We start from the raw sequence: 68,234 nt of genomic DNA on the forward strand, positions 1-68,234 counted from the left end.
GAAGCATCATCTTCAGGTTATACATTATGATCATATATATCATCTTTTCTGAACTGTTATAAACAGCGCTTTCAGGTACAAACTCATATGATCATCATATATTATCCTGGGTCATTGAACTTCAAGTCATTTGAACCCCTTTCATATAGAAGATCTATTTGAACTTTAAGCCCAAATCTTCTTTTACATACAATCTTTCAAACAATCATCTTATACATAGGAGTTATTCATAATCTCCTTGTAAAACTTTCTCTTTCAACTCTTCTTCTTAATATGGTGCTTCAAGACCATTTTTCTATGTAAGATGATGTAAGCATCTTGAGATAACATCTCATTCATCATATGTTAAATTTATAAACTCAAGAAATTTCATGAAAGATCTGATCTTATACAATCCGATTTCTCCATCTTTTAGGAGTAATATTTCATCATTGATTGTTGCTACCGGAGATCAGATAATATTTTCATCATCAACATATTTTGCACTTGTTCTTTTACCTTCCTTTTAACAAAAACCACTTGTAAGTGCTGAAGAGATAAAATGCACATATAATTTTTCTTTGAACAAGGTTCAGCAAATGCCTACATCCTCAAACTTTGTTGAAAATATTTCATGAACACATTTACAACTAGTGTTCAATCTCGGATTTACACAACCGTAAGATCTTCTCTTAGCTTGTTCCCGATTTATTTTCAACCCACTATGAGATCTCTAAGATCAACAATGATCTACACACATGATTCTCTCATAAAGATAAACTCTCACCCTTTTCTCTCCAAAGATGTCAAAAAAAGGCATCAAGATTTTTTTTTGCTTTTACAATATTCTCGAGAACTATAAAGTATTGCTTCTAGCAATATAATTATTTAAGGGAAACTCTTATAGTTTGAAAACCTTCTAAATAGACTAAATCAAGTTTTGCCTTATTTTCAAACTCATAAGGGATCTACATAGTTGCTTCCACTATATGAGAGTGCATTTCTCATAATAATCCCCTTATGTCCAACTCATTTTACACTTTCAAGTGTAAGGACTACAAATCCAAATATTATCTCTTTAAGAGACTGAACTATCTCAAATAGTTACTTCTTTCAATGATTAACCAATCATTCTTTGTGTACACTTTCCAATAAAGATTTCTATTAACCGTGGTTTATGATCCTCGATTTTCATCAATACAATTATCAACTGCAACACTGCATGCAAACATATTACGACGTCGATTTGCTTATTTGTTCCTTTTCATTCTAGACATGACTCAACTTGTTGAGATTTCCTTTCATTATGATTCTCAGGTACCTGAATCTCTTTCTTACTCATGTCTACATCTCTTCGAGAGATTTGCCATAACTCTTTGCTTCCTCGGTGCCATATTAAATTATGCTCCTTTTCTTTTTCGAGGATGCTTATATTTGGAACCATAAGTCTATCACACTTCATGCGATATGCGATCTTTAGACTTACTAGCAGTTGATCTTATAATTTTAGGACATTAATTGGAGCACAGCTGGTATATGTGAATTTTCACTCAAGGTCAGAAAATGGCTCTTGCATGCTTTTAGCATCTTTGCAAACTTTGCCAATAAATTATCTTTTCAACTTCTAGCGCACATTTCTTAGTACGAGGATCAAGATAATTTCTTCCAATATATTTTTTCAGCTGATTATTTTCTTCCCCTGATGTTGGAAAGACTGACTCACTGAAACAACAGTCTCTGCATCTCGAGCCTCAAATTCTCGAGATATTAAATCTTGGAAAGATATTCATATCCAACATATTTCCAACATTCTTTCAACTTCCATCTTAATCATTGTGGTGGAGCAACTTAACATGTATAAACACATTTAGATGGAATATATCTGGTTTCTGACCCAAACCAATTATAGTGGGGAGTACTCATGATTATTCGTTGGCATGATGCAAATTACTTGACATATAGAGTCATTTATGCCAATTACTTGACATGGTTTGACATGGTTTCACCACCATTGTCAATTAACCAAATACTCTCGCAAACTCCATGTTGCAAGTTAATAACAAACATATATAGTGGATGATCAGTCCACAATATCGCTTTGTATACGTACCAGAAATTTGACATTATCCAAATTCATGGGGTCGGTGAAAGCCATATAATCGGCTTGTTTTGTAAAGCAGCACACATAAGAAATCACTACGAAAACTCTTTACGTTCTCTAATGAATCTTCTCAGAAATTTCTGATTATTCTTTCGCATCACTACTGAACCGGAATGACTTAACCGGTCATGCCAAACAATGAGATTTTCATTAAACTTTCTGGTTTATTATAAGCATTTTATCTTCTAGATAATGCATGTAATCTCTAAAATACTTTTCTTGTCCTGGGTAATACTTATGATTTCAAAGTATTCTTCCTTCCTTATTGTCTCAACATTATTACTTTTCAAATCCTTAAGATTTGCTTTATCATATGAGTGATTAAACTCATTTTGGGTGTGAACATAATCTTATATCTGTTACATCACCTCTGTATGTGGGATTCATTAATTCTCCCCCTCAAGATGATGACACTTCATGTCTATCAATCTCGATTTGAATCCCACTGTAATCAATAACATTCTCACATTGGGTCATGTATTATATCTTGGACCCTTTTAACTTCTGAGACTTGGGAGACTATAACACATTAATATCAAATTGTGTTCCCATAGACAATAATATATATACTCTTCTAGAGCTTTCAATAATTTTTCTACTACTTCTTAATATTGTAGTAGAATAGTGGAAACCACTTATAGGATAAAGTCATATTCACTTCAAAGAATAGACCAGCCAGCCCAATAGGATGTGATTCACATTAACATCTCATAATTTTACTCATTCACAAATAACAAGATTATAAAATTTTAAAATTTATTTTTCACTATATTGTGTCTACATGACAACAATATTTTGTGACAAGTAATTTATGTATTTTCTAATATCTTTCCATTAAAGGTATCAATTTCAATTATATAATCTTGGTAATAATTGGAATCAAGTTGATTTGTATTCTTTTATAGAATTTTAATCATTTACTTTCTTTAGATTATTCTAAAGAACTATTGAATTTTTATGGTCATATACTTGGACTTAAACCTCTCCATAGAAGTGATGCCAATAAAACATGATCAATAATTATTATTTAGTAATTTATTACTAAATTTTCAATGTATTCACCAAAGAAGGTTGTAGACATGATTAAAATATTTTATCATGATATTATATCTAATTTTAATTAGATTTAAATTTGTGATTAAAATTCACAAACATTATAAACAGTCATATAAATGAGTGTTAAATAAGTAATAAGCATCATTTATATATATTACTATATATATATTTTTATAACCTTTTTTCTTTTGTAAAACAATTAAGAAAACAATTTCATGATAAAAACTTTGAAATTTCTATAAAATCATGTCACTGAAATCGTAAACAATAAAATCATGATTTTTAGATGTCACGTATTTTAACCGTAATTCTCTATTTTTGCAACAACTAATTAATAACTTGTTGACTGTTATACATTAGTTAGCTAAATACATAATTTTAAGTTTGATATGCGAAACACACATACACGTTCCTCGTGTATAATATGCATATACGCATAATAAAGTGGAACGATAGTAATATCAGTTAATCAATTAGTTTATGGATTTGTCTACCAAACCCAATAACACCAAAATAACCAAGCTAGCAAAGTACCAAAACAGTTGACCCAGTTCGTGTTTTTCGTGAATGACACTAACACTTAATAAAATATGTGTCAATTTGTTATATATTAAACTAAAGCATGTTACGATTGATCACATATTTAAATCATATTCTGCATTTTACAAACCATAAATATTATATAAAATTCCAAATAATTTGTAAATAAAAAAAATAAAGATGATAGGAGAATCATAATTTGAAATATTAACAAAATCTTCAAAATTTAGTTATTAAAAATAATTATATTGTGTATTTGGATATAAAATCTTAGTTTTTGAAATTCTGATTGGTTTATATTTTTTTAAAAAATATTTAATAATTTTCGCCCATAATTTATTAGAGAGAAAAAATATATTTTTTTTTTCTAGATTTTTTTTATATTTGATCTGTCAGCGTTTTTTATTTTTTTTAATTAATTATTTTAATCAAATTAATAAAGAAACTTAATTAAGTTTTCTACACATTTTAAGGTTAGTTTCATATTTGTACTTCCTAATTAATATAGTAGAATTATATTTTTATTAAAGTATCCACGAAGCACAATAGTAACAAGGGTACTTATCTTGTACAGTTGTACATAGGTGAAATGGACTTATCGACAGACCATAAATAAGCTAATGAAAACAAGATCAAATATCATATAATTCCATAAAGTAAATAAAACATAGATAAAAGGGATTGTCCTCATTTGTTCAACCCAAGACTTTTTTTGTTTTTTCTCTTAAGATATTATTTTTCCTCGACTCCAAACCTAGATGTCACTAGGTCGATCCTCGATTAGATGAGGATGGTCGGATTTAGGCTGGCATAAGCAAGCAAATCTTCATCACGCATGAACACAGCCATGTCTTGTTCGGGTAAGCCTATCCATGCTTCTACACTTTTCACATCCTTTGCATCCATCAACAAGACACACAACTTATTATTAAGGACACTAGCAATGCTAGGTCCAATCCAAACGGGAACACCCATTCCAAAGTCAACCTCATAAAAACGTTTACTACACCAACTAGTCACAACATATAAGTTTGTGTCTGGTCTTAACGCCAATAAGAACTCAAAACCCTTTTTCATCAAGTTCTGTCCAAGCGTGGCTGTAGTAGCACTCTCTTTGATCATCTCATTAACTCCTTCTTTAGCCTTTCTGAATTGAGCCACGATCTGATCGATCTCCATAACGCTCCCTGGTTCTTTCTTGAGAAAAAAGGACGTTAGTAGATTTCCTATAGCGTCTTGTGACAAAATATCAGAAGAGGTCCTAAGACGTATGTCCATGGCTAGATTTATCATGGATGACCAGTTGCATCTTGATGAAGCTGCTTTTGTGGCACATTTCCATATCAATGCCGAAATAGCTTCAACACGTGTAGGAACCGCCACAGTTTCACTAGCGGCCTTGCTTTTAAGCTCGGCGATCTTAGATGATTCGAAGACGAACCTCTTCGACACACAATTCTCACTGGAACCAGTAAGAGCGTCCATTTTGGGGACCTGAAAAGAGGTATTCGCAGGAGGGTAGATAGTGGCCGATGCAAAGAGAGGACTACTCACCGTAAGATCATTAGAGTTCCCTTTTGTTGTAGCGGCCCAGTCCGAGACAAAAGTGAAAAGTGAGGCCGCGTCACATATCAGGTGAGAGATGCCGACGGCGATCGCTACACCTGATCCTGACCCAAAGGAACTGACCTTGACATTAACCAACGGCCAGGCTGTTGGAGATTCTCCTGGAGCAGTTGTTGGAAGGATTTTCTCGAAAGATTCATATCAGTGTTAAGGGTTTTGAGGTAATCAGAGAGAAGCAGATCGGTGCGTGCCTCTGTGAAGACGGCTCCTTCGTCGTTGCAGGTAATGGAGCTGCCATCTATGCGACCAGCAAGAGGGTAGAAACGTGAGAGAGTTTGGGACAGGGATGTTTTCAGTTTCTGGGAGGTGGTCTCTGAGTTGAGATCATTGGTGTTGTTGTAGAAGAAGATTGTAGAGACGTAAATTGGTGGACTTGAGAAGTCGACAATGGAGAGTTGAATTTGGTCATTGTCAGGTGTTGGTGAATCAGAAGCAGAAGCAGGCTTGATCACTTCTCTTTTGACTTCCTCTAGGTTAAGTTCCATCTTTGTTCTCTGATTTCTATAAGAATGAAATAGCTTGTACTGCTTCAAGAGGAGAAGAACACTTCTCTATTATATAGTTGCATAATGTTATCTTTTGTAATCTTATTATTAAATAAAAAGTAGATGCAATCCATCAATTCATTGGAATTTGATATTGAATACAGATTTGGTGCTTTTGCTTTTTAAAATTAGATTTTAGTTTAAATGTTAGTATCTATATAGTATTTTTGAATCAGTTTTAAGAATTAAATCATCATTATCGAATTATTTACCATTGCCTTAAATACTATTAGTTACCAAATCTTCAAAATCAATTGTAGGTTAAGATCTTTTAAAATAAGAAAATCCTCTAACTAATTAAAACATAAATATTTGATTCTCGCTTTTATTTGATTTTATATTTAAATTATTTATATATACATTTTAGGAGACATTTAGCAAATAAATCCGGGAGTTGGAAGCTATTTACAAGCATGCCATTAGTATTAAATAATTAACTTAAAAACAGATTAACTCTACCTATATTCGATTTATTTTTTATAGAAACTAAGTGTTTTAAAAGGTAACAAACATAATTGCAAATGTCATTAAATTTGATGTAATTGTTCTACATAATTGTAAATACCATTAATTTTGGTGTAATTGTTTTAATAAATTTTGAATTTAAACAATCATTCAAAAAAACTAATTGTATGATTTTAAAAGGTAACAAATATCTAAAAGGAATGATAATAAAAATATAAAAGATATTGCTTGCTCACAAATTGATTTTTATTACATATTTAAAACTAATCCTCCTAATCCTTTCGATCCGCTATATATATCTTCCCATTAGTAAAAAAGAAGAACACATTATACTAGAACGATATCACGACAAAATTTGATTTTACACATTATTTGATTTGATTCTCTATTTTAAATCTTTAAGGCATTTTTTTTTATATAGATTTTGTTATTTTTTGTATGTTGATTATTGATTGACAATGTTGTTGTGTTGATGTTGATGGTAAATAAAGTGCTCAATTTCAAAATAGATTTATTTCTAACAATTATTAAAAAAAATTGTGTTTCTACTTTTTATTTTTTGTGTATTTGTGACTTTCTTAGCAGAAAACCTAAGATGCAAGCACAAAATATGTGGCATCTAAGTTATTTTGACATCGCAAAGCCTCTTGAAAGTGGAGTTATGTTGTGTCTATCTCGCCAAAAAAAAACGGATCAGCAACTATTGTAACCCATGTATTTATATACTAATGTGATATATTGTTGAAAATCCAAAAATATCAGGTTATATAGATATAATTATTATATATAAAATCCCAAAATTATGAAAATACTAATGAGTCTTTTAGTTATTTTATTTGATCTCTCATGTATCAAATAAGATATAGATTTTAATAAAACATTTAGTTGTAAAAGTTATATTTTATTTGATAAAAATTTAAAAAAATTGATTTGATAAAAAGTGACTTTTAGCCTCACATACTACTTTTACTTTCATGGGTTTCGTATGATGGGTTTTTGCGGATTAAAAATCTTTGAACATGTTGCGTAATCCGCATAGCATAACGGGTTTGAACTATAGAACCAACACTAAAACTATTAATTTATTTCATATACTATAGATTTGTAATCATAGTTTGGAAAATTAACTTATAAATTATTTAGTATATGAACTACAAAAATATTACACATACTTTTGAAACTACATAAATTAAAAGTTATTATTTAAAATACAATAATTTATAATTTAGACCTGCGGTGTACTGCGGGTGAAAACCTAGTTTTAACTTATTATTGAATACATACAGTTAATAAATTTTTTTATTTTTTTTTCTTAATATGATGTAGGGGAATTGGCAAAACTAACCAAGAAAAAAACAAAAATTAATTATCTAACTACACTAACCATATATTTATTATATACCCTATATAAACTATATTATATACTATATTATCCCTACTCCTACCACCACAACCACTCTCACCCTCTTACCACCACCATCCCACCTCCTTACCACCACCACCCTCAGCCTCATACCACCACCTCTGGCCGCTGGGATGATGGACCTCAGACCAACCAACACTACTGCCGCCGGTGTTCGGACCACCGTCACCAGGTGCCGGACCACCGTCTTCGGTCACCGGACCACCGATCGCCGGACCATCGTCTCCGATCACCGGACCACCGCCACCAATCGCCGGACCACCATCTATGGTCGCCGGGACACCTCCACCCTCCACTACTATCTCTACCACCAAAACACTAAAATAGTAATTTTGCCTACTCCTTATCTTCTTTTCCTAATTTTTTCAAATTATATGCTATTTACTTAATTTGATTGAGGATTTTGGTTATTAGGAAAATTGACCTTATGATGTAACTAAATTTTATTAAAACGGACATATATTATTCAGTTTTAAAATAGACATATATTACTCAATCGATAAATAAAAAAATGTGTATACAATATCCCACATCGACAAAAAAATTGAAGAATGATTCAGATCAATATAAAATTAAAATATCATTAATTCGCGGTTACAACACATGCAAATCATCATTCCATTATTTATTTTTTTGTCAACCAAACATTAGTTAATTAAAAGATAACTCCAAGTTTGGTTGCCCAAACGGGAGGAAAGGAGTTTACAAAAGAAATTACATAAGTAAGAGATCTCGAGGTTCTAGCTAGGCAATTCACCTTCAAATTAAACGCGCGTGGAATCCTGGACACTGAGAAAAGTGGGAAAGAAACCTTGAGCAAACTAAAATCATCCAGCTGGTTGGAGAACGCCGACCAATTTTCAGGGGACTGCAAATAGTTTTTTGTCATTCCATTATTTTCTTAACATTATTATATTAAAATATTTGCCATATCAAATAAGTTTGATTAAATTATGATTATGTAAAAAAACAAATTAATCCTGGTATACCATGATTGAATCTTAGTTTTTTTGCCACTATTGGACCATAACTAGCCAATCCATTAGCCAAATCTCTATATTCGTACAGAGCGGAACTCGATCTTTAATGATTGTGATGGTACATGTTCGCAATAGACTTATCATTTGCCACTAGACTACGGTCACTTCACAAATCTTAGTTGTTAATAATTTACTGAAATCGTTTAAAGTAAACTGTCCGATATTTTGTAAAAAAATTTAATTAAAATATTTCATTATACATATCTCCCTTATTCATATATTAAAGTAATCGGTTTAAAGGTAGAATCATTTTCCAAATGACACATAATTAAACAAAAAAATATGTACCAAAAGGGACACTTATTCTAAACTGGATGGAGTATATATTAAAAGGGTTAATATTTGATATTATCTTGAAGTTTAATTATAATTAATTAATTTATGGGTGATTAAGAAATGATTTTTGGAAGAAAAAAATTAAGGATTACAACAGTATCTGATATAGTTTCTTTGTCAACATACAAGTTAATATATTAATTATAAATTAGTATATTGTGCTATCTATCAAACTCTAACACATAATATCAGTTTATTTTATTATTTTAACACATTCTATGTGTTATTGTAACTTAGATGTGCACAAATCAGATGTAATTTAACGTAATAGAATTTATTTTATTTTTAAATAGAAAGAAAAATTATAATATTTTAAGAATATTTGTGTCACAGGTTAAAATATAAAAAAGACTAAAAATTAAAAATATGTAATTTTATTACTAAATTAAATATCGGGAAAATTTAACATTATTATAAATCAACTTAAATAATTGTCATGTGGTTTACCGTGGGTTAAATCCTACTTCCTCTGTATCATAAAGGTTGATGGTCTAGGATTTTTTCTTGTATCACAAAGGATGATTTCTTTAGTGTATTTAATGTATTTTTATTTTTAAAAATCAAACAACTATTTAATGTTTTTATTTTTATAATAAATAATTAAATATATGCATGCATTTGAATGACAAGTGTGAGAAAATATAAATAATTGAGTATTAAAAATAATATAAAACAAAAATAATTAATAATAATACAATATTTATTGTTTTTCATCTTGGTGTTAATTCTAAAAAATCAACTATTGTGAGAGAGAGAGAGAGTAGTATTTTGATATATATCTTCATATGCAATATGAAGAATCTTTATATGGTTGGCAATATGAAGAATCTTTATATCCTTGGTAATAGAATCTTCTACAAGGCAAGAACACATTAATGGTACTTAATAGGATAAAAATTCTCATGCAAAACGGTTTTTGAGGGCTATTTCTAAAGAAAGAGAAAGAGAGAAAGAACAATTCTTTATTGTGACTTTGTGAGCTGTGTTGTCCCAAGAATCAAGCGCTCTCCAGATTTTACTCTTAAACAAACCATATCTCTCTCTTCATTCTTCTTTCCATTTCTCCCATTCACAATCTTTCTTTTCCTTATTTTCCCCCGCATTTTCCGTTTTCTGCTGCAAACCCCATTCTCTCTCAATCTTGCAGTACTCACAAAAAACTTTTTTTGGTTTCTTGAATCGTAAAAAATCTTGTGCGTTTGTTCAAGAAATCACAATCTTTTTGGGGTTTAGTAGAAACCCTTTTGATTTCTGCCTTCAAAATAGCAGAGATTTTGCAATACACTTCTGTGAAAGACCTGAAGATTCCTGGGTTTTGATGCTTAGGGATCAATCAGGATATATAAAAATTTGGTTTTACGCATAAGACCATGTGTTGAATCGTTACAAAGTTGGTAGATTGTGGAACAAGGCAGGTTTTATTATGGGCTGCATTTGCTCAAAAGGAGCAGCAGAAGATGTTGCTTACCAACGTGAGAAAGCAAATGAGTATTGGAACAAGTCTTCTTCTGTGCAATTGATTGCTCCTCTGCCTTCGAATAAAGACGATTTTTCACATAAAGCCGTTGATGGAAGCTCTGGTGGTGGAAGAAGAGCGAGTGGTTTGATTGTTCCTATTGACGATAGTCATGATGGTAAAACTGTTATTGTGGAGCGACCTTCAAGGTCTTCTCAACGAGGAAGGAGAGTTTCAGATAATGGCAAAGGAGGTGGGTTGGTTATTTCGAATGTTCCACGTAGCGCTGAGGCAGAGCTTATTGCAGCTGGTTGGCCTTATTGGTTAACCTCTGTTGCTGGTGAAGCGATTAAAGGTTGGGTTCCACGACGTGCTGATTCCTTTGAGAAGCTTGACAAAGTTAGTCTCTTTCAAATTTGATATGTGTAGATAATACATTGGATTGGTTTAGTGGATTGTAATGATGGAACATTGTGTTTGCAGATCGGACAAGGGACTTATAGTATTGTGTATAAAGCTAGGGATCTTGAGACGGGGAAAATAGTGGCAATGAAGAAGGTGAGATTTGCTAATATGGATCCGGAAAGTGTTAGGTTCATGGCTAGAGAAATCAACATTTTACGGAAACTAGACCATCCAAATGTTATGAAGCTTCAGTGTCTTGTCACTTCAAAGCTATCAGGTAGCTTGCATCTTGTGTTTGAGTACATGGAGCATGATCTTTCAGGTCTTGCTCTTAGGCCTGGTGTCAAATTCACTGAGCCAGAGGTAACTTTTCAAAAGCTTGCTTCGTCGAATTACCTTGTTGTGTGTATTCTCTGGCTTATCAATCAACTCCCTTGTTTTTGCTTTGTTCAGATCAAGTGTTATATGAAGCAACTGCTCTGTGGACTTGAACACTGCCATAGCCATGGAATCTTGCACCGTGACATTAAGGGTTCAAACCTTTTGGTAAATAATGATGGAGTCCTCAAGATTGGAGATTTCGGTCTAGCGAGTTTTTATCATCCAGATCAAGATCAACCGCTGACTAGCCGTGTGGTCACCTTGTGGTATAGAGCCCCTGAGCTTCTACTTGGATCTACAGCGTATGGACCGGCCATTGATCTCTGGAGCGTTGGTTGCATTCTAGCAGAACTCTTTGTAGGTAAACCAATCATGCCGGGAAGAACAGAGGTGAGTTTTCGAATCTATACTGCCTATAGTCCCATTTGATTTCCAACTGATTTTCATATTCGGAAAATGTTCTTCAAGGTGGAGCAAATGCATAAGATCTTTAAGCTGTGCGGTTCGCCGTCTGAAGAGTTTTGGGAAACGACAAAGTTCCCACAGGCGACAAGTTACAAACCACAACAGCCTTATACGCGAGTCCTTCTAGAGACGTTCAAGAATTTACCATCTTCTTCTCTTGCTCTCCTTGACAAGCTTCTATCTGTAGAACCAGAGAAAAGATGCTCAGCGTCTTCTACTCTACTGAGTGAGGTATAGTAGCTTTCTTTTTCTTTATTAACATTCTTGATCAGCCTCCTGAAGAATACTAATAAATGATTGTCTCATTTACATCTCCAGTTTTTTACAACTGAGCCCCTCCCTTGTCACATATCAAGTTTGCCTAAGTATCCGCCAAGCAAAGAACTTGATGCAAAGGTTCGGGATGAAGAATCAAAAAGGTCAGTACGCAAGGAGGTGCCTATTTGTGTACAAATGATGCAGGCGTGATTTCTAAATACACTTTTCATTTTGAAAATGTCAGGAAAAAAGCTGAAGCTGTGAAGTGGCGTGGACACGAATCTGTGAGAAGAGGTTCAAGAGATTCCAAAGTAACACCAGATTTCATTGCTTCAGGGCATTCAAACGTCTCAATCAACACACCAGCGTTTAAAAAGGAAAAACGCTTTACGGGTACCAATTCAGTGATCCATCCAAGCTCTAGGAGCAATGTAGGTGAGGTGAAGACTAGCCGGTCCAACAACGTGCCTGTTACAATGGAAGACTACTTAGCTAGTTATTCTCAAAAGGAGAATGTAGTTTCAAATAAGCAACCCACAAAGGTAACTAAAGTTGATTCAACAACTCTTAAACTCTTTTCTCACTTTATATAATGGACTCTAAGATGTTTCCTAATGTGTGGTTTCAGACATACATGCGAAAGAAGAACAGAATGCACTATTCAGGTCCTTTGATGCCTCCTGGTGGTAACATTGAAGACATGATGAAAGATCACGAGAGACGAATTCAAGAAGCTGTACGCAAGTCCCGCCTTGAGAAAACTGCAACAAAGAAGAACAAAGATTTCTCTGTCAAAGTGTGTGCTTAGTGAAAGTATGAAACAAGGAGAAAAAAATCATAACACGAAACTAGACGATTTCAGAACCTTTAGTGGTCTTTTTGCACATAGCAACCTCTGTTTCATGCTCTGCTCTTTTCTTTTGGTTAGGGGAATCAAACAAAAATGTGTATATGTAGAACAACTGCTTCAATTTATTAGATATAGATGTTCTTTAGTTATTAAACTGCAGAATACAAATAGGGGTTTAGAGAAAGCAAATCTTTATAAATTGCATAGTAGTGCATTATTCTCACGTACAAGCCAATGAAGTAAGCTATACAAATTGGCTTAATAGAGAAAATATATATATATATAAGCTATAGAAACCACAAGTTCTCTTAGAAAACTAGCATCAAATTCATAAAAGTCTAGATATCGAGCTTGGGTTTCCGGCTAAGCTCGGAGTATTGACCGCCCATCAACTGTAAAATCTCCTCCCACAAGTTTTCCGACGAAGCCCCACATATTAAATCAGAGCTGCACGCAGCAACATGCCAGTAATCTGATTCAATCTCTTCTCTGAGCTGATCTAGCTGCCAACCGGCATAACCAACAAAGAATCTAAAGTCATGTGGCTTAAGAACTCCTTTCTTTACAAGTACTGCAGCTTCATCTAAGCTGTTTCGAGTACCAAAGTTTAGCCCCGGCATGACTTGTTCAAAACCAGGTATCTTGGTTTTATCACCAGTTTTCAAAAGAAACATACTTGCTTCAAGAGGTCCACCAAAGTACAAGGAACATTCTGAAAACGTGGTAGCGAGTTCGGTTTTAGTCGATTTCATATGCTTGATGTTTTTGTGAAGAGGACGGTTGATAACAACTCCAAACGGTCCTTCTTGTGGGTGTCTGGTTCCTGCTCTAAGAAGAAGCACAACGGTTCTCGCAAATGTTCTATAACCATCTAGCTTCTCTGTAGCAACTAGAACACATCCAGTCTCAGGAAAAGGAATCGGATGAGCCCATTTCAAGCCTATCTGTTCCGATTCATGAGATATTATATGACCCTCAGCTTCAGCCTTTTCTTCCTGTAACATCATTCAAAGCATAAACCCTATTGTCTTATACGATATAAGTTACCACAAGAAGAAGCATATTGTTACCTGTTCTTTCATAAACAAGTTTGCTCTGAACTCTCTCCAATCTGTACTCAAACCAAACGATTTCGGAGCTGCGGAATCGCCTGATTTGTTTCCATTAGAAGAAGGCTTATTCTCCTGAGAAGCATCTCCTTCAGGATAAGAACAAACATCTCCACAACCGTTAAGAATCAGAAACGAAATAACCACTTCCTTCAAAATCGACGAGCCTCACAAGCGTAACCAAAGCAAATAACAAATCTCATTCGAATATCTCAGATGTCAAAACCAACAATAACGTTAAGTAACACCAGTGTCAAGGAACTAAGATAAGTCAATGTAACCATTGGAAAGCAAAAGCTTGTGTTATGTATGAAAGATCCAAGAAGACAGTTACAGTATCAGATCGAGAAACACAGAGATACTGATTTTTGATCGAATCGTAATTTGCTTAATTCGCTAAACGAAATCAAGGGAGACTAGTAGTATTATGTAATTCAAGACATGCAAGAAGAAGAAGGCACATATACATACCAGAAGAAGGAGAAGAATCGTCGTTACTCTTCTTAGAGGTAGCTCTAACAACCAAAGAACGATACGGAGAAGAAACTTTATAATTGCGCTTCAGGAACCTAAAGTCGAATTCACCGAGTTTCCCAGAAACAGATGATGATTTCTCAGGGATCGGTAATGATTTAAGGGAAGAGGAGAAGGGAGGGTTTCGGATCGCAACGTCAAGGGTCCATAGATCCATTCCTTGCGATATGAGAGTGAAGTGTTGTTTTTAAGTTAAAGGAAGCGATATGATGAGAAAAGAAGAAGAAGAAGAATGTTTAGAAATCCAGAGAGGAGAAGAAGAAGCTGAGGATATCTGTGATTGATGGCAACAGATTGCGAGAAGCCAAACCAAAAAAAAAAAAACAAAACTGTAAGAAAGAGAGAGAGAGAGAGAGATACAACGAAAGAGGTATAATAATAAAAAGGGAATATGCTTTGTTATTTACTAGCGAAATTCCTGCGTTTTAATTGGTTACAACTTACAGATATAATCCAACAACGATATTATGATTTTTTTTTTATATAATAACGATATTATGAATTAGTATGTTTGGTGATAATAAAATCCTATTAAACAATATTAGTTGGTTTACAATTTCTTGCAGGACAACTTTATGTTGTTTTTTTAGTTTTTTAAGAGGAATCTAGTATTTTATTTGAGATGTTTATCTTAAATCATATGTATTATATTAACATGAACCATGAAAATATCATTTTTTTCCCTTTCTGAATAAAAATTAATAAAATTCTTATAAAGTTTTGAGTTTAAGTTTTTTTTTGGCAAACAAGTTTTGAGTTTACGTTATAATCTACTTATCTCCTAATTTCAGTTCAGCCTATGAATATTAATTAGGCTGTACATCTACATTTGAATTAAAAAGACTATATTTAATTACCTACTTACCTTTGTGCTCATGTAGATCTCATTAATCAAGATCTCATCGATAAAGATAAATACTTTCTTTGATTTTATCTGTTTAGTTTTGTGAACAAGTTTTTTTTCCAATCATGATGAATTAATCTTCAAATAATAAAAAAATAAAAATAGCCTAGAAAAAAAAACAAAACAAAATTGACAAGAATTTAATCTAGTTTAAGTTACATGTTACATTGATAAACTTGAACTTGGATGTGTGAAATCAAATATAGTTTTCATGGCATCAAACATTGAAGGCTGATTGAAGCTTTCTAACCAATTTCTACAACGTATAGAGAAATCTCCAAAAATTGAGATAATGTAAGCTGTTGGCCTACCTACATTGATAATCCGGTTTTATTTTTTTAAAATAGTGAGATAATGGATGCAAATTTGAAACAATTATAATGACATATTTTGGAAGAAATATTGTAAGAAGTTTGCTGCTTTTAGAGTTAATCATTTGATCTTTTGCCTTGTGTAAATTTGATTAAATATATTTTAGGAAAATTAAATTCGAAGCTAAGATTCTAAATTGGACTAATTGAAAGTTTGAAACATTTCCAACTTTTTTCGTGATCCAGCCGCACCTTCCAGTACGGCTACCTTATGACACAATCATTCTGGTTGACCAAAAGAGAAACATACGTAAAACAACGTGTATAATTAATGAAAATCCCTTTGAAGAATACTAAAAATTATAGTTGGAGACTAAGAAAAAAAGATTATGCATGAGAGAGATATCAATAATGTCACGAGTCATTTTTACGAATGTCTGAAAAATATGAATTGTTTTCTTTTATAGAATTGAACAATATTGCAGACACGACATTGCACGAATAGGATTCATAGGATGTAATTTAAAAGGTACTCTTTTTTTGTCTGCCTCATCACCACGCTTGGACTAACGACTAATGATGATGTATGACTCTCTTTGTCTTAAGTCTCAACACTTAATCATTAACTTTCTTACTCGAAAGTTATTACCAGACTTGCCATTGCCATTTGGGTTTCATTCGGTTTATAAACACAAAATCGGAAGCAAAACCAAAGTCTGTTAAGTTTTTGTTTAATCGGTTTCGGTTTGGTTACATATGTTTTCTTGGCTAAAGAAAACCTGAATTTAAATTTCAACTCAAATTTGGGAGCAACTTATTGGTTTAGTTAAACCGACACAATTTGGACACCTTTGGAACTATGCAAATGAAAGCTTTTTTTCCTAGTTTGACAAATATTAATGTTCAAGAAACAAAGAACCAAAGTTGTTAGACGCCAACATGGGGTGGTTATTTAAAAAACAAGGAATAAGAAAGTTGCAACCACCATGTTGGTTCCTTTTTAACACCTGTCTCGTTTGGATCACTCAATCTTTGCCCATCAGATTCTTCTCTTTCAAGCATCATTTTTTAAACCAGAAATGTCCCCATTACGTTTCACATCTTCTAGTTATCATGAATATATAAATCAAATATACACATTATAATATGAAAATAAATTAGTTAGTATATGTATTCACCACCAACTTCTGTTGTATCGGAAGAACAGCAACCTTAGTAGCTTTCATGTCCTCCTCAACTTCCTCAATCATTAAAACCGTAACCTCTCTCTCTCTATATACATACATTTCTAACCATTATCAAAACATCTTCCTCATTCACCGATCCGAAAAACCCAAATCGAAAAAATGAGGACCAAATCTCCATCTTCCGTTAATCTCAAAGTCATATTCATAGGCTGCTCAATCTTGATCTTTCTCATCATCTTCTTTGCAAGATCAAACATCTCCTCTTCAAAGCCAATCTCCAAAACAAATCTCTCCCAAGAAGAAGAACCAACTCATCACCATAAACCAGACGCATGTCCAACAACAACACAACAATGCACAAAGATGCCACTTTCTTTATCCGACGCATTGGTTCACTACGTCACGAGTAACGTCACTCCACAGCAAACATTCGACGAAGTCTCTGTCTCAAAGAGAGTCTTGGACAAGAAGTCTCCTTGTAACTTCCTCGTCTTTGGCTTAGGTCACGACAGCTTAATGTGGGCATCTCTCAACCATGGTGGTCGTACCTGTAAGTACTCTGTTTTTTTCCTCTGTTTCAAACAGATCTAATGAAAATTATCGATTCCCTCATTAGTAAAAAGTTTGATTTTTCAGTGTTTATTGAGGAAGACAAGGCTTGGATTGCTATAGTAACCAAGAAATTCCCAAACTTGGAATCTTACCACGTAGTTTACGACACAAAAGTCAAAGATTCAGACAAACTCATGGAGCTAGGAAGATCAGAAGAGTGTAGATCTGTGTCTGATCCGAGAAACTCTAAATGTGATCTTGCGTTGAAAGATTTCCCGGCGGATTTTTACGATACGAAATGGGATCTGATCATGGTCGACGCTCCAACTGGTTACCATGAAGAAGCTCCGGGGAGGATGAGTGCTATTTACACGGCGGGGCTTTTGGCTCGTAACCGTGAAGATGGTGAAACTGATGTTTTTGTTCACGACGTTAACCGTCCCGTGGAAGATGAGTTCTCGGCGACTTTCTTGTGTAAAGGTTACATGAGGGAGCAAAATGGGAGGCTTAGACATTTTACTATTCCTAGCCATCGGGCTCGAGCTGGACGACCTTTTTGTCCGGTGGATGTTGATCGCCGCCGTTAATTTTGTGCCGAGAGATTTATGCAGTTCAGCATCGTTGGTCGGTCAACGGACTCAGGGCTGGTAAATTGATTTACCTAGTAGTCTTTCTTTGAGGGACTTGCTTAGTTGGCATTTTTTAATTTTTGGTTGTGTTTTTGCTTTATTTGAATACAGTTTTCAAGATTTTAGTGCCTTTACTGAAATCGGTATATTAAAAGACTAGTACTATTCGCATAATTATTTGTGGTTTCATTATTGTGATTAATGAATACTACAAAATAAGGAATTATCCGAAATGGTCATTGATCACTTACAGAAGCGAAATTGTATTTGATGGTTTGTTCGCTTTTGTAGTTGCACAGTTCGCTTTTGTCAAATTAAGAGTTTAAAAGGTAAATCAAAGCACAAATACATGAGTAAATGATCAACTCATATCATATGCGGGGGTAATAAACTACCCTCAAAAACTATACCAACCTAAACCTAACACATGGGGGTAAATGGTAATAAACATAACCAAAGTCCAAATCAAGATGTTTTACTGAGACATTGTATATTGTATCACAAGCTAGAAACATCAAAGAGCTTCAATCTTCTTCCAAGATAAAACTTTCTACCCCATAGTGGACTTCTTCTTCATCCTTTTAGTCATCTTGGACTTGTTATAGGTAAAGAAAAAGCTAAAAAATTAAACCACAAAATTTGGGTGAGAGGTTTTTAATTTGTTACAAAGAACAAAGAATCTAGAGCAACTTTACGTACATGATGATGAGTCATATCCTATCGTTGCGCCTGGTGGCGGCATAGCCAAAGCAACTGCAATATTCCATCCTCCCTCGTCACATCCACCAACAAGTTCCATGGCCTTCTCTAAAGCGTCTTCTCCAAGAATGTAAACGAGAGCATCTCTGTAAAAATCAACAAAGAAAGATTAGCACTTAATAACTTAAGAGTTGTGTGGAGGTATAACAGCCACAGACCTGCCACGGCGACCGTTTGAGCCTCCAAGAATCCTAATGCCCGTGATCTCTCCACATGAAGAAAAATGGTTACACAGCCCAATCTTGATATCAATCTCAGGAAGCGAGGTGTCATACCCCGTAACTATCATCCTAACAATTTGATTGTGCAGGGCATTAACATTTATCAACATGACAAGGATACATAATGTACAAGCTAAGGAAAAAATAATAATTTACATGCGGGTTGGAATTCTGAATCTTGAAAAGTTCACAATAGCCCATCCAGGATCATTGTATTGTCCATCAAACGGTGAAGAACTGGCAAATACATTCCATCCTCCAACGTCACTTCCACTTAGTCCCAACACCTTCTCTTCGGCACCTTCTCCCACAATATGAATGAAGGCAAAACTGTGAAACAAAAAAAAAACTAATTTTTACTTAACATGGAACTTTAACTTTAAAGTGAGCTGGGAAAATTGGAGGAAGAAGCCACCAAAACCTCTTGAGAGTATCCCTTTCAAAGTCCCTGGGAACATAAATATGTACGATCACTCCACATGAAGAGAAATGTTTTCTCAACGCGAGCTTGAGATCATACTCACGAAGCGAAGTGTCATATCCCTCAACGCGAATACAGCTAAAGGTACGGCCGAAATCAGTTTTTGGTTCTTCCCTGCTCCTGCCATCAAGATAGTTTGGTCGCACCCAGCCACTGCTACTGCAATAATTTGTTGGTTGTTCCCAGCCACTTCTACTGCCACTGCTACTGTGATAATTTGGTTGCACCCAACTACTGCTACTGTGATGATTTGGTTGCACCCAGCCAGTGCTACTGCTACTGTGATAATTTGGTCTCACCCAGCCACTGCTACTGTGATAATTTGGTTGCACCCAGCCAATGTTACTGCAATAATTAGGATATCATATTATTTTATTATCAACATGACAAACTCGATCTCCAATAAATTTAAAACTAAAATATAAAAACAGTTTAGTCGTGTTCTGTATTGAGTTATTAGTAGATATGTATATTATGTTGTATAATGTATAGTTGAGTCTCCTTTAGCTTTCTATGCTTATACACTTGTTTAGAGTATAAATACTCTCTGTATACTCACTTTACGGTTTAATAAGAAAGATCACTTTTACATCAAAGTTAATATGGTATCAGAGCAAAATTAATTTCTCATTCACCCTTCTGCATAACAAACTTTTTCAAACGCCATCGATGGCGATCTTGAGCTTCTCTTTTGAGCTTCTCTTTCGTTTTATCTTCGATTTGAGCTCCCACATCTTCGATTAAGCTTTGATTCATCCTTCTCTATGATTCCCATTGATCTTTCGGAGCTCCGATTCTTTTTTTTTTTCTCTTTTTTGATTTCAGATGAGCGCTTTAAATCTTCATATTCTCTCGTCTTTTGTTGCGGATCTTGTTGCGATCGTCTTGTTCATATGCTCTTTTCTTGTTACCCGAATTGTATTGGGTTTAATCGCGTTCCTTTTACTTGATTGAGTTTGGGTTGTTGCCTCCTATCGCACAATCCTGTTTCAGATCCACATCATGGTTACTCCAAATCATTCATCATCGTTACCAACAGATCAGTATGAGAATCCGTTCTTCTTGCACAGCTTGGATCATGCGAGGATGAGTATTGTATCAGACCGTCTCACGTCTAGAGCTGATTTCTATTCTTGGCGAAGGTCAGTTCGAGTTGCTCTCAATGTTAGGAATAAACTTGGATTTATTGATGGAACGATAAAGAAACCTCCTGATGATCATCGTGATTTTGGCTCTTGGTCACGCTGCAATGATATTGTGTCTACATGGATCATAAATTCTGTTGATAAGAAGATTGGTGCTAGTTTGTTGTTCATATCTACCGCAGAGGGTATATGGAAAAATCTTATGTCCCGTTTCAAGCATGATAATGCTCCCAGGGTCTTCGAAATAGAACAAAAGCTGAATTCTATCCAACAAGGGTCGTTGGATGTAACATCATATTATACTCTTTTGGTAACCTTGTGGGAGGAGTACAAGAATTACGTTGAGCTACCAGTCTGCACTTGTGGTAAATGTGAGTGTAATGCAGCTGCTCTATGGGAGAAGTTACAAGAACGAGGTCGTGTTACAAAGTTTTTGATGGGGCTTAATGTATCTTACGAGACTACTCGCAGAAATATCCTCATGCTGAAACGTATACCGAGTATTGAAGAAGCTTTCAACATGGTGACTTATGATGAACGGCAGAAGACTATTACACCAAAGCCTGATGGTATGATCTTTCAAACCTCTGCTCCTGCACAAGACAATGTTACTTATCCTGGTCCTCTCGACAATGTTGCATATGCTGCTATTCAAAAAAATTATCTCCCTAGAGGTTCTAGGCCATTATGTACTCACTGTGGTCAGACTGGACATGTCGTACAGAAGTGTTTCAAGTTACATGGCTATCTCCCGGGTTACATACCAGGATTCAAGAGCACCTTTGCTAACTATCAAGCGACAAATCAGCGGAACTCTGCACCACATGTGGCTCAAGTTCGAGGACATACACCTCGTCCACAGACACATTATGTTGCTAATGTGGTGACTGAGCAGGTTCCATCTTATCCGCAATCTACTCCTGCTCCTGCTGTCAATCTTGATGTGAGTGCTCTAACTGGTGAACAGATACAAACCTTGATTCAACAACTGAATGCTCATGTTAAAACTTCAGAGAGTCCAGTTTCATCTTCTCAAGTCTCTTCCATCACAGAACGTGGTGCTATGGCTGTTCAATCCTCCTCTGGTAGTTTTCTATCTTTTCCCACTAAATTTCCATCTTCCTCTTTACGTTTTGAGAACACCCGCCTTACTTTTCAACACCAATGCTTATCATCTCTCTCCAAACACATTCCTCATGGTAGTTGGATCATAGATACTGGAGCAACTTGTCATGTTTGCTCTGACCTGAACTTTTTTAGTGAAACAGTTACTGTCTCTGGTGTCACAGTCTCATTACCGAATGAGGCTAAGGTGGATATCACACATTGTGGTTCTGTTCAACTTACAAAAACACTCATTTTGCATAATGTCTTACATGTGCCATCTTTCAAGTTTAATCTCATTTCCATTAGTAGTCTTTTACAGCATAATCAAGGTTCAGCTCATTTTTTCCCTGATTCTTGTTATCTTCAGGAGTCTATTCAGGGCTTGATGATTGGTAAAGGCTACTTGTTGCATAACCTCTATGTTCTGCATCTTGATACATCCTCTGCTCTCATCTCTTCGTCTTCGTCATCTGCATCTCCTCATTTCACTGGATCCTTGGAAGTCGATGGACATCTTTGGCACCAACGCCTTGGACATCCATCTCCTGACAAGTTAAAGCTTCTTGTCGGTACTTTACCTATATCTAGTCTTAAGAACGATGTTCCTTGCTTTGTATGTCCTCTAGTTAAGCAGAAACGTTTACCGTTCTTTTCTAATAATCACTTGTCTTCTCTTCCTTTTGACTTAGTCCATCTAGATGTATGGGGACCCTTTTCTGTTGAATCTATAAACGGATATAAATACTTCCTTACAATAGTTGATGATTGTACTAGAGCTACCTGGGTTTATCTTTTAAAGAATAAAAATGATGTTATCTCTATCTTTCCTGCTTTTGTGAAGTTTGTTTTCACCCAATATAATGCGAAAATTAGAAAAATTAGGACTGACAATGCCCCTGAACTGGCTTTTACTGATCTAGTTAGGACTCATGGAATGATACACCAGTTTTCTTGTTCCTATACTCCCCAACAAAATTCTGTTGTTGAGAGGAAACACCAACACCTTCTTAATGTTGCTAGAGCTCTCTTTTTCCAGTCAAATGTTCCTCTAGCATACTAGACAGATTGTCTTCTCACAGCTGTATTTCTTATCAATAGGACTCCTTCTCCTTTGCTACAGAACCGTACATCCTATGAAATTCTTAATCAAAAGAAACCAGATTACTTTTTTTTGCGTTCTTTTGGCTGTCTTTGTTATGTCTCTACTCTACCCAAGGATCGTCACAAGTTTAGTCCTCGTGCTGATAAATGTGTTTTCCTAGGATATTCTTTTGGTTATAAGGTTACAAGGTTCTTCATTTAGATGACAATCGCATTACAATTTCTCGCAATGTTATTTTTCATGAAAACGTTTTTCCTTTCTTTGATAATCAAACTAAACATGGCTCCGCTGATCCTTTTCATACATCAATATTACCATTGGATATTCCTCATACAATAGACTATTTCCATACTCCTGTATCTCATACATTTAATCCTGCACATGCATCCCCAACCACAAATCCCTCTGGTGACTCTTCTGATGATGAGACTGTGTCCCCCGAGACGACCATTGCTTCACCATCAAATGTCAGGCCAAAGCAATCATCTAGAGCACCAGGTTATCTTTCTGACTATCACTGTTCTCTCAACCAAATTTCTTCATCATCCTTATCTCCTTCATGTTCCCTTACCACTAAAAAGCTTACCACTCCTTATCCTCTATCATCTTATATTACCTATTCTAATCTCAAACCGACCTATAGGTCCTATATTCTATCTGTTACTCTAGAAACAGAACCTAAAAATTTCCAACAAGCCATAACATCCCTGAAATGGACTGAGGCTATTAATGTGGAATTGGGCAACATGGAGCATACCTAGACCTTCAATGTTGTTTCACTCCCACCTGGTAAGAATGTTGTAGGGTGTAAATGAGTTTACACAATTAAATACTATGCAGATGGCTCTTTAGAACGACATAAGGCTAGCTTGGTTGCAAAAAGGTTCACACAACAGGAAGGCGTCAATTACTTTGATACTTTCTCACATGTTGCTCGTCTTGCTAGCATGAAGCTACTCTTGGATTTAGCAGTTAAGAAGGGTTGGAGCCTTACTCAAATGGATGTCACCAGTGCTTTTTTGCATAGCAAACTTGATGAAGAGATATATATATATGTGAGTCTCCCCCAGGGTTACACACCTTCTTCTGGTACTTTACCGCCTAATGCAGTTTGCAAACTCAACAAGTCTATCTACGGGTTGAAGCAAGCTTCTCGACAGTGGTACCGATGTTTCTCAAAGGCTCTGCTTGATGATGGTTTTTCACAGTTGTATGCTGACAATACTTTGTTTGTCAAAGAAGAAGGTACCTCATATATATCTCTAATTGTCTATGTGGATGACATTTTAATTGCAAGCAATAGTGATGAAGCTGTTGCTTCGGTCAAAGCTTGCCTAGCAAACCAGTTCAAGACAAAGGATTTAGGTCCTGCAATATTCTTTCTAGGCTTAGAGATAGCCAGAAATTCAGATGGTATTTCGGTTTGCCAGAGAAAATACTGCTTGGACTTGTTAGCTGATAGTGGTTTGTTAGGTTGCAAACCTAACTCTGTTCCTATGGATCCTAAGATTGAACTCACGAAGGAAACAGGAACTTTGCTACCTGATGAACGACCCTACAGAGAATTGATTGGCAGGTTATTATACTTGTGTATCACGAGACCGGACATCACCTTTGCGGTTAACAAGTTAAGCCAATTCCTATCGTGTCCTACGGATGTGCATTTTCAAGCTGCTCGCAATGTTCTCAAATATTTGAAGAACAATCTAGGCCAAGGACTCTTTTTCTCTGCATCTTCTGAGGTTTGCCTCAACGGGTTTGCAGATGCTGACTGAGGAACTTGCAAAGACTCACGACGGTCGATTTCTGGTATGTGCATCTTTCTTGGAACCTCACTTATATCCTGGAAGTCGAAGAAACAGGACATCGTGAGTTCAAGCAGCACGGAGGCAGAGTATCGGAGTATGGCTCAAACAACCAAGGAACTACTGTGGTTTAGACAAATACTCGAGGACTTACGATTCACACCAGTTTCACAGGCCAAGTTGTTCTGCGACAATAAATCAGCTCTTCACATAGCAAACAACGATGTCTTCCACAAAAGAACAAAGCATGTGGAGATTTACTGTCACACTACACGAGATCAGGTTAAGAATGGTTTTCTTAAACTATTTCATATCTCCTCGGAGAATCAACTAGCTGACATTCTTACAAAACCACTCCACTCTGGTCCTTTCCATCATCTTCTTCAAAGAATGTCTGTTTCAAGCCTTTATGCGACCAAAGAATTATCGGCTTGAGGGGGGTATATTGAGTTATTAGTAGATATGTATATTATGTTGTATAATGTATAGTTGAGTCTCCTTTAGCTCTCTATGCTTATACACTTGTTTAGAGTATAAATACTCTCTGTATACTCACTTTACGGTTTAATGAGAAAGATCACTTTTACATCAAAGCTAATATTCTGGAACGTCTGCTACATCACTATTGTTCCATTCCAGACCCTAAAGGTACAAATTAAAAAAGATTTAATCATAAACTTTAACACTCCAAATATTTTTGTTCTTGTGAAGAAACCAATTAATAGAGAAAAACAGAGGTTAACAGAGTGAGTAAGAAGAGATCCGTAAGGAGAACAACAATTACTTTGGTTGCGGATCGTTCCATTGAGAACAGCTTTTCTAGGGATTTAGATCGTATATGAAGAAAGGCTTTTTTGGTTTTTAATATTAGTTTGGGACAAAAACTGTTTCAAACATTCTCTAATTATTATTACAAGATTTTCCTTCTTTTTATTTTTATTTTTTTTTGCCTGCACCAGATCTTCCTAAATATCAATAGGGGATGTTGAAAAAATATTTATTTATTTTTATTTTATTTTTTATTTTCAACCAAACATTAATAATTAAAAAAGTACTCCTAGATTGGTTGCCCAAACAGGAGGATAAGAGTTTACAAGAGAAGATTCAGAAAATAAAGATCTGGAAGACCGAGCAAGACAATCTGCCTTTTCGTTGAGGTCGCGGGGAATCCTGACTAGGGAGAAGGAAGGGTAAGATGTTCGGAGCTGCGAAAATTCCTCCAGTAAATTTGAAAAAGTAGGCCAATTGTCCGGCGTCTGCACCATCGCAACTAGCTCTGCACAATCCGTCTCGAAAGCCTGACAAGCAACTCCAGCCGCCAGTAAAGACTCCATAGCTCAGATCAGTGCTTGTAATTCTGCGTGTAGGGGAGTTAGGCCTTGTCTGACACTCCGTGCGCCCAAAAGAAGCGTGTAATCTTCACCGTTACAACACCACCAACCCAAACCCTGAAAAGGGTCCGAACCTTTCCATGAACCATCAACCTGGCAGCGGGTAGAATAATCCCTCTCCTCCACTAAGGGCGGGGGGGGGGGGGGGGGTGCAGATTTCTCACTGAATAAGATTTGGCTTCCTCCCACAATAATTTCTTAGTTGCTGTTTGATTTAAAATCTCAATTGGCTCTAACTAAGTGCCCTGGAAAACCTTTTTATCCCTGTCTTTCCAAAGTGACCATAAAATCCAGGGGAGGCGAGAAATGAAATCAAAAGCCCCGGATTGAGAAGTCGTCCGCCAGAATATGAAATCTAAATTCGCATAGATAGAGGCATACGGAAAACCTCCCGGTTCCAGCAACACCGGGACCAACTCCCAAATACATCGCGACCGAGGACAATCAAACAGTGCGTGGTTTATAGTCTCCGTCTCCAAGTCACACCGCTTGCACAAAGCATCACAACGGACACCCCGATGCGCAAGCCGTTCTAACACGGGAGGGGTACCCGAGGGAATTTGCCAGAAAAAGTGTTTCTTTGGGGGGACATCTAATTTCCAGGACTGAGCCCGCAGGGACATACACGATGGCCCAAACTCAACTTCCGCAATTAATTCTCGGGCTAACCGATAACCTGACTTAACCGAATACTTCCATGACTTTGTATAGTGCCATAATAATCTATCCGGTTGATAAGTTTTACTGACTGGCATACCCTGAATAAGTGGTATATCTACCGGATCAAAAAACTCCTCAAGAATAGGCAAATGCCAATCCTTAGTAACTAGATTAATGAGATGATTAACCATCAAACTCGGAAGCAGCAATCTTTCCCTACCATTCGCTGGTCTTGGACGAATATCCGGTAACCATGGATCTCGCCAAACCGAAATAGAACAACCAGAACCTACAACCCATCGCACTCCCTGTTCCACCAACCCCTTAGTTGAATAAATACTCCGCCATGCAAAAGAAGAGTTATTCGGTTTCTTTGCCATAAGAGGATGTTTGTTTCTGAAATACTTTCCTTTCATCACTCGAGCCATTAAAGATATCGGATTATGAATTAACCACTAAAACTGTTTGGCCAGCATGACATCATTAAATTGTTCCAGAGCTCGGAAACCTAAATCCCCTTCACTTTTATCTTTCACTTTTATATTTTCCTTTATAATAATTGGATATGAATACGCACAAATTATATTCTATATACTAAATGTCCAAATTTAAATAGAATAATTTGTTATGAAAATTTTATTATATGATAACAATCAATTTTTATGTTTTTAGATTGGAAAACAGTACATATTACCTCTTGAAATTCGTACTGATTTATAGAAACACGTATTGTTTGAAGAGATTATTGTATTTGAAGGACGATCGCATTGTTGAAATTCGTATTACCTAGCTTTAATCAGTTTAATGGAGAGAAATTCATATCCCGTTTGGTAACACATCCTACAATATAACCAAACAAGACATTTGATAAATCATATCTTGTTTAGTAGCAAATTTAACTTTGCAACCAAACAATATCTTTAGGGCCTTATCCCACTCATAAACAAACACACACGAAGAACTCAAAAGGATTGGGTGAAGACAACAATGGCGAAGAAGAAGGAACTGTTATCAAAAGCGCCGTGGAGAGGCGACGACGATGATGACTCTGACAAGTTTAGCGGCGCAAAGCTTAAGGTCATAAAGGATTCTGATGGTATGTCGAAGATGCACGTCCCTAGCCGCGGTGCCAAAAAAGGTAGTCTCGCCGATGATGATGATGATTTACTTGAGATTGATCCTCAGCTTCGTTACAGCTTCAATCGCAACTATCAGGTCTCTTAAACCCTCTCTCTCTATTAATTTGTAATTCTAGGTTTCGTACAGTGAATTTGCTCCTCTTTGTATCTGCCTTTAGGAATTTGGGGGGAAATTAGTAGTGAATAGTGAGACCTTGCCTCTGTTGCATCTTCCTACATCTTTTGATAAATGGGTATTGGAGAAATGTGAAAAAGATTCATCCTTTACGTTTATGCAATTCTCTTATACAGTTTTGTGTCTAAGATTATATAACAATCAATCAATGCAAGCCTTATGTGAAGCTGAAAAGAATGGATTTTTTCACTCTCTTTGTTACATGAAGTTACGATTTCCTACACACTGTATCGAATTCAAGTTAATGGATTCAGTGCAAATGGTTCATATACTCGCTTGGTTAGAATCTCATATATCAGATTCACATTTCAAGAAGAGCTGCCATACATGTAAGATTGGTTTTAAGGGATTTATTGTATGCCTTGCATAATGTTAAGAGCGGTTGGTGTGCTTTAGTGGAACAAAACTGTGTAATTTTGGTGTGAACCTTCGTCTCTTTGGCTAGATACTTCATTTTGTTACGAAAACTTATCTTTGGTAGTTCTGGACAGTTTAATAGTTGCTTGGTCAGGTTTGTGAACCTCTCTATTGTTAGGGAGATACTTTAACGCTACTTCTGTTCAAATGGTTTTTTCATTTCTTTCTGCTTATTTATATATGAATGAGTATGTTTCTAATAGAATCTGAATCATGACACACTGCATGCATCGCGAACCATCTTTACATTCAGAAAACATATTTTACGCATTTACAGGGAAGCAGTTTGCTGGATAGCTTTGATTTTTCGTTTTTTAGATTGTAACCTCAGACTAGAAAAATTTTGTATCTTCAAAAACCATTTCCTAAGCTGTACAGTCTGCCTCTCTATTACAGTTCCTGCAAAGAGTATTCACTATAGACACTTTGGTGAAGCCTCTTCCTCCTGCCATGGGATTCAACGTCTCTCGCAACTTGAGCTTCTTCACCCGCATTTTCACTCAGTTCTTTGGTGAGCATGATTTTCCAATACCATATGTTAATTCAACAGACCAAATAGTCAAATGTTTTCTTGTCGTGTACTCGTGTGGTAAAAGTTGTGATGACAATCTCAGTGTTTTTCTACCTTGACCGCCTCAATGACCCTTGATCTATTGTGTTCAATTCATATGTGGTTTTAACGGTTGATGTGGTTGATGCAGATCCTGAAGGCATTGCAAATGCACAGAGGTCTCTGGGGTTGGGGCAGGAAGATAAAGCTCGCCGTGTTCGTTGAGATATGGCCATCTTCCAAGCTTGTGAATGAACCCAGCTCTGTTAGAATGATTAAAATATGTCCTCAAAGAGATGTTTTGTCTTAAATTCTCCAAAGTACAATGAAATTTCCAAGTTCCATTTTAGCATCAGGCTTCTGAATTCCATCAAAACATACCACTTTGGTTGAAACCCAAGCTTGGTTCCATATCCCCAACACTTAAAAGTTTGGAACAATCTGATACATCTGTTTACTCTTGGTGACAGTTCCATTTTAGCATAAAGCGATTGAATGATTGATAGATAACTAAACAGTCCCACCCTAAGCCATCTGAAATGGCATTTTCCCCAAGAATATTAGAATTCCACATGGACCACATTGGTAGCTCCATTGGCAGTGTTGTCTGGTACAGAGAGTGAGAGGGTAGACGATAAAGGGTAGGGGTAATGCTGAAGGATGCTGACTTGGATAGAGTCAATAAGTGATTAAGAGAGGACTCATGGCCTAGGTGTGCGACTTCCGTTGCACACTAAGGAAGGTACTACTTAGCCTAAGGTCTCCCCATTGGAGGAGGGCCTACATCATCGTTTGTGGCAGTGCTGGCCTGCGCTTGCGAGGCTCCTTTCCAATCCATCTAGTTTAACTAAACCTTTCATGCAGTTTTAGTTAACCTGCAGCTACATTGTCAATACAGAGATGATTTAATGTCATCACAGGCTCTATAAAGATAAACTCATATAGTAATCATGTTGGTATCCCATAGAGCGAGGTCTTAAACTCACCAAATAAGTTTGATCTAATACTTATCTCAACATTTACTTTTCTTGATAAATAATCTAGATTAATTACCTACACGAAATTAGTAAAACAAACTGATCCACAATTGCAGGTATGGTTTTGCTCTTATTTTTCCAAAGTGGAAAAGTTTTGGAATTCTAAAAAAATTGTAAGTTTACAAGTACTAACAATTATATATATCTTACGTAGTTTTTTTGCCTAAAATAGTTTTCTCCGTCTTTGATGAGTAATGTGCCAACTGTTACATAAATTGACTTGTGACACAAACAACTGGAAAGCAACACATTAGACTCTTGAGACCCATCACGAGATTGCATGCATGAGACGCCTGTGAATATAGCCGCAGCTAAAAAGAAGTAAAAATAAGAGAGAGAGATAAGAATTAAAAATAGAAACCAACTGTCACAAATCTATCAGCACATGAAACCAATTATAGAAACCAACCAACCAACCAATCACACTTGTTCAGTATATAAACTGTCAACTCCACTCAAACCCTATTCAAACTCATTCTTCTTAAGATCCATTGACAACAGTATTTCAATATTTTTCAGTTTAATGGGTATTCTCCGTTTTATGTTGTTGGTTAGTTTGGGATTGGTTTTGTTCGGTTTGAAAACGACCGTGTCACAGCCACAACAGGCACAAGTCCCTTGCTTTTTCATTTTCGGTGACTCCTTAGTCGATAATGGAAACAACAACAGGTTGGTTCAATTATGCATTTTCATTATATACTATGATTTTTTTTACACAAATTCATAGTAATAATTTGAATGTATGCAGGTTGATTTCTCTTGCGAGGGCTAATTACCGACCTTATGGAATTGACTTTCCCCAAGGTTCAACCGGACGGTTCACCAACGGTCGCACCTACGTTGATGCACTAGGTATTTGTCTGCACATTTCTTATGTACCAAGCGTTTTGCATTAAGTATCGTAGCAACATGTATATCAACTATCAAGGCCGGCTCAACACTAGTAAAAATACTTTGCACATGCCCAATATTTGAATAATAAGTTTAATAATTATAAGAAACTACTTTTTGGAACTTAAAACCATTTTAAAAGTTCATATTTTGTTAGTTTGTTTATTAAATAATTTAACATTTTTTTCTTTGTTTTTGTAGCTCAAATTTTTGGATTTCGGACTTACATTCCACCATATTCTAGGATTCGTGGCCAGGCTTTGCTAAGAGGTGCAAATTTCGCATCTGGTGCAGCTGGCATTAGAGATGAGACCGGCGACAACTTGGTACCAAACTATAATTTTTTTTTTTTTTTTTTTTTTTTTTTTTTTTTTTATCTGTCATCAAAAGTTTAAAAGCAACATCAATTATATTATAAACAATTAAACACTAACATATAATTAAACTGCAAAATGTTTTTGTAGGGTGCACATACTTCTATGAACCAGCAGGTAGAGCTATACACGAGCGCAGTTGAGCAGATGCTTAGATACTTCAGAGGAAACACAAATGAGCTGCAAAGATACTTAAGCCGTTGTATCTTTTATACCGGAATGGGAAGTAACGATTATCTCAACAATTACTTCATGCCTGACTTCTACTCAACCAGTACCACTTTCAACGACAAAACCTTTGCAGATTCCCTCATTAAAGACTACACACAACAGCTCACCGTAAGGGTTGATCAGTAATGCATAATATGTCTCAATGCATTATATTTATCTTGATTCTATTTTTTTTTTTTTTTAGCGATTGTACCAATTTGGAGCTCGGAAAGTGGTTGTGACTGGAGTGGGACAGATCGGTTGCATACCTTACCAGCTGGCCCGCTACAATAACCGTAACAACAGTTCCGGAAGATGCAATGAAAAGATCAACAATGCAATTGTGTTGTTCAACTCTCAAGTCAAGAACCTAGTGGACCGTTTCAACAAAGGTCAGTTGAAAGGAGCCAAGTTCGTTTACCTTGATTCTTACAAGAGTACCTATGATCTCGCTGCCAATGGAGCTGCTTACGGTGAGTTACACATTTAAACACATGGTATATACTGTATGTTAGTCTTGTGTTGTCATAAAATGTCTTATTATTGTTTACGTTGATCCTACAGGATTTGAGGTTGTGGACAAAGGTTGTTGTGGGGTGGGAAGGAACAATGGTCAAATAACGTGTCTGCCGCTGCAGACCCCGTGCCCTGACCGAACCAAGTATCTCTTTTGGGATGCGTTTCATCCGACAGAGACTGCTAACATATTGCTTGCGAAATCTAATTTCAATTCCCGAGCTTACTCTTACCCCATGAGTATTCAAGAACTAGCCAATCTTTGAAGAGAAGGAGATCTTGTTCTCCTATATGAATGCATATATGTCATGTAACATGGCTATTTATAATGTGTTTCTTTCCTTTATGTTAAACTTATATTTCTTTCAAATAACTATTGTTTCTGTATTTTTCCTCTCACTAACTCTAGTAATGAGAGAAAATATAAGAAAATGCTCGCTTTGATTGAAAAAATTGTATTTACAGTTCTGTTTTTGGATTTAGTTTCTTAGCTCCTTTATGAGCTGGTCTTTTCTTTTCCTAGTTTGAGCCTTATTAGGCAGTCATGAGACAATAGCTTTCTTCTCTTCTCTTCTCTTCACAACACCAGACCCACAACTCGCAACGATGCAAACTACAAACAAAATACTAAAAAGGAGAAAAACAACAAAATATAAGTTCTAATGAGTAATGACCAAGATCCAAGAAAATGAAAACAAGTTTCAAATGACCACCAAAACAGTCATGAATCAAACATAAAGAGTAAAAAAGACACACACATTAGGCTGAGATAAGAGAAAAATAAAAACCAAGTCGTATCTGGACCAAAGCTTTGCCATTGCCATTAAGTCGAGATTGCCGAGTCATGTATGAAAACTCCGATCTCTATATAATTTGAATAACGAAACTTAACATTCACATTTCAATATAACAAATAAAACATAATTTTAAAGAGAAAAATAATTTTTACCTTTTTCAAGAGTATTGTGTAGTTCAACTTTAGCAAGTAGCGTTGAATGGTGACTACTCAATTTTCTGTGAAACGAAGATCATCCTTCAGCCATTATTTTGTGCACACCAAAACCTCTAACATATAGTGAGTCAAACAACCCCTATATGGGTATAATCTCCGCCACTAGTGTTAAAAGCACTCTCGAATGCAACAAATGAGACTTGCTTAGCCAAGAAATCCTTAGCTATCTCTGATAAGATTGAGAAATTTCCACTCTTAACTTTCCACCTTGAAAACACATCGTATTTTGTCCCCATTAGAACATTTGGATATGCGACCTATGCTCATAAATAGCATAATTTTAAATATCTGGAAATTCTCTGGTGTCTACTTTAAATGTATCGTTCAGTGTTTAAATAACCCTATTGACATTTCCATTTACACGAAACCTTCCTTTTTAATTAATCCCATTATCAGCTGTTGCAAACAGACCAAGTTATATATTTTTATAATATGGTCCAGTATATTTTTATAACAAATTAATCCCATTATATTATATATTTTTAATATGGTCCACTACCTATTTTTATTTTTATTTTATATATCTTTCACTTTGTTTGTTCAAAATCTTCTCACCTTTCTCAGAACATCGTTGGGTACATGATTTGTTGCCGAGGCTGTAATTTTTATTCTTTAGTTTGTTATAACTTGTGAAGACCCACATGTTGTTTTCTTAAATTAATTTGAGATACAAGTAGAAGCAAAGGAACAAAGATATTTTTTTGTGGGTCTGAATATGAGTTCAAGAATTGGAGTCTTAACGTTCATAATCTTGCTTTTCTTCCAAATTTGCTATGTGTCTGCGCTCACAAATGGAATAGACGGTTAAGTATCTCTTGCATATATATATTTTTGTTATATTTCATTGTTGGCTAAATGTTTACTACACTTCTAATTTTGTAAAACTGTAAATTTACAAAAAAAATTCTAGATATGTAGTATAAAAGAATATAAGACGTATTTATGCATTAGTTCTCCAGTATATGCATTAATGCATATATAGACGATGATAAGGTGTTTTAAAATCTCTGAATGGTATCAACATGGTGGTGCAGCTACTGCGTTACAATCCATAAGGAATGAATGGAGCAAGTATCCAGAAAGCTGGAAAGGCTCTGATCCTTGTGGAAGCAATTGGGTTGGCATTACATGTAACAAGGATCGCGTTGTTTCAATGTAAAAATTGTTTCTGTCTTCTTCTTCAATCTATTGATTCTTCTTTAATTGATTTATTTAAAGGACGATGTCTTATTGCTATTGCAGATCAGTAGGCAACCTTAACTTGGAAGGAAAGCTTTCTGGGGATATTTCAGAGCTGTCTGAATTGCAGATCTTGTATGTCTTATTCTTTTTATTGTGTATATAAATGGATTCTGTATTTCAGTTTCCTATCTTATGATTCATTGTTTAGGGATTTGTCATACAATCCTGGATTGTCTGGACCTCTTCCACCAAATATTGGTGACCTCAAGAAGTTGAGGAACTTGTAAGCAAACGACATCATGATCTAGCTAGCAACCGCCTGTCCTGTCACTTATATTAATAATCTCTCCTTTCTCCAGGATCCTTGTCGGATGTGCTTTCAGTGGTCAGATCCCCCAGTCAATAGGATCTCTAAAACAACTTATATATCTGTAAGATTTTTTTTTTTGGTTGGGACTGTAAATTTTTTGTTAGAAACAGTTGTAGCCTTTATAGGTGTATCTCACGAATATTCTAAAATTAAACAACAGTAAATAACTATGCAGTAACTTTTATGAAATATACTCTTAAAATTTAACACCAAAATTTTATGTACGTTCTTTCAAAACCCTCCAAATCGCCAAATTTTACTATCTCTAAAAAATGCAAATCAATCAGGCGATTGACCCGGTAATTGGAAATATACTATATAACATATACATTTTTCCATTTGTCGTCTCTAAGCTCCTAAAACTTACTAGTTTTGTTCTCTCCATACAGATCCCTGAATTTAAATCAATTTAAAGGAACCATTCCGGCGTCAATTGGACTGTTGTCAAATTTATATTGGTTTGATATAGCTGACAATCAGATTGGAGGAAACATTCCAATTTCTAACGGGACTTCACCTGGACTTGACATGCTTCTTGAAACTAAGCATTTGTATATACTCCTCAAATCTTTTTTATTACATTTTACACGCTCACTCATTCTATTTACTAAATAATAAAACTGTCCTTCACTTCTTTTGGCAGTCATTTCGGGAAAAACAAACTTTCAGGTGAAATCCCCGAAAAACTCTTCAGCTCTAACATGACTTTGATACATATGTAAGTCTCACTAATAGTACATAAAAAACCTGATAGTTTCCAAAGGTTGAGAGTAACTAACAAAGTGATGGCATTGTTGATTGTTTTATCGTTAGGCTATTTGATGGAAACCAATTCACAGGCAAAATCCCGGACAGCCTCAGCCTTGTTAAATCATTGGCAGTGTTGTAAGTGTTAGTTTAGTGTGACATTTACTTATCTAAATTTTTTTTTACTAATCTCATACGCTATTTTCATATATACAGACGTCTCGACAGAAATAAACTAAGTGGAGATATTCCTTCGAGTCTTAATAATCTGACGAATCTTAACGAAATGTAAGTGAGCAACTAAAGCATTTTTTGTATATATCAATGAAAGAAGTAAAATGAGTTTATAGTTTGAATCCTTTTCAGGTACTTGGCCAACAACAGATTAACGGGCAGTCTTCCAAATTTAGCTAGTTTGAACAGTCTCTACACATTGTAAGTTTCTCTTTTGCTGCGTAATTAACCATTACTACCCTTCTCAAACCCTTATTTTCATTAATCTAGTTACATTAATTATATAATTGTAATGTCACAGAGATGTGAGCAATAATACTTTGGAATTCTCAGTCATTCCATCATGGCTTTCGTCGTTACGCTCCCTGTCAACATTGTATGAACATCTCTCTAGATCTCTTTCTCTCTAGATCTCTCTCTCTCTCTCTCTATATATATATATAGATATGTGTGTGTATAGTTACAAAGAACAAATGGTATTCTCTTTAACAGAAGGATGGAAGGGATACAACTTGAAGGTCCAATACCAATCTTCCTCTTTAGCCCTACTGAACTACAGACTATGTGAGTAATACATGCAAGTTTGATTGGTAGATCAAGTCGAAGTTGTGAAATTTGTAGTAACTATTGAGATGTTTGAAGTTTTTTTTGTTCACTTGCAGTAACCTAAAGCGCAATGGTATAAACGAAACATTGGACTTTGGTACCAATTATAGCGAGCAGTTGGAGTTTGTGGATTTGCAAAGTAATGACATAACCCATTATAGGCCAACATCTAGTAAACACATCCAAGTATTGTATGTATATACTGGTTACAATTTTAAATTAACAATTTTTGTAACCTTTTCAACCAGTTACATACCTCTTTGATATTTCCATAGATTAGCAAACAATCCGGTGTGCATGGAGTTGGGGAACGTACCGAGTTACTGCTCAATAGTCCAGCATAACTCTTCATTTTCAACTCTCCCAACAAACTGTGCTCCATGTGTTCTGAACAGAACACCAAGTCCCACGTGCCAATGTGTGTATCCAATCACTGGAACACTCTTCTTCAGATCTCCTTCATTCTCCGGGTTTTTCAACTCCACCAACTTCTTGAATCTTCAGCAGGGAATGGTTGAGTTCTTTAAGAAGTTCGGTTATCCGGTTGACTCGGTGGCTATCAGAAACATAAGAGAGGATACAACTGACCGTCAGCTTCTAATAGATCTCTTGGTCTTTCCATTGGGAAAAGTTAGTTTTAATCAAACAGAAATGGCAATTCTTGGTTTTGCGTTTAGCAACCAGACTTACAAGCCTCCCAAGATATTTGGTCCTTACATTTTCCAAGCCAATCCGTACGGTTACTTCTCAGGTATGATGAAACCGATCACTCACATTAAAACCAAAACTATATAATTGTTCCATATAACTCATTTGCATTTCCTTTTTTTTTTCCCTTAGATATTGGAGGTGGTTCAGAAGTAGGAAGGTCCAAGTCACTAAGCACAGGCGGTATCATCGGAATAGTATTCGGTGCTGTTGTGCTGCTGTTGGAATTGGATTTGGGATATGGATTTCTCTTTGTTGTAAAAAAAGAGAGCAGAAGAACAAAGGAAAGGGAAATGATCGAATTAATCATCAACAAGTCCGCGTTACAGAGACTGAGACAGAAACCTCAGTACGAGTAAAATCCCGCATTACAGAGTTAGAAGTATGAATGTAAATGAGTTCTTATGATACATTCAAAAGAAGATATAACATAATCCATCAAAATAATATAAAGATAGTATATATATATATATATGTATGTATAAAAAAAAATTGGTATCTAAGACTCTAAGAGTATACATGTTTATACATACGAGTTCTTAAATAAATATACAAAACTTAACACACTACAAATGTTACGAATATTGAAGAAAACAAGCAATGCATGACTAAAATTTAGAATTATATATACGAACTTTTAATTGAGAGATACACACAATATACAAGTTATATTTGTACTTTTGCATTGGTAATCATATGCCTTTCAGAGAATTATTCGATATCATATAAAATAGAGTTTTGGCTAATGACGATTACCATTCTATGATTTCCCATTCACATGTAGAATACATATACAAACGATTAGATCCGATCATATACTGATTGTCATAAGAATTTTAAACCAATTATCTTGCAGAAAGACCTACATGGTATAGGTAAATTTGATAAATGATGGATCAAAAAAGACGGTTAATGGAGGTACTTAATATTGGTTGGAATAGATCTCAAATTTAGACCGTAACCATCGTAATTCTATATTCGATTGGAGAAACTATAATGCTTCATTTAGTAAATGTAAGATATTGGAGCTAAAGATAGCTTTGAGGAGGTCAAAATTCATAGTGATGGTAAGAAAATACTCAAGGAGAATAAGTAGAAAATTAACGGTGATAAAAAATACTCAAGGAAAATCAGTAGCTTTGTTTTGTGTATTTTTTTTTTCATTAAAATTAATGATGATCAGCCACCCGCTATTATCTGTAACTGCAAAGGCTTGTGGAAATAAACTTTTGAAATTAGCGATTCTGAACAGTAGACGCGATGTCCTGACGGTTTTTGATCTAGCTATCAATTTCTAATCTAAAAGCAACAATGATTTGTCACGGTAGTCTTTTAGATGTCGAACCACAAGAAGATATCAACTAGCTCATTAAGAATGGACATGCTCATTTAATCTAAGCTAGCAATGCGATTTGAATTTACACCTTAATATTAACTAACAACTAGAAACTTCAAAAAAATCAAAAGAGCAGAGCGGGAAATAAAGACGATAATAAACGAAAGAAAAAGGTGAATTCCTAAGTTAAGGCAACTGACTGGAATAAAAAAAGAGATGGTTTATGGAGCTTAAAAATAACTTCTAACAAGTGTGATCCCTGGGCCATTAAATACTTAAGCTAGACTAATTTATTTTCATGAAAATAATCCTTTTACTAATTATTATATTATCAATAATTTAATTTCCAAAGGAAATTAATTAATAAGCATTGATTATAAGAGGAGAGAACAAGCTGCCAAGGCTGAAATATATTATAAGAGGAAATTTAACAATTTGATATAAGGTACTAATAATTGAAATATATTGGTTTATTGGTTTGCAAAGAAGTCTAGATTTCTTCAACTTATCCTTCGATTGATATTAATACTATTACTTAGTTCAAGATCTGGATTATACTGGTGAAGATTCAGATAACTCTGAAGTCGATGATTATGACTGATGAAAGTGGTATAGTTGTATTGATTTTGTCACGTTTGTATATATATTTCAATATTATGTCTTAATTTGTATTTTAGCTGAAATATTGGACGAAATCAGGTTGGTTAGAACATGATCGACCTCCGACGTTGTTTAGTTAGAACATGAGGAATGTTGTATCCAGTGGCGGATCTAGAAAAAAATTTTAGCCGGGGCAAATTTTAACTGAAACGGAAAAAAAATTCTATAAGAATTCAAGTTTTTTGGTGAAAAATATAACTCAAATTTTATTTAAGAAAGACAATCCATTTAAAAAATTTGGTTAATTTTTTAAGTAACACAATGCTATTAAAAGTATATGGGGTTGTAATATTGGTAAAATAAATAGACAAATTGGACTTTTAACTTGGGTTTGTATAGATTGGAAGACGCATTTGATGTCAAAAACGTGTGAATATAGAAAAAACTGAGTAACAGGGACAAAAAAGCATTTATTACCAGGGGCATAATTCAAAACTGTTATAAAATAGCATTAGTCTAAAAAAATTTGACAGTGGCAACTGCCCCTCCCTACTCTAACGTGGATCCGCCCTTGGTTGTATCATGGGAGCAACATGTTGTTTAGTTAGAACATGATCGACCTCCGACGTTTTTGGAGAAGAGTACCTAAGGACGGATTTGAGAGATGTTGGTGCAGAGAAGAATTTACATTACGTATATGGTCAACATGGGACGAACATAGTTTGTTTTTGGGTTTCATCTACCATATTGGGAGGGTCATATGTTAAAAGCCATGCTCATTGAGATGTTTTCACACACAAAAAAAAAACACGGATACACCTTTAAACATGGATTTGATTCAAAATTAGATCACTTTTATAAATCGTAATTAGAGACTTTAGACTACACTCATCATTTTTATAAAAAATACTCGTCAAAAAGATAATAACGTTTATTCGCCATGTCTAAAAATTTGTTTTTGTTATGTTATATTTTAAACGTCTTTATCTGGAACTCTGTATAGCTTACGGATTGAAGCTCTTAACATGTCCAATTCTATAGAAACGGGACTAAATCGGTGTTATCGGTTAATAATATATATATTTCTAGATTTTGAATGGTAATATTGTAGTAGCTGTACTTGGTCTCTAAATGTAATTATGCAACTAGCAGCACACAACCATCTTTTTAAAAAAGAAGTTATTACAAGTGCTTTGACCAGCACTAGACGGAACATTCCCGGTATCGATAGTGTTCCACAAACATTTCGTTTACTTCAGAAAAGGATTACATTTTAGACTACTTATATAAAAATTTCGGTTAAGTGTAAGTCGACATTTTATAAGTCGACATTTTATTCTAATTTATATTTGTTAATTAAGAGGTCCAGACATCCCCATTTATTGTGTTTTACTATTTTGCATGATTTTTCTTATGTTTGTTTTCACTTTTTTATATACAAATCTGTTATTCCTGTGAAGTTGCAAGGCTTCCTGATTCCTATAAAGAATTAAAGTATTGAGGTTAGATAAAATAAAATGATAAAGGCTCAGTCTCATTACAGAATCTTCTCGAATGGTGTTCCCGGCAGGACAAGATTGCCAGGAAAAAATTACAGAGAGTCAACCCCCAAAAGTCGTCTTGTTGCCTATTCTCGTTACTTCACCTTTTCCGATTTTACATATTCTAATAAGCTAGCAGTTTACAGTATTACATTTATAACATTTTATACTCAAACTATAAAATAGAAGAAGTTTCTTGTAAATTTCCAAAATGCCTTGGTCGTCACATAATATTGTACATAAGGATCTCCTATTTAATGAAACTTCAAATAGATCATTGTGGGTATTATATTAGCTTATCAATTTTTCTCTGTTCTACTCTGTTTGGCAAGTACTGAGAAAGGCTAAGAAAGCTCGTGAGTTTCCCCATTAATTATGGTGCTAATTTCAATATTTTACAACGCTCACCCTTTACCTATACATATGTTCGAATAATAATCTAGAGTTTTCGTTTCTTTGTAGAACATGAGTGACCAGTCCATGGCTTCTGGGTCAGCGCAAATAAAAAACATAGTTCTAGTGGGGCGTGCTGGTAACGGAAAAAGCGCCACAGGGAACTCACTCATTAGACAACAAAGGTTCACCTCATTAACACAAGCAACAGGTGTTACTATGACATGTCAAACATTTAGGGCTGTGACAAAAAGTGGGCCGATCATCAATGTGATTGACACTCCTGGTATGTTTATACATTTGATACAACATTATGCTTTAGTCGTAGCCCGTAGGCATGTGAAGCCATATAATAACAATAGCTTGAAATGGGGTCATACTATGAAGACAAATGAATGAATGTGTGGTGTTATTTGTCTCTCATTGATAGCCATAGGTTCAGATTTCCCAATCTTATTTTTGTTATTTTTGTTATAGTTTGTTTAATCTGTTTTCCAATTAATTAAATTACTTACATATTATCTCTCCTTTTTTTTTTTTTTTTTTTTTTTTTTTTTTGTGCAAATACATATTATCTCTCCTAAAATCATCTTTTAATGATATTACTTTGTCTTCAACAATACTCCCTCGGTTTCATAATCCGCATTGCGCCATTGCCTATGTTTTGGTTTCCTCTCTGGTTCGTGACACAGGTCTATTCGATTTGATAACGACACCTGCCTTTATCAGCAAGGAAATCGTTAGATGTCTTGCTCTGGTTGAAGAAGGATTACATGCTGTGGTGTTAGTTTTATCCGCTAGGAATCGGATTACGCAAGAGGAAGAGTCCGTGGTTAGTACATTGCAAAGCCTCTTCGGGAGTAGAATCCTTGACTATTTGATCGTTGTATTCACTGGTGGTGATGAGCTAGAAGAAAACAACCAGACATTGAAAACGTATTTATCCACAAGCCCTGAGTTTCTGACGGTCAGTGATTCGATAGACTATTACTATAATAAACTTGCATTATACGTAAACGTTTCTGCTTATTAATCTGTCTACATACTTTTTATTTCAGAGAATTTTCACATTAAGTGGCAACAGAAAGGTTTTGTTTAATAATAAGACCAAGGATGAAGCCAAGAAGGATAAGCAAATCGAGGAGCTTCTCGCCCATGTTGCAGCAATTGGAAGGAAAAACGAAGGGAGACCGTTTACGGAAGAGATGCACCGTCAGATAAAGGTGATCAGTTTCTCGTTGAAACGCCTATACAGAACATATGTTAATTTACGAATCTTTGCGTTTCTCAGGAAGAGACCAAGAAGCTTAAGGACGAGGAAAAGAAAGCCGAAGCTAGGTATAGAAAAGAAGTAGAGAAAGAAAGGGAGAGGAAGGAGGAGTTAAGGATGTCGTTTCAACTTAAGATGGATGAAATGGCAATGATGGTAGTTAATATTATATTCGTATACTTTTTATAAGAGTGTTACTTAAAATATCTAGAGGCTTGAGATTATTCCCCTGTCACATTTCGTCCTTAACAATGTGTTCTCGTCCTCTTTCAGGTGGAGAGAAAAGTAGCAAATGCTTTGGATATACACGAAGCAATGATGCGTATAATGGAAAACGTGGCGACAAGGAGAGAACAAGATCCGAAGCCGTCATGCAACATCATGTAATCGGTGTACCCAATCGAGCAAAGATTGTTGGAAGACATATGTCAAAGTCTTATTGTGCACGATTTTTTATTTCATTTTATGTGTGCTATGTGGTTTTCTGCTTTTGTTTGCTTCCCGATTTCATAACCCTTGTAAGTATTGTTATTTAGCAAAAAAACCCTTGTAAGTATTGTTGCTAATTAAATAATAATTGTTGCTAATAAAATACTGTTCAGACATCCATATGTGTGTATTAAATCTAATCTTTGCTTACCGTCTTGTAATAAAATAATAACCGTCTTGTATTTATTGTTTAGACATCCATATGTGTATTAAATCTAATCTTTGCTTTTTAGTTTCTTGATTAAAAGATCTGATCTTTGTTTAATCATCCAATATATAATAAACAAAGAGAGTCTCATCCTAGATAATTCATCAATCATTATCACCTCTTTAAATTTAACATATATCAACATGTCATGTACTTTTTATTATATTAATTTACTACTTAATGTCTATATATCGAACAAAAATTAATAAAAGCACATTTTGTACTCTCCAAATGGTCGGTCAAATGGCTATCTGTTTTAATTGTATGAATTATTATTATTCTTATTTTATTAAAGTAGACTGAATAAAAACCGATATAGTGATTTTCAAGAAACACAATATGTTGAGTTTATCACGGGAAGATTTTTTCTTTATGACCATGATTCATTACAATTTGATATTAAGTAAAAAACTCGAAAGGAAAGTTTTTAAAATTAATGACATCTAGCTAGTATTAGTTTTAATTTTTTTTTTGCTAAAGCACATTTACATAGTGAAAACATTAATCTATTAAATCCCTTATTTAGAACCCCTGTTTTAAAAATCCCTGCATAGCACCGATTACGCCCCGTAAAATCGCTAGGTCTACTCTCTCCGTCTCGATTAATGACTAATCCCCGCCTAGCATCGATTATCTAATTATACCTATCTAATTTGATTATAACCCATACAATTCGATTACTTTCCGCTTAATTTTGTATATAATGATTATTTTTAGAATCAAATATAAATCAAATATGTATTTTTTGTTATTTAGACATTTAAATTAATAGTTTATGATGTTTTATAATAACTAATATACAAACTTTTAATGAAAATTATAATTTTTCTGTTAAATTATGTTTTATGTGTTTACCGTAATTTTAAAGACAATACTATAATTTTATATTTTATTTGATATTTTTATTTTAACATAAACAGAACTATACATATATTTAATACTATATATTTTTTATTTTATTATTAATTTAATAAAATAACTCTAAAACTAATCCCCGATTAATCCCTGTTTAATCTCTGATTTTTTCGTTAGGTGCTAGGCACAGTCCGACCGCCCAACTAGCGCCTAGCGATTTCTAAAACAGGGCTTAGAACCTAAAACTCAATGAAAGGACTACTACTCACACATATTCCACTATTAAATAATACAAAATATTTAGAAATTTTATAAAACTTGTCAAAGAGGATAAATTCCTTTACCATTGTTTTCGTTTTTTTCCCCATAGCTTCGTCTATAGCCATTGTAGCACATGAAAATACACAAAAAACACCATAGAATCCACAAGAACCTAAAAGACACCTACACTTAGGGGTAGGCGTTCAGGTATTCTTTTGGGTTTCGGGTCGGGTATTTCGGGTTTTTGAGTTTTTGGGTTTAGAAACATAAGATCCATTCGGATATTTTTAGATTTCGGGTAGCGTTCGGGTAAACACCCATCGGGTTTAGATATTTTCGGGTTTCACCTAAAATCTCAAATTATATTTTGGGTTCAGATCAGATTTGTAATTTTTTAATCCAAAGCAAAGTAAAAGAACCCAAAATCAATCCAAATTCATTAAAAATGATTATAATCATAAATTTTTAAACAAAACCAAAGTTATCAAACCAAATTGAATTCATGAAAAGAAAAGAACAATTCTAAATAACAAAATACCAAATTCACAGGCCGATAATTTTTGACTTCTTAAAACATCAAATGATATCAAATTCAAAGTTAAAACTATATAATCTATCTAAATTAACATATAAAAATTAACATATTTAAAAATGAAAACTAATTTATCTTGTAAATTGTAATAGTGATTATAAAATGATTTCCGAAACTTGTAAATTAACTTAACCTATTGTTAAATATATATAACTTTGGATAGTTTCGGGTATTTGTTCGGGTGTTCGGATATATTCAATCGGGTTCGGGTACCCATTTCATTTACTAAAAACATCCAATTGGATTTTTTTAAAATTCGGATTCGGGTATTTTTAATCTGGTTCGAGTTTAATTTTCGGATTCGAATATTTTGCCCAGCCCTACCTACGCTCGACAAAAGATTCTAAACAAAACAATTAACGACAACTTAAAACCGGAAAAAATATAACACAATAATTAGACAACCTAACCCGTCGTCCGTACCTCCAAATCTATGACAACAATAAACTATGAAATTAGTTTATAATGTGTAAGATTCTGTTTTAGATTATTTGGTATGAATTTTTATTTTATTTTTTTGATATTAATTAATCAGTGTTTTGTTAACCAAAAACATAATTGAGTATGTACTTTTTAACTCTGGATAAAACAAAATCTCCCTAGTTTATTCTGTATCAAATTGGTTTTGGGTATAAAGATTTACTTTATAGTTTAGTTTATACGCGTTAAGTATCCTTTGTATTTGGATATTACAAATCAAACTATAGTGTAAAAGTCTATTTAAACATTAAACCCTAAATCGAGTTTTCAAACTCAATCTCTAAAAAAAAAAGGCCCTAAATTGGATTATCAAACCCAACATAAACCCTAAAATATTTTTTATACACCATATATTTTGGAACCAACCCTAAATTTAAATCTTATACCCTGATGATATTCAAGACCATGTCAATACTAACCTCAGTAACCTGTTACATCAGTTTATAGTAAATTCCCCCATAAATGTTTGGAAACTCCCAAAGAATTTAAAGATCATTCAGGCCAATTGTGGGGGAGAATTGCTAAAATGACTTTCCCTGAACTGGTAATAATGATTTTTAATATCTTGAATAATTCCTTGACTTTTTGTAAATCGAGGTGTACTCTAATATCACGTAGCAAAACGTTATGTAAAAAGAAATTGTCAGAAAGAGAAATCGTGTATGCATGTTTGATTTAACGAGAAACGAATAAGTCTATAATAAAAAACGAAGGAAGTAGTCCAACAGATCAAGTGGAATTGGTACATAATGAAGCTACTTTTTATTAACTAGTGCAATATAACGTAATTTAAAGGAAAATGTCTAAAACAAATCAGATTGCTAAAGTGTGCGCTGATAATAATTTTTTTTTCTCTAGTCTAAAGCCATGCTTTTCTAGCAAGAAACCTGTCATTAGAGCAAACGTGTCTGTTACGTTTGAGGCAATGATGTCTTATGTTACCGAGAGCGCCTGAAATGGCCGATCGCTCGTGGCCGTTCTTTAGAATGGTGACATGCCGCTTGCGCAAGCTCTTTCAACACTTTGGACTCGTTTATAGACTGATGGGAACAAGTCCTTGTTGATTTGATATCTACACCTAATAACTAAAATTTATCCATGGTCCGATTTTAAAAAAATCTTCTTGGTATAGCTTACAGATTTTCAAAAGAATTTACTGAAACTATATATCTATTTTTATTCCAACTCAGGTATTTAATAACATTTTTTTCTCAAAAAATCTGTTACTTCGAAAATTCTACCCGACCAGGTTCATCTAATAAAAATATTAGTTGACTTGAACCATTTTTTATATGAGGGATGTAATAGAGTGGAAACTTCTGAACTTATTAGTTATTACATGCATATTCCCAAAAGACTTCGTCAGTTATGTCAAAACCAAAAAAACTCCACCCAAAAAAAAAAAAAATGTAATATCTTAATACTTAAATATTTAAAATTTCAACATGACACATCAAACAAGAAAAGATCGCGCAACAATCCATAAACGCGTTAGGTAAATAACTTTATTATATAAACTTTGGTCGATATAATTTTATGTTTTCTAATTTACTCTTGTAAGTATTGTATTTCATCCTCGTTTGCAAATATTTCAAGAAAGTTTTCCTCAATCATTGAAGCTTTTCCCGGGTACGTAAGTGGTATACATTGATAATTTTACTCACAGTTGTTACTTTTCACCTTTACAATCTGATATATATATATATATATATATATATATATATTAATTGTTACATCAAACAGCTATATATGGATGCTTCCCAGCCTTCAGCGTCAGAGGCAGTCAAAAAAGCTGTTAAAAACATAGTTCTGGTGGGACGTACTGGGAACGGAAAAAGCGCCACTGGAAACTCTCTCATCGGAAACGAAGTGTTCCTCTCGGAATCAAACGCAGCAGGTGTTACCATGACATGTCAGACATCTAGAGCTGTGACACCAGATGGTCTGGTAATCAACGTGATTGACACCCCTGGTATGTTTGGGCTTTAAACTCAACCGGTCTTAATATTTGACCATATTTATATAGTTTTGTGGAACCAAGCGTTTATATAGTTTATCAAAGTCAAGGTTTGATGATACAGGTCTGTTTGACTTGTCGGTGTCTGCTGAATTTATCAGTAAAGAAATCATCAAATGTCTTACCCTCGCGGAAGGAGGATTACATGTTGTGGTGTTAGTTCTATCAGTGAAAAATAGAATTACACAAGAGGAAGGGAACACACTTAGTACCTTGCAGGTCCTTTTCGGGAGTGAAATCGTTAAATATTTGATTGTTCTATTCACGGGCGGTGATGAGTTGGAAGCAAATAACCAAACATTCGACGGTTATTTTCTTCAAGGCTGCCCTGATTTTCTGACGGTCAGTGATTTAATAATTTTGTTTATATTTTGGATTATTTGTCTGTTTGTTTTTTGAACCGATTGTGCAATTCCAGACGGTTCTTAGAGAGAGTCGAGGCAGAAAGGTCTTGTTTGATAATAAGACTACGGACGAAGGAAAGAAGGCTGAGCAAGTCAAACAGTTTCTTGCGCATGTCGCATCGATTGAAGAGCTCAATGATGGGAAACCGTTTACACACGAAATGCATCTTAGGATAAAGGTGAAGATTGTGGATATGCGTACACTTACACACTGCGTTGCTCAATAGAATATTTTGTTAATGTTAAAATATTATTCCACTGTTTGTTTCTTAGGAAGAGGCTGAAAGGCTCAAGGAACAACAAAGGGAGGTTGAAGCTAGAAACCTTGGAGAAGCAGAGTTGGCAGATTTAAAAAAGGAATTACAAGAATCGTATGAGAGTAGGATGAGCCAAATGCAACAAATGGTGAATATTTATTCCTAAAGATGATAATGAATGATTCACATTCCAACATCGTTTAACGATCAACTCGTTTCTTACAGATGGAGAATACGCTAAAAGAGACTTCTGCTGCACAAGAGAACATGTTGCGTGTGCTCCAGAAGGCACAGAGCGACAATGAATCTATACGCAATGAGCACGATCATGGGGAACAGAGGCGGATGATGATTCAGCTTGGGCTTACTGTGCCTCCGGTAATAGTGACGGGGTTGGGATTGCCATGTACCATCTTGTAATCAATATGTCTCACCAAGATCAAGTCAAACGTCAATCCGTTCTGCACCTACGTCCTCCAAATTTCATAAAATTTTCTTTTATGTGTGCTTCCAGGTTTCTGTTTGTTCTATATTCTCATTCCCTTGCAAGCCTTGTTGTACGCCCAGATATGTATAGATAATAATACTGCTTAAAGAACGGTTACATTGTAGATGACAAAAGATTTACTTATAATCTCTGTTTTAAAAATCCGTGCCTAGCACCGATTACGCCCCGCAAAATCGCTAGATCCATCCTCTCCGCCTCGATTAATGACTAATCCCCGCCTAGCATCGATTATCTAATTACCTGTTTAATTTTATTATAACCCATCTAATCCGATTACTAACCGCTTAATTTAGTATATAATGATTATTTTTAAAGCCAAATATAAATCAAATATGTATTTTTTTTTGTTATTTAGACATTTAAATTAAGAGTTTATGATGTTTTACGTTAACTAATGTACAAAATTTTAATGAAAATCATAAATTTTCTTTTAAAATTACGTTTTGTGCGTTTACCGTAATTGTAAAGACAATACTATAGTATTATATTTTATTTAATATTTTTCTTTTAATATAAACAGAATTATACATATATTTAATACTATATATTTTTATACTATTATTAATTTAATAAAATAACCCTAAAGCTACTCCCTGATTAATCCCCGCTTAGTTTCCGATTTTCTCGCTAGGCGCTAGGCCCACTCCAACCGCCCGACTAGCGCCTAGCAATTTCTAAAACAGGGCTTATAATACACCGATGACGAACATGGTAAAGGACTTTTATAAGCAAGGTTACCAAAACTAGCAAATGACTAATCATGTCAAAACTAGACCACTTCTCTTGTTTTATCATAAGATCAGTAGCTTTTCTCTTTATAATTCTGAAAAGTTAAGATCGAAATTCTGAACGTGAATATAAGAGCATCTCCAATGGTCCTCTATTTTTGACTTTATTCTCTATTATAGAGTAATTTTTGCTCCAATCCATCTCTATTTTTATTTTTATAATAGAAATTGCTGTTTTTTTCTCTATAAATAGAAGAACTCTATTTTTACCTCTATAAATAGAATTGAACTATTTTATTTATGACAAAATAAATAAAATAAGTATTTTAAGAACTAATAATATAAATTTAAGTATACATTTTTATTCTAAAATATTGAGACTACCATTTGCAAAAGATAATTTTATAAAAGTGTTACAAGATTTAAAGTAAAATGGATTAGTTTGCAATTTTTATAAATAAAAGATGTTAATTGTCAAATAAAAATATATCTATTTAGAATATTCTTTTATAGAGGATAAATAGGAAAAACCATTAGAGTAAAACTAATTTTTATCTATGTTGCATGGAAACTCTTTTTGAGGTGCGGTTCCCATTTCCGAAACGTTTCGGAAACAGAAACTCATGGAAACTCGGAAACAAGGCACAAAAACACGATTCCTAGAAATTTCTGTTTGGAAACACGATGTAAACTACATTTCCGTTTTGGAAACACGATGAAAACTTCTTTTTTAATTTGAAACTTAATAAATAAATATTTTTAAAATATAAAACTTCATTATAGATATAAATATATAATATTATTAGTGTTTTAATTCAACTATTTAATATTTATATTTGAAGTTTTATTTATTGAAACTTTTTGATATGGTTTTTATGTTTGGTGTTTTATTTTATATATATATATATATAAATATATAAATATATATATAAATATATAAATATATATATAAATATATAAATATATATATATATATATATATATATATATATATATATATATGTATATCTACATACGTTTCCAAAACGTTTCCATTTCCTAATTTTTGGAAAAAACCGTTTCCTATTTCCGAAACGTTTCGTTTCCGCGTATCCGTTTCGGTTTCCATGCAACCTAGATTTTTATTATAGAAATGCTCTATTATAGAGATACTCTATTATAGAGAAAAAAAGAAGGAAAACCATTAGAAATGGTATAACAATCAACTCAAATTCGTCCAGGAGATTCACATGCACCCATCGTTAGTTATATTTCTACTAGTCTTCGATAATAAAATTATATAATGAAAACCTTTTTCAGATTTCGATAAAGCTTATCTCGATAACAGATTGATGCATTTTCCCAGTTTTTTCGGGAGTTCTTTTCTCCCCTTTTTTCAGACCTTTCCATATTCTCTCTGAACTTCATAATCTCACCGCTCGATTGTTTCTGAATTTTCTTCGGCGTTTTTTTTACAACTTCACAATGGACCTGCGGTCAGCGATGGACAATCGTTTGTTTAAGGTAATCTGTTACTTAACTTTCGCAGGAAACAACACATATAAATCCGCGTTCTTATTAGGTTTAATATGTTCATGTTATTCAGTTACTTAACTTAGCTGGCAATGACGCATCCGCCATCTTCTAAACTAGTTCTGCACTTTATAATCATTCTAGAGAAATAACGACAATTATTATTGAGATGAGATCATGAGAATGCTGAAAGACTTGTAAGTTTTACTTGTACACACGGGGCGAACCGATCCTATTGGGGTGAAAATGCTGAAAAACTTTTTTTTTCTAGATTTATATATGTATTATTATTATTATTATTAATTATTTATTGTTATCTATTTGCGTAACTTCATATGCACCTAAGTAGTCGCCTGATAATAGTAGCTTAGGACCACAATTTTGTCATAATTAAAAAAAACAGAAATAGTTTTATAATGCAAGTTAAAGAAAGACCCGTCAAATACAATTTTTTTAGTGAAAAGAATACTTTCACTGGTTCTATATAAACTTGAAATTAGTAAATTATCTACATCTATATCAAGAGTCAGCATTAACCTCATGTGCGTCCCCTATCTCGCAATTGCTCTTTTTTCTTTTACTTTTTCTATTGCATTGCACCTAGCAATTTGTCATATTGCATTACGTCTATGCTTTTCCGTGCAGAACTATGTTATTTTTTTTTAATTAATAAAATATTTTTTATGTATTGATCAGAAGTATCACTTCCGATGGAAAACGTAATTTTGGTTGGGCGTACAGGGAATAGAAAAAGCGCCACGGAAAACAGCATCCTACGAAAACATGTGTTTGTTTAGAAAGCACACGCAGGAGGTGTTACTATGGAATGTGAGTCACAGATAATTCAGACACCTGCTGGAGGCCCCAAACTTAAGAGTGATTGACACTCCAGGTACTTTGACATATAAGTTTATTTGTTCTCTAATGGCATCAAATTGTACGTAAATGGTTAACATGCTGAGTGGGATGAGGTGCAGGTTTATCTGATCTGACATCGTCTGCTGACTACATAAGTAAGGAAATCGTTAGATGCCTACATCTAGCGGAAGGAGGACTGCATGCTGTAATTTTAGTTTTATCGGTGAGGAATCAAGTTACAAAAGAGGAAGGGGTTGTACTTGGCATCTTATTGTTGTTTGTACGGGCGGGGATATTTTAGACGAGGATGGGGAGACAATTGAGTCCTATTTGGATGGTTGCTGTAATGACCCTCACCAAGACTAAAAATCCAAATTAAAGTTTTGGAGAAAAAAGTCCGTAAAAGACTTAGTAAGAAAGAGAAGAAAAAAAAATAAGAAGAACGACCGAAGGAAGTCCGAAAGAAAAATCAATAAATCCGAAGATAGCCAATGGCCGGTGTTCGAGAGGCTAAGTCCAAAAGAAGTCGAAGAAGGAGAATGGCCAAGTCAAAAACCTCAAAAAGGCCAAGAGAAGGTACGAACGGACATACGCGGACGGAGACGGTACGGACGAACTTACACGGACGGGGACAGGACGGACGGACATACATGTTCGGAGGCGGTACGGACAGACGTACAGGGATAGAGGCGGTATGGTCACATCGGACGTACGCGGACAGAGACGGTACGCACAGGCCGTACATAATCAGACAAGGACAGTACGGACCAGGTAAATGAACGCATGCGGAACTATCGGGAAGTTGCAGTACTGACGATGGAGATGCGATACGGATGGAGAACGTACGAACATGACCAAGAACGAGCAGATGTAGTGGACGAAGCGTGCAGCAAATGCAGTTTTTGCGCGGAAACGCTGTACCGACCAGACAGCGGTCCGGAAATTAAGGAGCGATTGTCTAGCGATTCAAAGAGATTTTTCTCACAAAATCAACCAATGGGCTTTCATGCAAATGTGAGGAATAACCATTGTGTTGTTGGCACAAAAATGAGACATAATCATTATGTCTTAAGGAAGTGGTCAATGGGAGTTCATGCACGCATGCAAGAGAAATGAGAGATTCTATCGCATAAACCTATCAAGACGTTGGAGTAAACCGAGTCGCGTGATAAAGAAGAGAAGTCAAGAAAAGCTCAAGAAAGAGAAGAATCAAGTCGAGGAGATTCTCAAAAACAAGGAAAGGAGAGGAAGTTCAAGATCACCACAGCGGAGTAGCAAAGTATAGGTGGTGATGGTGATAGTAAGATGAAGACGCGGATGACAATAGGCATCAGCACCATACTGAAAGGAGGAGGAGAATTCAGAATTCGAGGACGAATTCTAATAAGGGGGGGGAGAATATAATGACCCTCACCAAGAGTAAAAATCCAAATTAAAATTTTGGAGAAAAAGGTCCGCAAAAGATTTAGCAAGAAGGAGAAGAAAAAAAAATAAGAAGAACGACCGAAGGAAGTCCGAAGGAAAAATCAATAAATTCGAAGATAGCCAATGGCCGGTGTTCGAGAGGCTAAGTCCAAAAGAAGTCGAAGAAGGAGAATGGCCAAGTCAAAAACCTCAAAAAGGCCAAGAGACGGTACGAACGGACATACGCGGACGAGACGGTACGGACGGACGGGGACAGGACGGACGGACGTACATGTTCGGAGCTGGTACGGACGGACGTACAGGGATAGAGGCAGTACGGCCACATCGGATGTACGCGGACAGAGACGATACACACAGCCCGAACATAATCAGACAAGGACGGTACGGACCAGGTAAATGAACGCATGCAGAACTATCGGGAAGTCGCAGTACTGACGATGGAGAACGTACAGACAGAACCAAGAACGGGCAGATGTAGCGGACGAAGCGTGCGACAAACACAGTTTTTGCGCGGAAACGCTGTACCGACCAGACAGCTATCCGGAAATTAAGTCTAGCGATTTAAAGAGATTTTTTTCACAAAATCAACCAATGGGCTTTCATGCAAATGTGAGGAATAATCATTGTGTTGTTGACACAAAAATGAGACATAATCATTATGTCTTAAGGAAGTGGCCAATGGGAGTTCATGCACACATGCAAGAGAAAGGAGAGATTCTCTTCATCTAGAAGACTTGCTCACCAAGTTTCGTAAAGGAGCAAAGGGGAAGCGACCGTGTGCTCGCCATGCATTGGCGAGTTGCACCGCCCATAAACCTCTATATAAGAGAACTTCCCTTTCTCATTTTCGACATTCTCTCAACTTAAAGAAAACTCAAAATTTTCTCTAAGTATTGGCTCTCTCAAAGGCGAAGAGAGAGAGAGAGAGAGACCGGAGGGAGACGCTGTTCGGGTCAAGAGGCGAGACACTGTTCGGGTCAAGAGGCGAGACGTTGTTGGAGACAAGGCGAGACGCTGTTCGGAGAAGCTGTTAGGCGCGAGAGGAAGTTGTCTAATCCGCGATGCTGTAAAATCCGATCATCAATCTGCTAAATCGCTGTGAGTCCTGTGGTGAGTTCTGTGGTAGTTTGCGTGGGGTGCTGCAGGGTTCCTATGGACCTTGTACGTACCCATTGTGTGTTGCATTTAGACTAGGATCATGGTAGGATCAGATAAATGTTGCATGCATAAATTGGTAGGATTCATGCTAGAATTCATGTTTAAATCACATAGAATTATGCTAGGAATCACCATGCCTGTGGAGAATTGAACTGGATATTTTCATGATGAATTTGATGCATTTTTAGCAATTTGGACTTGTTAAAATTTGGACCACAAAGTTGCAGGATTGATAGAACCGATAGATTTTCATTTGCAATAAATTTTTGCGTAAAAATTGATTAAATCGGTTGCATGCATGATTAAATTGGTAGATTTTTATTTGCAATATTTCCTTGCTTAAAAATCGGTTAGGGAGGTTGCATGCATGTAGAACAATCTAGGTTGCTTGAATTTTTATTCTTGTTTTCTGTTGATTGTTGTGTGATTTTCTTGCTTGATTTCTTGCTTGTTATGTTTGAATTTTCTTGCTTGAATTGCTTGTATTATAGTACTAGATTCTTAGAGTTATTTTCACTAACCCTTTGAATTTGTAGTACTTGTCTTAGCTGGTCTCTTGAATTATGTAAGTGTTCTTCTCGAGTCGTAGGTAGGATAGAGTAGTCGATCTTCTGTTTCCGAGCATAGTTGGTTGTCTCGCGAGAGTTCTCAATGACCACTCGCGCGGGACAAAGTCGTGTCTAGCTAGCTACTAGAACGACAACTACTTGACGTCGTAGCATTGGATGGCACATGCGGGTTACCTTTGTGGTTTCCGCATGGGCAGAGGTAAGGAACAGAACAGATTATCGAGGTCCCATAGGTGAAGAGTCTAGGGTAGTCGAGTAATCCTTGATTATTCTAGTCGTCTTGTGTTGTTTAGGAAAAAGAGTCTAGAGTACCCAAGTTACCCTTGTTGTATTCTAGTCGTCTTTGTTCGCTGTGTTGGAGTAAAGAGTCTAGGTGATTTGAGCCGAGTCTTGCTTGATCTAACCTTCTTTACTTGCTTGTTGTTTTGCTTCCGCTATCGTTTCTGTTGCAAAGCTTTGATTGCTTGCTTGTTTGTTTCCTTCCTTGTTGGGGTAGTCGGGGTGGGGAAAATTAGAAGCATGTTTAGGAAAGGGGTACCCAGGCTCACTGAGTAATCTTAGATTACTCATGATAAAATTTTGACTTGCAGGAAGACTAGGAAGGGTCAAGAGTTGGAGCAAACTTTAGGGTGCCGGATAGGGATTGATTTTCTGTGTTTTTGTAAAACCCTATATTTTCCTAAGATGTATTCTTGAAAGTATCCGACTATTTATGTATATTGCTTGATAACTTATTTTCAATGTAATAATTTATTAAAGTAATATATTCAGTTTTTGGGGGAAACATGGCAAGTTGCATCTGATACATTGGTCTTGTCCGGGCCAACACAACGCGCCAGGACCGCGAGGGTTGCAAAGCCTAAGCGAACCTCGGCCGCGGGCGGAGTCAACGTCTAGGAGGACTGGTCGGGAAGCTGCAGCTTCCGTCCCTCGACCGGACCACCCGGGTGCGATTCCCATACGTGACGTTCCGCGGGCTGTCCGAGCCCTCGTCCGGGGCATAGGATGCTTCGGGGGTGTTACAAGCATGGTATCAGAGCGGTGTTTTGAACCCGCGGGCACTTGTGCTTTTCAATGTTTTATCGAGTAAATGCGTCGCAAAAACACAAATTAGAGTTCGGTTGTTTGCTTGTCTAGTTTGAGTGTAAACCTTAGACCTGACTAGCAACTTACCTACCCTTGTGTGTGTGTTTAGATGTCTTCAGGTGAATCAGGTTGCGGGGATAGTTCAGGAGGAGGGTGGCCGAGACATGGGGATGGTTCAGGAGGAGAGTGGCCGAGACATGGTGATTACGAGAATCATAATGGTTATTTGTCAACCGAATCAGAAAGCAGTCACAAGCCTATTGATCCAGATACTTGGAGTGTTGACGGACTACTGGACGAGAATGACGCTAACCCGTCTATTGAGACCGATCCATCAGAATACCTGGAAGGGTCGAAGGAGGTGGAAGTGGATCAGGATGATCAAACAGTGGTGTTGGAGATTGGAGAGCCGAGTCCTATCCAAGTCAGAATGGACGCGCAAGGAAATTTTCAAACCGTTCCAGTTGGAGACCATGTAGAAGAAGATGCCGAGATCGCTGATAGGTTGCAGCATCTGCTGTTGAACCTTGTAGAAGACCAGATTGATGACGCTAATGCCATGGATTACATGAGAGAACATCCGGAGGCAATCGACAGAATTCTCAATTTTCTGATCGAAGTATACCCAACAAATGAAGCTGGTGGTGACGAAGTGGTACCGAAGAGCGAGTGAGACCAGAACTCAAGCGATGGAGATTCTGAGTTATATGAGATAACATCGGAGGAGGAAGAATATGTGGAGGTGATCGAAATATCATCGGACGAAGAAGATGACATACCGACCCTAGTGATCGAGCTGAGGGATGATCAGGACTATGTGCCGCAAGATCCAGTACCGGAGACCGAACCAACTATGGAGCCAAGGGACAATGTTAGTCCAGTACGCAGATCACACCAAGTTGTGCCGGAGCAAGACCTTTCAGACCAAGAGGTGTAGGAGCGAAGCAGTTCGGACCGAGTTGTACCAAAGCGAATCAGTCCGATTCGAGCCATACCATTGCAGATGGTGTTGCTGCAGCCAGAAATCGACCAAGAGGAAGGAGAATTTCCGAGAGAAGGAAGGTGGAATCCGAGGATGCTGGAGGAGGACCTAAGTAATGAGAGGTCACTAAACCGCTTAAGGGAGATGGAGGAAGTACCAAGAGATCCGATGATAGAGATGACCAACAAGATGGACGAAGCAAGGAGGCTGAACCGAGAATGTGTCAGATTTGAGGAAGGAGAGAGTAGTACCAAGAGGCCAAGGATAGTTGACCGTGGAGCGCAGACCGTGACTACGCAGCCGAGAGGCCGTTTGAGGACCAGAGCTACCGCTCGGAAGAGGGTGACTTACCCAGATCGTGTTCATATCAGGAACAATTACTACTTTGACGTGTGTGAAGGAGTAGGACACCGAACCAAGGACTGTTGGAGAACGACGCTGCCACAGTTGTTATCCCGGGAGCGTGTTGTGTGTCGTGAATGTGGGATGCGTGGGCACTTTGCCTATCGCTGTCCAAATCAAGTTGTCCAAGAGGACACTACAAGAAAACAAGCAATTAGCGACTGCACTATTAGTCACTATTTAGTCGCTAAACGGTATATTACGACTAAATAGTGACTAAAACTAATAGTCGTAAATCGAGAGTCGCTAAAATAAATAGTCGTAAAATTAGTCGCCAAATAGCGACTACATTACGACTATTTTGCATAGTCGTAAATTTAGTCGTAATGTAGTCACTAAATTTAGCGACTACGCTACGACTATTTTGCGACTACACAAAATAGTCATAATATAGTCACTAAATTTAGTGACTAATTGACGACTAATTTAAAAAATATTGTATTTATACAGCAATTTATATATACTATTTTAATATATATATATATATATATTAATTATTTTTAAACATATATAAGTTATTGAATAACGGTTTGTTTTTGGAATGAATTGATGTTAAAAATAAATACTATATTTATTATTATGAAACCATGATATTAAAAAAACTGTATTACAAAATAAAACTAAAAACATAATTAAATATAAGAATACATCATACTACTAAAAAAGAAAGTAAATATTGGAGGTATCTTGGGGTAATGCAGAAACATCAAGGAGGTTACTTTGCTTTCCCATATGAGAAGTCTTTTGCTTTTGAGATGAATGTTAAAGATTTTGACCTGAAGCAAACTGCAGAGACGAGACAAGGAGAAAGGAAGCTGAGCTGATGGAAGCATCTCTTAAGGAACTTAAGGCGAGGGAGAATGAGCTCAGGTTGCTTAATGACACCATCAGAGAGAAATCAGCTGAACTGGAGAAAAAAGAAGTTTGCTTACATATACCTAAACTGGATTTAACAAACACAAACGAGGGAGAATGAGCTCAGGCTGCTTACATACCTTGAAGCGAGGGAGAATGAGCTCAGGTTGCTAACATATACCTCCTAAACTGGATTCAACAAACCCAAACAACTTTGAGTCTATATGGTCACATGAATTCTCTTATGAACTGGATTCTCTTGGACTTAGCTCAAGCAAATATACCTTAGCCTTGGAGCCAACATGAGAAGGACGGAATATAAATTGCCTATTCAGGTTACTGACTTGAATAGTGTCCATGTCAATCTGTAACACAAGGGAATCCAAACTGTTAGATGCGAAAATTGATCTTTGTAGATTCTTGACAGGTTGAATACAACGAAGGGTGCTGCATTGGTTTAAACATGAGAGCCCTATGATAAACGGAAGAAAATAGTTTGGTCCTCATCCTGACGCGAATGCTCTTCCACGTTAAGCCTTATAAGTTAAAAAAACGCCCATAAGAGCTCATAGAAATCTGGGTAACTGTTTGCAAAAAAGGCAGTGTTTTACCCTACTTACAGTTCTTCTCTATGCAATGGTACAGACAGGAACTGCAGGAGGACTTTAAATAGTAGATCATCCTACAATTAAATATAGAGAAGATATAATAGAGATCTACTGTATGGTGTTAAACTAAAGCCCCAAAAACGAATGACAGATACAGAAGGATAAACTAAAACCTCATGCATGAACAACCGGACGAAGGATGTGGAAAAGACAACACTCTTCTTGGTAAGAACCTCCACCAAAGGCTTGTTGACCTTATCCGCTCATACTTTCCATCTCCATTGACCTAAATAAGAACTAGTTTGAGTAAGTAACATCGCTGATGTAGTTGCAAACAAAAACCATAGTTATATAATCAACAATGTTAAAAAAAATCTCATGACCCACAATATTAAGACATCTGACCTTGGCTTGGCTTGATTGTGAATTTTAGTCTTTGAAGAGAATGAGAGCTGAGGAACGGCGATTGAGGAAGGAGGAGAAGAAGATTGTGAATGTTAGTCATCACACCTCCATTAGAATTCGTCACATCACCAACCAACTCACACAGCTCCCCATCGTTTCTCACCGCAAGCTGAAAGTGAAGTGACACAATCATAGTCTTCTTGTTATCCCTCTCTGTGTTTCCAGTCAATTCCATAACTTACACAGATCTAATTTACAAAAAAAAAAAAAAAAACCCCTTTCAAATTAGGGTTTTATGAAACCCCGTTCAAATTAGGGTTTTATGAATTTGAAGGTCAAAATAACTGAGAGAGAAGGGGTAATTACCTCGGCGGCTAGCTAAATCCAAGCTACGACACCAACACGTTCGGCGTACTCGTCCTTCTTACGAAATCGAGCTAATCGGCCAATGGGGAACAGGAGACCGGCTGTACTGCTTTTTAGTTGTCGCCTTCTTAGCAAGGCGAGATCCAATCATCGCCGATCTCGAACCCACCAGCAACAAGCTCGCTCATAGTCGGAATTTCAAAGGGTGAATTTGGATTCTGTGAGAGAGAGAGAGAGAGAGAGAGAGAGAGAGAGATGAATTACGGCAGAAGAAGAAGCACAAAAATAGAAAAGGCTTTGAAGAATTTTAGGCCCATATTTCATTTTCCCTCTATATTATAAATCTTTCAATGTAAATTTTAGATTATTTTCAATTTTGAAGTATGAGTATAAAGTTCAAGGTTTAGAGTTTATAACATGGTTTGGGATTTAAGTTTTAGAAATTTGGAACTAGAAAATTATATATATATATATATATATTGAATTGTTGGTTAAAGATTTAAATTTATAAGTTAGTAGGTTTTTTAAAACTTATTTTTTGTAAAGAAAATATGTAAATAGTTTTAAATATTAGTTTTATGGTTTATGAATTAATTTCTATGATCAAGAATTTAAAGTTCAAGATTTAGAGTTTATGATTTAGGTTTTGGAGTTTGGTTAATGGTTTTGGGTATAGGGTTTAGGGTTAAGATTTAAGATTTGTGATAGATTAATTTTCTTATAAGTTCTAAAGCTTGGTTTATGTATATATAATAATAATTATGTTTTAGTTTTATGGTTTATGAATTAATTTCTAAGATTAAAAATTGAAAGTTAAAAATTTAGAGTTTATGATTTAAGTTTTGGAGTTTGGTTAAAGTTTAAAACTAAATTTTAAATTTTTTAATTTTCTTAAATAGCGACTGATATGCAACTTTTTACCAACCTTTACCTTGAGTCACATATTAGTCGCTAAATTGGTGACTATTTAGTGACTACTTGTTCTGGTATGCGATATAGTCATAAAATAGTCGCTAAATTGGTGACTATTTGTTTCGATATGCAATATAGTCATAAAATAGTCGCTAAATTACGACTAATATACCGACTATTATATGTAGTCACAAAAAGGCGACTAATATACGACCAAATATTTATAGTCGTAAAATAGTCACCCAATAGTCATTAGATAGTCACCAAAAATAACGACTACATATGTAGTCACCAATTGTAGTCGTAAAAACCATGTTTTCTTGTAGTGGGAAGTGAACCCCAATGACCAAGTCTTGTATGCGAGAGAAGACCCGTCAGGTCAGGATGTTCGAGCCGAGAACCAGTTCAACCAAGCCGGAACCTCATCGTCTCTCCCCCACAGCCTTCCCCTTTTATGAAAAATAAAATACTATTGCCCGAGACTGTATGTTTCTGACGTAGAGTATCTTCTATATTCCTAGTTTGAGCATGCTCTTGGTCTTGGACCTTTGATATGAACTGAGGAGTGTCTGCTTTCGTTATGTTTCGTTTTCATTTTTGTTATATACATTTCCTTTATAATGATTAGGCGATTGTAGCCTAATTTTTTTTTTTTTTTCATTTTCTTCTTGTTTGCATTATACTTTGTAAAGGCGAGATGTTTTTAATTGATTTAATAAAGATTTTTCTCAATAAGCATTGAGGGTTGGGGTTACTTTTCTCCATGTAGCATTGTGTAATCCATTTACCTAATTCAATGGAGGATGATAAAGACCGAAGAAAGGTAAGGAAATCATAAGTGTGTAGGTGGCAAAGTGGCCTATCACCTATGAGTAGTTAAATTGACTCTTTTTTTTGTTGTGAACATGGCATATCCGAAATCCTATTCACGAAGGTTTTTGTGAGTATAGAAAATGAAAAAGATCTTCTTCGTTCCCTAAACATAGAGGCCCACTAAACTAAAGAAAGCCGCCAAAAACCCTAGAGAGCTCGTGAGAAAGAGGGAGCTCTCTGTCCTCACCACCGTCAATGTCGTCTCTGTTCGTTACAAAATGTTTGTCGCATGAATGAATGAGGACTAAATATGCATGGATAATTGCTATAGTGTGAATCATGCTAGAAGGAGTGAATCATTAAGTCGCTAGGTTTTGTGTTGCGTGCTAGTTAATGCAGGATATATAATTTTTCTATTTTAATTATTAATAATTAACAAATGTAATTATAATACTGTAGTTATTTTATGGGGGAAAACCCGAAAAATACGCCAACTAATTTTTTTTTGCCGTTTAATTCCTCTAGTTATTAAATTTCCCAAAAAATATCTGGTTTATTTTCCGTTATCTTTAAAAATCTTCATTTTATTAATAACGGTTGATCCATACTTACACACCCTGTTTTAGATATCGCTAGGCGCTAGTCGGGCGGTTGGACTGTGCCTAGCGCCTAACAAAAAAATCGTAAATTAAACAGGAATTAATCGGGAATTAGTTTTAGGATTATTTTATTAAATTAATAATAAAATAAAAAATATATAGTATTAAATATATGTATAGTTCTGTTTATTTTAAAATAAAAATATCAAATAAAATATAAAATTATAGTATTGTCTTTAAAATTCTGGTAAACACATAAAAACATAATTTAAAAGAAAATTTATGATTTTCATTAAAAGTTTGTATATTACTTATTGTAAAACATCATAAACTCTTAATTTAAATGTCTAAATAACAAAAATACATATTTGATTTATATTTGGTTTTAAAAATAATTATTATATACAAAATTAAGCGGGAAGTAATCGAATTGTACGGGTTATAATCAAATTGGACAGGTATAATTAGATAATCGATGCTAGGCGGGGATTAGTCATTAATCAAGGCGGAGAGAGTGGACCTAGCGATTTTACGGGGCGTAATCGGTTCTAGGCGGAGATTTTTAAAACAAGGCTTACACATAACGACTGTTAACTCTAGTGACGGAAATGTTAATCAGGATTAAAATATAACCCCACGTGGTTAATTAGAAGGAACTAAAGACAATTTTGCCCTCTTCTTCTTCCCCCAAATCGATTTCGAGTTTTAGAACCCTAAAATTTCAGAAAATCAAATTTGGTTTGAGAGAATGGTGAGTTTGGTTTGAGAGAATGGTGAGCCAAAGTTCAGGGTCTGATGTGAATTCAAACCGGAGCTGGGATCCTCTTTGCAGCACATGTGGTAGAGTTACAACTGTTGCGAAGTCATGGACCAATGACAATCCGGGTAGAAGATTCTATAAATGTGTTGTTCATGGATTCTGCAATTGGGCAGATGAACACTCACCATATGGGTGGCAGAAGGTGAGCTTACTAGAGGCGATAGATGAGATTAAGCAGCTGAAAGAATCTCTTAGGGCAATGAATGAGCAAATGGTAAGTGGTTCCAACACCGATTTACTGAAGACAGAGGATGAAGAGAAAAAGAAGCTCGAGATTTCAGTTATGGCAGCTACTGAGAGGGAAAAAATGCTTCGACAGTTCATCTTGTTGTCTTGGGGCGGATTCATTGTTGTAATTGGGTTGATTCTTGCAATGGGGAAGTAGGTTACTCTTATGAATTTAAAGTTGTTTTGACTATCTTTATCTATGGATGTAATTGTACTCTTATAAATGAAATCCAAAAAACTGAAATCCAAAAAACATCTAATGTCATTCATAGCCGATAGTTTGAAATTATAAGAATCCCTCCACCAAAAACAATCATGAACCTATGATAAGAAAGACATCATCCTACTCAAAATCATCCTACAAGTGATAGTTGGTACACAAAAGACTGGTAGAGACTGGTCTTAATACTAATCCAACTTTTTCTCAGGTCTCCAAACGCCAAACACCTTATCAGACCAAGGTGACATAAAAAATACAGGCGGCTTTGGAGCATCATCAGATCCACTTACACGACCCTTACCACGAAACTTGCCTTGAGCCTTGCCACAACCATTTCCACGTCCAGGAGGACGTCCACGTGCACGTCATGTACCAGTTTTTTTAGTTGCAGTTGGAGCACTTGAATGTTGCGCTGGAGCAATTGAATGTTGCGGAACTTCTTGATTTTGTGTGGATTGACTTTGAGCTAGAGGTGGTGTAGATTGACTTTGAGCAGCCCTCCACCTTTTTGGTGCATTTTGGAAGCTTCATGGGTCATCATTATCCTATAACACAACCATGATTACACATTAGTCATACTCAATCAAACAAATATCATCTTACACCTAATCCAAATTACTTACCAGACTCTTTCGTGGTCTGCCCCTTTTGCGTGGAGGAGCAGGTTGTACTGCTTGTTATGTGCCGGTTCCCTTGTTGTGTCCTATTTGCTTACAATTGCTACAAATCACAGTTTTACCTTCTCTTGTAAGCTTAGTTGGATTAGTTGATGATTCACCTGGCTCCTTTATCCTGTTTTCTTTGGGCGCCCTCGCTTCTTCCTCTTATCAGGCACTTCAATTGGTCCTTTGCCCGTTCTCTTCCACAATCTTTCGCCATTTACAGGGTCTATGTTCTCCTTGTATGTATCTTGCCAATGTCAGAGTGTTGTTTGTAAATATCTATCAACATAACTACACCGAAAACATCACATTAGTCGACAATCACATTACAAATGAATATATGAGCAAGTTCATAGTTACATACTCTTCTGAATCACGGTTGTGGCAAAGAGTTCAAAGTGGGGAAAGGCTAAGGCAAAGTAAGGAGCAGCTCGTTTCGTGGGGTGAGGAGGTTGGCTCTCATGAACGAAGACAAGGACTTGAGCGACAGGACTTGATTGTTGTGAGATAGGGGCCAAATCCGGATCCTCGATTCCATCATTTCTTCGTTGATGAGCTTGATCATCTTGGTTGTTGTAATGATTTGGATTGGTAGGCTCAAAGGGGCATCGAGAGGTAGGGTGCATAATCCTGCAGCAATTAGTACAGATTTTTTCCATCTTCTCATACTGAAATCCTAGCATGGCTCTGTCACCTGTTTGAAATCTCACCCTTCTAAAAAACCTAAAGCGATCAGTTATGGAAACCCTGATTTTCACTCGGAGGAATGAAATCTGGTTGGTAACTGAGTCTTCAAAGTCCACCTACACTAATTCCCCTAATGATCTAGCTATCCTGCGGATAGGTTTAGCAGAAACATAGGAGATAGGGATACCCCTGATTTGGACCCAAAGATCTAAAGAAGTTAAGAAATCCTAACGTGGTAAGTCATCCCACCTTTGCAAGGCAACAAACCATCTATTAAAGCTCCATCGTTCCCGGCGTAGTACTGATATCAGCTCTCTTTCAGAATGGAAACGAAACTGGACAAAACCGAAGATGCTAGTCCCCAGGCTGTATGAAGGTTTGCCGCCACTTCAAACAGATTTTGATCCACAGGATTTAGTGGTCCGGAGATCAAGCTAAGCCTGTTACTTGCTAGGACATCTTCATAATCTGAGTTTGGGATTAGGAGTTCTGGGTCTTCTCTCCCTAGTGCGAAATTTTGAATCTCATCCCATAGATCTTTCTCCATTAGACTCTCTAAGAAGGAAAACGATGAGGTTTGAAAACGCTAGTAATGGTTATATATAAGAGAGAGAAGGGTTAAGAAGGAAAAAGGAAGAGGTAATAAAATTTTAAGAATACTGCAGAAGTTATCCAAACAACAGGATCAAGGGAGAAAATATATACTGTAGTAGAACCAAAAGGATTGAAAGTAGCGAGATAAGATGAAAAAAGGATAAGTGAAGGGAATCAGATAAAGTCAACTCATTGAAAAGAAAAAAACTGGGAAGAGACAAAAAAACATCTATCAAACCTCTTCAGAATATTTAATCTTATACCTAATTCAAACCTAGCAACCAGGAGAAGCCTATGTATTTTTCGGTTCTTCTAAAGCAAAAAGGCTGTTAAGCCACCTTGGAGGACCCATAGCTACGTACGACTGGAAGAAATTTTTTTGAGTCGCACTACGGACAATAAGGGTAGCTCCTTGATTGGAATGTGATTGTGCATTCTCCATTTTCCACTCTTTTATGAAGCAGAGACTTCTTCTTATTTCCGATGCATAAAACTGGAAAGAAGGTCATTCTTGAGAATAGTTAATTGCATTGATCATTTGAGAGGCTTCTGATGAAAAGATCACCTGGTAAATATGATGATTAACCATAATATCAATAGCCCACATGGTACTTTGAAATTTGGCATCCACCAAACTGGTAATGTTAGAGAATGAACGTCGACTATGCATCTTAACTTTGCCATTCCAATCTCTTAAACCAAGAAAAGCCTCCTGTTTGAGTAGTTTTGCACCATGCCATTCCGATATTACATTTCAGCCAAGAGTTTGGAGGACTAATCCAATCCAGGGACTTTGGAACTAGCCTGTCGAGTTTCCAAACCTTGAGCATTAACCCATAACGTTGCTTCCTCTCTTATTTTGAGAACCAAAACTAGTATATCCTTTGATTTTCCTTCAAAAAAGAACTCATTTTTGTGTTTCCATAGGTACCAAAGCATCTAGGGAAAGCTTTTTCTAATATAATTGGGGATTTGCTGATTGTTATCTATAGAGAGCAAATAGGAGATATTAGCATATTCAGAGACCTGATGAAAACCTTCTTCAGGGGTAGGAATCTCCGACAGCGCCCATACTTGTCTGGCAATGGAACAAGAAAAAAGAACATGATTGATAGATTCTTTCTCATGTCCACAAAATTGACATCTCAGATCTTTGCTCAATCCTCTACTTTCCAATCTGTCTGCAACAACAATAGTTCCACTTAAAGCCCTCCAAATGAAATTTTTAATTTTTGGCGAGGTATGTAGAGACCACACCTGAGTCTTTAGATCGTTAAGAGAGGGTCTCATTTCTGCTTCAAAGATCAGATTCGGTTTATTCAATTGGCTTGCTAAAGTGTACCCTGTTTTGACTGAATAATCTCCATTCTTAGTATGTATCCAACTCCAAAAGTCTGACTTTGATATTACTAGATTATTCGCTAAAATAATAGACACGTCTCTGGGATAAAATAATTCCTCTAATGAACTTTGATTCCAGGTTCTCGTGAACAAGTTAATTAAAGTAGATACCTTCAAATCCAGATTAATGAAAATATTTTTCGTTAAAGGAATTCTTCTTCGTCCATCATCTAAGAGCCACAGATTGGTCCAAACATAATTATTTTGACCATTGCCAATCATTATGTTGATCCCTTTCAGCAGTAGTTCTCTACCATGAAGAACACTTCTCCAAATGTAAGAAGGTCGGTAACCCATTACTGCTGTTAGTATCTGATTGTTATCAAAGTATCTACTCTTCATAACCCTAGCAAACAAACAGTCAGGGTTTTGTAAGATTCTCCAAGCTTGCTCAGCTAATAATGCCTGATTGAAAGCCTGCAGATCCTTAAAATCTAGTCCTCCTTGATCTTTCCTTAAGTAGAGCTTATCCGAGCTTATCCAGTGAATCTTTTTCTTATGTTCCATTGAATTCCACCAAAAAGTACACATTGCGGAAGTAAGTTTTTGACAAGTGGTAATAGAAACCTTAAAACATGTTATCGCATATACAGACAAAACCAGAGCAACTGCTTTCAGAAGGATTTCCTTTCCTCCTAAAGAGTTTGATCAAACCATCTTGAGAGTCTAGATTTCAGTCTATCATAGACATAGTCAAGCATATCTACCTGTGATCCACTAAAACATTCTGAAAGGCCTAAATAAGATCCTGCACTCAGATCTTTATAGAGTTCTGAGTGTGCTGATCTACTTTTGAGCCAAAAGTTATCGAAGATTTGTTGACATTAATCTGTTGACCCGACATATCACCATAAGACCGCAATATACTTTGAAGGTTGTTAACCTGGTAGAGAGAAGCTTTACAACTAAAGAGACTATCATCAACAAAAAGGAGATGATGGAGAGAAGGCCCAAAATTAGAAAACTTTATTCCTTGAATTGACCCATCAGTCTCAGCTCTATTCAGCATGTGGGTAAGACCTTCATTGCAAAGAAAAAATAGGAAGAGAGAGATAGGATCTCCCTGTCTCAAGCCTCTCTGAGGGGAGATCATGCCAAAGGATTGATCATTTAGTAGGACAGAATAAGTAATTGTGGTAACACAAAACATAATCCACTGAACCCACCTACGATGAAACCCTAAGGTAATTAACAATCTCTGAAGATAATTCCATTCCAATCGATCAAAGGCTTTGGACATATCAGACTTTATTGCCAAGTATTCTAAAGAAATGGAAGGATGAGTTCTCAACGCATGAACCATTTCATGAGCTATTGAGATATTGTCAGATATTAGACGTTTGGAAACAAAGGTTGACTGAGTTGGGGACACTATTTCAGGTAAGAGGGGTTGCAGTCTCGAGGCTATAATCTTGGATATGATCTTATAAAGGACTGAACATAAACTATTTGGTCTAAGATTTGACATTAGATTGGAATTCCTGACCTTAGGAATAAGACAAAACTGTGTGTAGTTCCATTCAGTTGGAAAGGTTCCTATGTTAAAAAATCTCTGCACTTCCTCTATAACTTGAGGACCGATGATTTCCCAGTAATGTTGAAAGAACAGGCCTGTCATTCCATCTGCTCTCGGGGCTTTAGTAGGGTTTATTGAAAAAACTGCTTTTTTGATTTCTCCACTAGTCACTTTGCTTATTAAAATTTCATTCATTTGGGCAGAAACTTTAGGATGAAAATCATGGAATACCAATCGAAACTGCTTAGGTTAGATGAATGGAATAATTCGTTTAAGGAAGTGATAACAACCTCTTCTTTTGAAGCCTCTGATTTTTGAATGTTCCCATTGGTATCCATCAAGGCATGAATTCTATTTCTTGATCTATTTGCTTGAACAGAGGCATGGAAACAATTTGTGTTACAATCTCCTTCCTGTAACCATTTTTCCCTACTCTGTTGACTCCAATAGGTCTCTTCTTCTCTATAGGCTAGAAGCAACTGATTCTTAAGACCATGAACATGAGAAAAGGAAGGAAAAGAGGAAGATTGTTCCTGTTCTAAAGTAATATGAAGCTGATTAATTTT

At 35.7% G+C, this 68,234-nt stretch overlaps 12 protein-coding genes, 1 long non-coding RNA gene and 1 pseudogene across 30 annotated transcripts; 9 read left to right on the forward strand and 5 right to left on the reverse strand.

Moving 5' to 3' along the window:
- Nucleotides 1-4,241: 4,241 nt before the first annotated feature.
- On the reverse strand, nt 4,242-5,873 carry LOC147928341 (BAHD acyltransferase BIA1 pseudogene; annotated as a pseudogene).
- A 4,015-nt stretch (nt 5,874-9,888) lies between these two features.
- Nucleotides 9,889-13,140, forward strand: LOC104741957 (putative serine/threonine-protein kinase At1g09600). Its single transcript, XM_087484963.1, has 7 exons — nt 9,889-11,026; nt 11,111-11,395; nt 11,486-11,803; nt 11,882-12,109; nt 12,197-12,297; nt 12,381-12,678; nt 12,765-13,140. The coding sequence occupies exons 1-7, from the start codon at nt 10,595-10,597 to the stop codon at nt 12,942-12,944; spliced, it is 1,842 nt and encodes a 613-aa protein (XP_087341089.1). The 5' UTR covers nt 9,889-10,594; the 3' UTR covers nt 12,945-13,140.
- A 20-nt stretch (nt 13,141-13,160) lies between these two features.
- LOC104741955 (uncharacterized) lies at nt 13,161-15,049 on the reverse strand. 3 transcript variants are annotated; one of them, XM_010462899.3, is made up of 3 exons: nt 14,567-15,049; nt 14,057-14,184; nt 13,161-13,981 (listed from the first exon to the last, which is right to left on the reverse strand). In XM_010462899.3, exons 1-3 carry the CDS (start codon nt 14,784-14,786, stop codon nt 13,325-13,327), a joined length of 1,005 nt encoding a protein of 334 aa, XP_010461201.1. In that variant the 5' UTR covers nt 14,787-15,049; the 3' UTR covers nt 13,161-13,324. The 3 variants fall into 3 exon arrangements, with proteins under 3 accessions (XP_010461201.1, XP_010461200.1, XP_010461199.1); XM_010462898.3 differs by having other exon boundaries at nt 14,057-14,205; XM_010462897.3 differs by having other exon boundaries at nt 14,057-14,262; nt 14,567-15,000.
- Nucleotides 15,050-16,871: 1,822 nt separating this feature from the next.
- Nucleotides 16,872-18,445, forward strand: LOC104741958 (glucuronoxylan 4-O-methyltransferase 3). The gene is made up of 2 exons (XM_010462903.3): nt 16,872-17,581; nt 17,668-18,445. Exons 1-2 carry the CDS (start codon nt 17,191-17,193, stop codon nt 18,168-18,170), a joined length of 894 nt encoding a protein of 297 aa, XP_010461205.1. The 5' UTR covers nt 16,872-17,190; the 3' UTR covers nt 18,171-18,445.
- Nucleotides 18,446-18,903: 458 nt separating this feature from the next.
- LOC147928342 (uncharacterized) lies at nt 18,904-20,340 on the reverse strand. The gene is made up of 5 exons (XM_087486095.1): nt 20,309-20,340; nt 19,614-20,018; nt 19,397-19,522; nt 19,130-19,291; nt 18,904-19,057 (listed from the first exon to the last, which is right to left on the reverse strand). The coding sequence occupies exons 1-5, from the start codon at nt 20,338-20,340 to the stop codon at nt 18,904-18,906; spliced, it is 879 nt and encodes a 292-aa protein (XP_087342221.1).
- A 335-nt stretch (nt 20,341-20,675) lies between these two features.
- On the forward strand, nt 20,676-22,321 carry LOC147928343 (uncharacterized). The gene is made up of 2 exons (XM_087484964.1): nt 20,676-21,903; nt 22,293-22,321. Exons 1-2 carry the CDS (start codon nt 20,676-20,678, stop codon nt 22,319-22,321), a joined length of 1,257 nt encoding a protein of 418 aa, XP_087341090.1.
- Nucleotides 22,322-26,459: 4,138 nt separating this feature from the next.
- LOC147928344 (uncharacterized) lies at nt 26,460-27,311 on the reverse strand. Its single transcript, XM_087486096.1, has one exon. It carries the CDS (start codon nt 27,309-27,311, stop codon nt 26,460-26,462), a length of 852 nt encoding a protein of 283 aa, XP_087342222.1.
- A 451-nt stretch (nt 27,312-27,762) lies between these two features.
- LOC104741959 (uncharacterized) lies at nt 27,763-29,513 on the forward strand. Its single transcript, XM_010462904.3, has 3 exons — nt 27,763-28,098; nt 29,011-29,125; nt 29,316-29,513. The coding sequence occupies exons 1-3, from the start codon at nt 27,871-27,873 to the stop codon at nt 29,387-29,389; spliced, it is 417 nt and encodes a 138-aa protein (XP_010461206.1). The 5' UTR covers nt 27,763-27,870; the 3' UTR covers nt 29,390-29,513.
- A 1,049-nt stretch (nt 29,514-30,562) lies between these two features.
- Nucleotides 30,563-32,579, forward strand: LOC104741960 (GDSL esterase/lipase At1g33811). The gene is made up of 6 exons (XM_010462905.3): nt 30,563-30,870; nt 30,950-31,053; nt 31,294-31,418; nt 31,557-31,805; nt 31,882-32,149; nt 32,241-32,579. The coding sequence occupies exons 1-6, from the start codon at nt 30,587-30,589 to the stop codon at nt 32,456-32,458; spliced, it is 1,248 nt and encodes a 415-aa protein (XP_010461207.2). The 5' UTR covers nt 30,563-30,586; the 3' UTR covers nt 32,459-32,579.
- Nucleotides 32,580-33,287: 708 nt separating this feature from the next.
- On the forward strand, nt 33,288-37,410 carry LOC109128700 (leucine-rich repeat receptor protein kinase HPCA1-like). The gene is made up of 17 exons (XM_087486097.1): nt 33,288-33,291; nt 33,769-33,779; nt 33,872-34,007; nt 34,239-34,359; nt 34,447-34,518; nt 34,595-34,669; nt 34,746-34,817; nt 35,146-35,307; nt 35,400-35,474; nt 35,570-35,641; nt 35,720-35,791; nt 35,870-35,938; nt 36,039-36,113; nt 36,230-36,301; nt 36,400-36,534; nt 36,619-37,094; nt 37,184-37,410. Exons 1-17 carry the CDS (start codon nt 33,288-33,290, stop codon nt 37,408-37,410), a joined length of 1,926 nt encoding a protein of 641 aa, XP_087342223.1.
- Nucleotides 37,411-40,800: 3,390 nt separating this feature from the next.
- On the forward strand, nt 40,801-42,783 carry LOC104741961 (immune-associated nucleotide-binding protein 1-like). The gene is made up of 6 exons (XM_010462908.2): nt 40,801-40,884; nt 40,991-41,207; nt 41,614-41,888; nt 41,980-42,144; nt 42,213-42,347; nt 42,465-42,783. The coding sequence occupies exons 2-6, from the start codon at nt 40,994-40,996 to the stop codon at nt 42,576-42,578; spliced, it is 903 nt and encodes a 300-aa protein (XP_010461210.2). The 5' UTR covers nt 40,801-40,884; nt 40,991-40,993; the 3' UTR covers nt 42,579-42,783.
- Nucleotides 42,784-46,621: 3,838 nt separating this feature from the next.
- Nucleotides 46,622-48,403, forward strand: LOC104741962 (immune-associated nucleotide-binding protein 3-like). Its single transcript, XM_010462909.2, has 6 exons — nt 46,622-46,705; nt 46,820-47,048; nt 47,158-47,435; nt 47,512-47,676; nt 47,771-47,902; nt 47,980-48,403. The coding sequence occupies exons 2-6, from the start codon at nt 46,826-46,828 to the stop codon at nt 48,172-48,174; spliced, it is 993 nt and encodes a 330-aa protein (XP_010461211.1). The 5' UTR covers nt 46,622-46,705; nt 46,820-46,825; the 3' UTR covers nt 48,175-48,403.
- Nucleotides 48,404-57,552: 9,149 nt separating this feature from the next.
- On the reverse strand, nt 57,553-59,526 carry LOC104745285 (uncharacterized). Of its 16 annotated transcripts, none has more exons than XR_015580150.1 (7): nt 59,217-59,526; nt 58,851-59,019; nt 58,619-58,731; nt 58,458-58,519; nt 58,122-58,373; nt 57,978-58,026; nt 57,553-57,889 (listed from the first exon to the last, which is right to left on the reverse strand). It is a non-coding gene; the product is annotated as an uncharacterized LOC104745285 (long non-coding RNA). The 16 variants fall into 16 exon arrangements; XR_015580160.1 differs by having other exon boundaries at nt 57,553-57,884; nt 58,122-58,202; nt 58,851-59,098; XR_015580151.1 differs by having other exon boundaries at nt 58,122-58,202; nt 58,851-59,098.
- A 2,784-nt stretch (nt 59,527-62,310) lies between these two features.
- On the forward strand, nt 62,311-62,745 carry LOC104743763 (uncharacterized). The gene has a single exon (XM_010464809.1). It carries the CDS (start codon nt 62,311-62,313, stop codon nt 62,743-62,745), a length of 435 nt encoding a protein of 144 aa, XP_010463111.1.
- Nucleotides 62,746-68,234: the final 5,489 nt, after the last annotated feature.

This window comes from Camelina sativa, chromosome 14 (genome assembly GCF_030686135.1).
Source record: "Camelina sativa cultivar CO46 ecotype springtype chromosome 14, ASM3068613v1".
Lineage (NCBI taxonomy): Eukaryota > Viridiplantae > Streptophyta > Magnoliopsida > Brassicales > Brassicaceae > Camelina > Camelina sativa.

Bases quoted from the DNA above. Each gene is read 5' to 3' on its own strand.
- LOC104741957 (XM_087484963.1), top strand. From the start codon at position 10,595: ATGGGCTGCATTTGCTCAAAAGGAGCAGCAGAAGATGTTGCTTACCAA. The intron at 11,396-11,485 runs GTAACTTTTCAA...TGCTTTGTTCAG, and splicing joins TCAAATTCACTGAGCCAGAG to ATCAAGTGTTATATGAAGCA. The intron at 12,110-12,196 runs GTATAGTAGCTT...TTACATCTCCAG, and splicing joins CTTCTACTCTACTGAGTGAG to TTTTTTACAACTGAGCCCCT.
- LOC104741955 (XM_010462897.3), bottom strand. From the start codon at position 14,786: ATGGATCTATGGACCCTTGACGTTGCGATCCGAAACCCTCCCTTCTCC. The intron at 14,263-14,566 runs GTATGTATATGT...TACGCTTGTGAG, and splicing joins CGATTCTTCTCCTTCTTCTG to GCTCGTCGATTTTGAAGGAA. The intron at 13,982-14,056 runs GTAACAATATGC...ATGATGTTACAG, and splicing joins ACTTGTTTATGAAAGAACAG to GAAGAAAAGGCTGAAGCTGA.
- LOC104741958 (XM_010462903.3), top strand. From the start codon at position 17,191: ATGAGGACCAAATCTCCATCTTCCGTTAATCTCAAAGTCATATTCATA. The intron at 17,582-17,667 runs GTAAGTACTCTG...TTGATTTTTCAG, and splicing joins CAACCATGGTGGTCGTACCT to TGTTTATTGAGGAAGACAAG.
- LOC147928342 (XM_087486095.1), bottom strand. From the start codon at position 20,340: ATGGCGTTTGAAAAAGTTTGTTATGCAGAAGG. The intron at 19,523-19,613 runs GTTTTGGTGGCT...TTTGTTTCACAG, and splicing joins GAAAGGGATACTCTCAAGAG to TTTTGCCTTCATTCATATTG. The intron at 19,292-19,396 runs TGGATGGGCTAT...CATGTTGATAAA, and splicing joins GATGGACAATACAATGATCC to TGTTAATGCCCTGCACAATC.
- LOC147928343 (XM_087484964.1), top strand. From the start codon at position 20,676: ATGGTTACTCCAAATCATTCATCATCGTTACCAACAGATCAGTATGAG. The intron at 21,904-22,292 runs GTAGTTTTCTAT...TGTTATCTTCAG, and splicing joins GGCTGTTCAATCCTCCTCTG to GAGTCTATTCAGGGCTTGAT.
- LOC147928344 (XM_087486096.1), bottom strand. From the start codon at position 27,311: ATGGCTCGAGTGATGAAAGGAAAGTATTTCAGAAACAAACATCCTCTT.
- LOC104741959 (XM_010462904.3), top strand. From the start codon at position 27,871: ATGGCGAAGAAGAAGGAACTGTTATCAAAAGCGCCGTGGAGAGGCGAC. The intron at 28,099-29,010 runs GTCTCTTAAACC...TCTCTATTACAG, and splicing joins GCTTCAATCGCAACTATCAG to TTCCTGCAAAGAGTATTCAC. The intron at 29,126-29,315 runs GTGAGCATGATT...TGGTTGATGCAG, and splicing joins CATTTTCACTCAGTTCTTTG to ATCCTGAAGGCATTGCAAAT.
- LOC104741960 (XM_010462905.3), top strand. From the start codon at position 30,587: ATGAAACCAATTATAGAAACCAACCAACCAACCAATCACACTTGTTCA. The intron at 31,054-31,293 runs GTATTTGTCTGC...TTGTTTTTGTAG, and splicing joins CACCTACGTTGATGCACTAG to CTCAAATTTTTGGATTTCGG. The intron at 31,806-31,881 runs GTAAGGGTTGAT...TTTTTTTTTTAG, and splicing joins ACTACACACAACAGCTCACC to CGATTGTACCAATTTGGAGC.
- LOC109128700 (XM_087486097.1), top strand. The intron at 34,818-35,145 runs GTAAGATTTTTT...CTCTCCATACAG, and splicing joins CTAAAACAACTTATATATCT to ATCCCTGAATTTAAATCAAT. The intron at 35,475-35,569 runs GTAAGTCTCACT...TTTTATCGTTAG, and splicing joins AACATGACTTTGATACATAT to GCTATTTGATGGAAACCAAT.
- LOC104741961 (XM_010462908.2), top strand. From the start codon at position 40,994: ATGAGTGACCAGTCCATGGCTTCTGGGTCAGCGCAAATAAAAAACATA. The intron at 42,145-42,212 runs GTGATCAGTTTC...TGCGTTTCTCAG, and splicing joins AGATGCACCGTCAGATAAAG to GAAGAGACCAAGAAGCTTAA. The intron at 42,348-42,464 runs GTAGTTAATATT...GTCCTCTTTCAG, and splicing joins TGGATGAAATGGCAATGATG to GTGGAGAGAAAAGTAGCAAA.
- LOC104741962 (XM_010462909.2), top strand. From the start codon at position 46,826: ATGGATGCTTCCCAGCCTTCAGCGTCAGAGGCAGTCAAAAAAGCTGTT. The intron at 47,049-47,157 runs GTATGTTTGGGC...TTGATGATACAG, and splicing joins CAACGTGATTGACACCCCTG to GTCTGTTTGACTTGTCGGTG. The intron at 47,436-47,511 runs GTCAGTGATTTA...GTGCAATTCCAG, and splicing joins GCTGCCCTGATTTTCTGACG to ACGGTTCTTAGAGAGAGTCG.
- LOC104743763 (XM_010464809.1), top strand. From the start codon at position 62,311: ATGGTGAGCCAAAGTTCAGGGTCTGATGTGAATTCAAACCGGAGCTGG.